This window comes from Mixophyes fleayi, chromosome 5, assembly GCF_038048845.1.
Source record: "Mixophyes fleayi isolate aMixFle1 chromosome 5, aMixFle1.hap1, whole genome shotgun sequence".
Classification (NCBI taxonomy): Eukaryota; Metazoa; Chordata; class Amphibia; order Anura; family Limnodynastidae; genus Mixophyes; species Mixophyes fleayi.
This window is the reverse complement of record NC_134406.1, coordinates 5,105,904-5,177,992: the sequence shown is the minus strand read 5'-3', so window position 1 is coordinate 5,177,992 and position 72,089 is coordinate 5,105,904. Positions and strand designations below refer to the sequence as shown.

Sequence of the window (72,089 nt, the reverse complement as noted above, 5' to 3'; positions counted from 1 at the left end):
CTCTTGATACAAGAACTATGTATATATATATATATATATATATATATATATATATATATATATATATAAATGGATTTTTTCACATTTTGCTGTGTTACACATGGAAACATGTTGGATTTATTTGGAGTTTATTCCCGCTAAACAACATAGTCCTCCATAATGTGGCAAAACAAAATGTATCCGACCTTTCTCAAACTTAATTATGACCAAAAAACTGAAAGAAGTGATTGCATTGCATTAGTATTCAACCGCCTGCTATATTATACTCCCCCCCCCCCCCCCACCGGACTGATCCTATAGGGGGCTACCAGGAGATGGGTCACTGGGCCAACTGCATTTATTTTCCTTTAGGTCTTTTCCCCTGGGCTAAAATTTGCGAGCCCTTCCCTGATCCTAACACTGCACCAGGGGCTGGAGGGCAGCCCAACCAAATTATTCTTTGGCACATTATTGAGGACTGGCTGTTGACTAGTGGGAATACGCATCAAATTAATCCATCAGGGTCCCATGTTGTAACACAGCAAAGGTGAAAACGTCATGTGTATATAGATAGATAGATAGATAGATAGATAGATAGATAGATAGATAGATAGATAGATAGATAGATAGATTATAGTGATAGATAGAAAGATAGATAGATAGATAGATAGATAGATAGATAGATAGATAGATAGATAGATAGATAGATAGATAGAATTTAAATAGATGGATGTATGGAAGATAATAGATAGATAGATAGATAGATAGATAGATAGATAGATAGATAGATAGATAGATTGTAGTGATAGATAGACAGATAAATAAATAGATAGATCGATAGATAGATAGATAGATAGATAGATAGATAGATAGATAGATAGATAGATAGAATTTAAATAGATGGATGTAAGGAAGATAAGAGATAGATAGATAGATAGATAGATAGATAGATAGATAGATAGATAGATAGATAGATAGATAGATAGATATGAGATAGATAGATAGATAGATAGATAGATATGAGATAGATAGATAGATAGATAGATAGATAGATAGATAAGATAGGGCCTGATTCATTAAGGAAAGTTAAGTAAAACAATTGAGTAACTAGTCTCCTGCTGCAAGGGGTGCAAATTCATTTTCTATTTTGCACATAAGTTAAATACTGACTGTTTTTTCATGTAGCACACACATACTTGATAGCTTATTTGGACACTGAAATTTAAAGTTGATATTTGTGTGCTACATGAAAAAACAGTCAGTATTTAACTTATGTGCAAAACAGAAAACTAATTTGCACCCCTTGCATTGTAACATGGTATTGTCCAGGAGACTACTTACTCAACTTTCCTTAATGAATCAGGCCCATTATAGAGATAGATAGATGATAGATAGATAGATAGATAGATAGATAGATAGATAGATAGATGATAGATAGATAGATAGATAGATAGATAGATAGATAGATAGATAGATAGATATGAGATAGATAGATAGATAGATAGATAGATGATAGATAGATAGATAGATAGATAGATAGATAGATAGATAGATAGATAGATATGAGATAGATAGATAGATAGATAGATAGATAGATAGATAGATGATAGATAGATAGATAGATAGATAGATATGAGATAGATAGATAGATAGATAGATAGATAGATAGATGATAGATAGATAGATAGATAGATAGATAGATGATAGATAGATGATAGATAGATGATAGATAGATAGATAGATAGATGATAGATAGATGATAGATAGATAGATAGATGATAGATAGATAGATGATAGATAGATAGATGATAGATAGATAGATAGATAGATAGATAGATGATAGATAGATAGATAGATAGATGATAGATAGATAGATAGATAGATAGATAGATAGATGATAGATAGATAGATAGATGATAGATGGATAGATAGATAGATAGATAGATATGAGATAGATAGATAGATGATAGATAGATAGATAGATAGATAGATAGATAGATAGATAGATAGATAGATATGAGATAGATAGATAGATAGATAGATGATAGATAGATAGATAGATAGATAGATAGATAGATAGATAGATAGATGATAGATAGATAGATAGATAGATAGATAGATAGATAGATAGATACTTATTAGCTCCCATCTCACCGGCAGTAACATCATGCCATCCACCAAGCTAGAACCCAAGGTGACCTCTGAAGTTTTATATAACTTCTGCTGTAGTAACTGATGTTTCTATAGCAACTGTTTAAAAATTCTGCATAATGCACTGTTGTATAGATTTGGTGCAATCTTTTTGTCCACATATTAACAACATGAAACGCAGAGAGCCACACACCGCCTACACCACAGATGTAATGTACTCTGAATCCACAACAATGACACAAAGACGTCTCTCATTTGGTATCACCTTAGTAATGTGACGTTCTGTCTATCGCACTCCTGCATTGTGGTGGAGTCTTTGCAAGCTAATAAAAATGTATCCAACATATTATTTCCTCTGTAAAAAACATTTGAAGGGAAACATTATTGGTTTGTTGGCCGTATCTGTATTCTGAGCTGTATTTCATTTAGTTTATTCATCAGAATAAGAAACATGACACAGAATTGTACGGTATATGCTAATTACGCTGAATGTCTACTTAAAAACAATTGTTATACCTCAGAAAGATTTACACCAGGAATTCTCCTATTTAAAGGAAAGACAGGTAATGTGTTTAGAAATCTTGATCCTGCTAATTCCATTGAAAGAAACGTCAGTTTAGGTCTCGTCTCAGCAACAGACCGACCTGTCATCCAAGAACGCCTGAGTGGAACCCATTACCAGGAACACAGCAGCATTGTGACTTTGTGGCTCTAAGAGTTAACCTTTGCAGGGGGAAAAAATTAAATTCACAGAGAAAGAAATGTGTGTATCTATAAAGCACACCTCTGCAGCAAAGCCCACACAAAATGTAATACAAGAGAGTGTACAGCAATTAGCAAAACGACAAAAAGGCTGCCAAATACATTTCAGAGGCACTGGAGGTGTGTGAATTTTAGATAAACAGTGTAATGGGGAGACTGGAATCCCAGACTGCTCCTTAGCAGGATATCTGCAGTACAACAGCCCCATCTACTGGCAAAATTGGAAAACTGCAGATTTAAAAAATAAGCAATTTTGCTGCAAGATGCAAAAACTCAGACTGTAATATTAAGCTGGACAATTTAAGCTACGTTACATAGAGATCATTCCTATTATTATACAGAGATAACCCCCTCCAATATTGCACTCAATCTACCCTATTGCTGCATTGAGAGGCTTGATTATTGCAAAGAACCCCCTTACTGCCCAAGCACCATACAACATTACACATATAATCCTCTATCACTGCACAGAGATTCTCTAATATTACACAGAAATTGCATTCAATTCCCGACCATGAGTTCAATTCCCGACCATGGCCTTATCTGTGAGGAGTTTGTATGTTCTCCCCTTGTTTGCGTGGGTTTCCTCCGGGTGCTCCGGTTTCCTCCCACATTCCAAAAACATACTGGGCTGCTAATAAATTGCCCTTAGTATGTCTTGGTCTGTGTGTATGTTAGGGAATTTAGACTGTAAGCCCCAATGGGGCAGGGACTGATGTGAATGAGTTCTCTGTACAGCGCTGCGGAATTAGTAGCGTTATATAAATAAATGGTAATAATAATAATAAATATTATATATTAGTTATCTGGGTTCGGTTCTCAATTATATGACTGGCGCCTGAATTATACATCGGTCCTAGTATAATCTTTTTATTGTATATCCTTCATTAGAATGAACTGTGCCATGTATATGAAGCTTTAGAATGTTCTCTGTACGGTATATCTATCTCTGTATCTTGAGATCCACTTGGATTTGAGTACAGTTAGAACTACGCTCAAGTTCCCTGCTCTGTTTCAAACTGAACTTGTGTGTGTCAGGAACCCCTCCAACCAGTACAACACCACCCGGAGTCTACTCTGACAGTCAGGTGTTCACTGGAGCCCCTAGTGGTGGGGACAGACTTGGCTGCAGACTACAGAGGGTCGTGTGATGTGTACCAGCTGTGGGGAACCCAGAAGCAGAGGGTAATGGCAGACAGCAAATCCAAAGAACAGGCCGAGGTCAGGGGTCACTTGCTAGGAAGAATCGTCAGGAAACACGCCAAGGGTCGAGGTCACGGGCAAAACAGCAGAAATGGAGATATAAGCAAAAAGGTCAAGGGAACAGGCAAAAGACAAATCCAGGAAACAGGCAGGGGTCATACATGGCAGTCAACAATCCAAAGGCTTTAACACCAGGAGTACAGGAGTACAGCAGCAGGCAGCAACACAGGAATCTGGAAGCTATAACCGGCAGGGAGGCTAAGCTCTCCCTGCCTTAAATAGTACAAGCAGCCAATCAGAGCCTGGCTCTGAAGTCATACAGCCCCCTGCATAAATTAATCTCTTTCATTAATTAGCCCGCAGGCTGGTGGGGCCAATTTGCGCACGCGCTCAGCTTTCATCCATTTCCGGAACGCGGCGCTGCAGGGGAAGCGTCTGGCCGGAAGTGACGTCCTGGTCGTCAATGAGACGGCCGGGTCTTCGGGGAAGCCAGGAGACGAGTCGCGGCGGCGGTGAGTGCCGCCGCGGCTCGTAACAGTGTGCAAGCTGCATTCTGATTTGAATTACAGATTTACTGTTACCTTTTAAACCAACGATTGTCACATAACGTCCATCCATTATCTCCAATTCCTTTCCCAAGTCAAATACCATTTATTATTCTCTCTGTACTTCAGATATAATATATTTATATTCACTTTCATACACTTAAAACTGAATAAACAGTCAATACATCACTCTAAAACACACATGTCCTAAAAAGAAGATGTTCGTTTTAACCTTTATACTCTAATTATTTTACAGACATTATCAGTGGGAAAACGGGACAATTTCACATAGAGTTCAGTCTTCATAATCCAACCAGCAATTGAACCAGTTGCATTGCCCTAAAATATTATCTTTTGTCAGTAGGGGACGCACCCGCTTTCATCTGATATAATTGAAAATAGAATATTGTGTCTCTGAAAATTGTGAAATAATAAATTGTTGTCATGAATCGCTCTACAACGATGAAACGCTAATTGTCTCAGGTCGGCTTTTCTCTGCCACACTTTATATCTCCTCAAGGACGACTTTCGCGCTTTCTTATTGCTCTTTCCAAGAAGATTGACAGTAATTATCAGCTACATATTTCCCCAATGGGCTCGGAGCTCCAACAGCTGAGGTTTTATAAAGGCCGTCCCTGGGAAACACACAGATCCGCAGTATGAATGAATAAATGCAACAATAGAGAAATTCTCATTGAGAACTCTTTTCACATCAGTTTTCAGAAAGTGAGATCCCTCGTTCTTACATCTATGTGTACAGCTGGCAGTTTGTGGTTGTCGTGCTTGGTCCCCAGGTCAGAGTGACGTCTCTCTGACCAAGTTGTACAGCAAACATCGAACATAACTGGTGGAGAGAAAGAAATAGGAGACACCTATGAGTTATGGAAGGGATGTCAAGCAGAATAATGACACTGACACAAAGTAACTAACCCAAGACATGGAAATGTTGATGGAGGATTAAGACAAATTGTAGTTGCCCGTCTTTCCATTTCACTATAACTGGATTATTGTCAGAACAGGTGTGTACTTATATCACTAGTTATGGGGACATTTTTCACTTTATTCTACCACAATTACTGTTAGTTTGAGGTAGTTATCTGCAACTTATTTAGTAACATAATATTTTCAAAACATTCCGAGGGGCAATTAGGTTCGGGCATCGCAGCTGAACGGCCCACAAAAATAATTTGCAGTACCGCAGCACCGCAGATTTCTGATCTCACCCCATAGGGTTAGGAACGGAAATCTGCGATGTTGCGGAACCGTATTAACACATTTACATGAGATTCTGCGAAAAGCTGCGCAAAGCCGTGCCTAGCTGCGATGCCCAGACCTCATTCAATATGCCCCCAACTGTCTTAAGATACAATTTAAGATCACACTCAAAGAAGTACAAATTTCAGCCTGTTGTCTCTGAATAATAATTGTAAAGATGTGTGTAGTTAAAATGTATTTATAACAGAAAGAAACCTTCAGAATCATCCTTTACTTCCCAAAAATCTACCATGGAAGGCGCCATCTTTCTTTATACATTGATACTGCTTGGTGAGTGTTTTGTGCTCTTAATTAGCATGGATTCTATCAGGAAGGAAATGTCACAATACCATACAGGTAATATGTCCATTGGCAATGATGTATAATTTGTGGGCAGCGTGTACATCATTATACCAATTTATATGTTACCTTATGTCAAACTGATTCCTTCATCAAGCTTTGTAATAATTATAATGACAGGATGTGAGAGACAAGGTCATCGGCTACGGCTCCAAGGCCGGTCTCCATAGATGGCTGCTGAGTGGCAGGAGAATGGTGGACACCTGCCAAGGTCAGGTCTGGCAACTCAGACGCAAACTCGGAATACAAACCAAGTTCAGCCAAGCGAGCACACAATGGAATAACGAGACAGAGAGCCGGGTTCACGGGCAAACACCGCAGAACAAGCCTGGCCGATCCACAGCCATTCAGATAGAAAGTAGAAAAGTTCAGACAAATTAGGAACAGAACCTGTTTCTCCAGCCAATGGGCAGAATTGTTTATATAATTGTTTATCTCATGTGTTGTAATACATGGAGCCGCGACATTGAAGTCTTGCTGTGCATAAGACTGAGAGCACCAGATTCCCGCGGACAGTATCCCACATTATAGGCGGCCATCGGATGCCTTCCTAGGCTTGTATTGATGTTTGGAATTAAGCTTCTTAATTAGAAGAAGGACATAAACATCAGATGCTTTTCCCGGGAATTCAATGCACTAAATAGAATAATTTACTACAGGGAATTTTGACATCCAGAATGTGACTGATTTCACACTTGTTTTCTATCCACGGGCAATGAGTTAGTTGGGTGACCACTTACTAAAACATTATTACTAATTATGATTATCGTGTGCAAATTCTTCCCAAGGTAATAGTTATCTGCATTCATCTGGATGCACTTCAAATATTGTGCTATGATTTGATTCCCTCTTTTGGTCTGACCACTGGACTAGGGGTGTTAGGCCAACGAGACATTTAATTTCACTCTAACGCCTCATTATTCCAGCTGAATTATGATGCTAGTGTCCTAAATTGTATGTCATATTAACCCACAGTCTTGGTACCCTGTCGAAGGCTCGGAAAACCAGCATATGCAGGAGACACCCAATCTTATGCAATGCCAAAGAAGAAAAAGAGAATTAGGGGTAAATGTATCAAGCTGAGAGTTTTCCTGCGGGTTTGAAAAACCAAACAGAGTCTAGCTATCATTTATTTAGTACATTCTACAAAATGACAGCTAGAATCTGATTGGCTGCTATAGGCAACATCTCCACTTTTCAAACCCGCTGGAAAAGTCTCAGCTTGATACATTTACCACTTAGTGTACATAATGGGGTCATTCTTTTTCCTCAATGTAGAGGCGCAGGTTAAGGCATGAGCGGAACACAAAGGAAATGTATTTTGTATTAACTATTAGAACATTTCTTAAGATACAAAACAAAGAGCAACCACATGGTGGCAGTATTGCACTACTAATATTATACAGAGTTTAAAATTTGTCAACTCACACGTTTTAACTATGGTTAACAATAAGGACAGATTACCTTTTGTACAACGGCGTTCATCATATCTTCATTGCTCTGGTTAGAAGATATTTTAACTTTTAGTGCAATAGTTCCTAATTAATAAAAAATAAAAAAGTGGTGGTTAAACTTTGCAATAACAGAAGAAACCGTCCCCAGTGATCACTGCGTCTGATCCAGTAATGAATATCAGTTGTAGACAACCTGTGGTTAACCCGCTGTTTGTAGAACCACAAGTCTCACCATGCCCTGCCAGCAACTTCAGATACAAGAGGTCTAATGCCTCAGATGTGACTGGCAGTATATGGCTAGGTTAGCTGGCAGTAGCCATATTGGCTTCTTGCTCGCCCTCTAGCGCCAGCCGCCTGCCCGGTGATAGCTGTAATTAGGTGCAGTACAGTGCGGCCAGAGACTGGTTAAGTCCTCAAGGGGCCCTAGGCAAGATACTTCAGCCAAGAATAACAGGAGATGGAAGGGGTAGGGAAGAAGGGGTAACTGGCAATGGTAGGCGCACTATAGTGTGCTGCCCTTTCAAACACCTTTTAATTGGCTGTTAAAGTTTCTTATTAATTAAAGGTTGGTTCTGGTTGGTTAAAGGTTGGTTCTGCATAGGCAAACCGAGGGGGTTTAGTGCCAGGAAACCCCCCTCCAAGCCTGGGGCACTGTATAATTGAGGTGGCTGGACCCTGCCCCCGCTTTACACGGCTCTGCTTGAAAAGGGAGAGCTGCACCTAACAGTAGTGCACGCAGCATTGCCCATGTATATTATGGGAATAGGAAGAGTTAGAGAGCAGCCAAGCACTGTCTAAATCTATAGCCACGCCCCCATGCATGCTGGTCACGCCCACTGGTGGCGTATTGTGGAAACCCCCCTCTGCAATCCTGCGTTTGCCCCTGTTCTGGTTGGTTAAAGGTTGGTTTTATCACGTCCCACTTAAAGCAAATTTTCACAAAGTTATTCAAGAGAAAAGAAATTAAAACAGTACCTGCTCACACCCTAGTGAAACATAAATATAATATATTTATACAGCAAGTTACTGAAAGACTAATACAGTATAAACAAGATATTGCTCTAAAACAGACATTAAATAGACAAGTAGGGAGCACAAATACTGTTGTATTGCATATGGCAAATGGTGCCCCAAGTGAACATTACATTAGATGAATTATTGAACTACTTTTACGTACTTAGCACCAGTTCACACTTGTGGTACACGGACTCCTATCCAGTATTCACTTTAAATGATAATTAGTGTGTTTTATATTATCATTCCGTATACATTTCTCATATCTACTATATAAAAGCCTAGTGGCGTGTGTCTGTGTGTGTAAAAAAAAAAAAACAAGCTGCAGTGCCACCTGCTGGGCGAAGTTATACACTGACCTACTAAATTCTTAGTGTGTGTGGAAAAAAACTCAGAAAGGGCTGAAATATGCTGCAGCGCCACCTGCTGGGCGGAGTTATACACTGACCTACTAAATTCTTAGTGTGTGTGGGGGAAAAAACTCAGAAAGTGCTGAAATTTGCTGCAGCGCCACCTGCTGGGCGGAGTTATACACTGACCTACTAAATTCTTAGTGTGTGTGTGGGAAAAAAAAACTCAGAAAGGCCTGAAATTTGGTATACTAAGATGTTTTTAATTTGTTAATTTAATTTGTTAATTGTTAAAAGTGTTTATAAAGATTTTAAAAAAATATATATATATTTCTTGAAGGAGAAGTGACAGTTAGGACTCGGAGTGGTTGGTGGTTGCCGGGGGTGACAGTGGGGAGTGGTTGGTGGTTGCCAGGGGTGACAGAGCGAGAGGAGTGTGATACTCAGGACCGCTGAGAGAGATCCTTGTGTCTGGATAGACATCTGGATAGATGTGGAGATAAAGATGAAGGATGAGGTGATAGAGAAAAATGATGAGGTGGTGACATGTGGACAAAACCACGTTAAAAAAGGGCGCTTACGTCGGGAAGTAACGCTCTTCCCCTGAGGGGGCCTGGCCTAGCCCCAAATGCATGACATGAACCTTTTTAACACCTTAAGTAGCTTGATTTGACTAGAATGTATGAGTATCATGCACGGGTTAACTTGTACTTTATATTTATAAATTCAAATTATTTAGCTGTCCTTCAGAAACTGCTCGCTCATTACAATTATAATGTGTCCCTCTGAGGATTCCCCTGATCATCAGGCTATTTAAATGCGATGGTTATAAATCTACACTTACAATGCGGGAATCCATACCCCTGAAGAAGTTGAATGAAACGCGTAGTGTAGATTCCCAGATCGCAGGTACTTACCTCTCTCTGGAGACGGAGCAGCCTTACTGCAGGTTAGCGCATCTGAGTAATCTCCTTGGGGCTCTGACAATCCTGCGGTATCTCCATGGATAGGACAACTCTCGCTCTACCGCTATACATTACCAGCACAGATAACTGTGCGAACGTTTGTTAACATGTATGATTTGTTAACCTTTGCAACATTAAAACTTTATTAAATACTAAGTATGAGGTGTATTTAATTATTTATAGGTTGGTTCCTTGAAAAATTGTTCACTATTCACTCTATTGCTCTATCAGGTAAGCATCTTATTCCTTCATGTAATGTGAGTGCATTATTCACAGGGGGTGCCATTTCCCATATAATACTGTACTATTTGCGCTCTCCTTGTCTACACTATACCTATTAGGTAGATCATTTTGCAGCGGTTGAATCCTGGATAGAGCAGCATATTCATGTAAAGGACTATACTATAGGGCAACAATCCCATGAAAAAATTCAGGTACATTTTTAACATAAATCACTGTGGCAGGCTATAATAAAATTTGGCTGATACTAATGATGTATGATTCTGGACTACCATAGCAACCACAGTCACATGACATAATATGTAGGTGAGCAGAGAGGCTTTGGAGTGCCCCTCTGACCTCTGTCTGCACTGTGACATCCTCTTTCTCCTGTCACATGACATGCTAAGATATTTGAGCCTGTGTCTGTGTAGAAGACTGACTGTGTCTTTCTTTGGCAGCCATTTTTGTATGCTAGAGAGCTTTTGAAAAAGAGATAATGATTTGTAGGAAAATAACTAAGAAAAATCTAATGCACGGAAGAAAAAAAAAAATATTCTGTGTGGGATTGCTGCTTTAAAGGGGAAATGTCTTTTAGTCCTTACTTTGTGGGTTTATATACAGTATATGTTGATGTTATTGGTGAAAATGATCTCACTATTGATTATTTGGAATTTAAATATATTGTTTTACTTACCAGATGTTGTTTGTACATTTGGTGAAGAAGAAAAAACACCTCTAAGAGCCGTGGCACCAACTTTATCCGTAGTCTTGACACTGGAACTTATCATTGCAGTACGATGGGTACTAGTAGAGCTGGAGGTTTGGTCGGTCATTGCACCGATAGTTAACTGAGCTGTTTTATTAGCACTCACACCGGCAGACGGCGGACTGGTAGACTTAGTTGTGGTCTCAGATGTGGCAGCAGTTGTTCTAAGTTCATATGTGGCAGATGGCAAAATGGTTCTGGTTTCAGATATTGTAGAAGATGGTAATTTGTTGCTGGTTTTAGATGTGTTGGTAATTGCCACAGTGTTTGTGGATGTCATGTTAGATGACACGGTAGTTACAGTTTCAGGTGTAGAGGCAGATAGGGCAGTGGATCTGAGCTTAGATGTGGTAGCATTTGGTTTAAGGAATGTGGTTTCAGCTGTGGTAGTAGATGGTACAATTGTTCTGGTGCCCAGTGTGGTAGCAGGAGGCACGGCAGTTCTGGTCTCAGTTGTGATAATTGATGGTTCAGTGACTCTGGTTTCAGGTGCGGTAGAAGATGCCACAGTGGTTCTGGTCTCAGATATTTTGGTAGATGCCTCCCTGTTACTGATTTCAGGTAAGGTGGCATTTAGCATAATGGTTCCAGATTCAGAGGTAGCAGCAGTTGCTACAATGTCTCTGGTTTTGACTGGAGTCGCAGTTGTCACAAAGATTTTGGTTACTGGTGTAGTAGCAAATGGCTCAATGGTTCTAGTGTCGGCTGCGGTAGCAGATGATACACTGATTCTGATTTGTCTTGTGGTAGTAGATGGTACACTGATTCTGGTTTCTTCTGTGCTGGTTTTGGATGCTCTGGTGGTAACAGATGACACACTGGTTGTGGTTTGTCCTGTGGTAGTAGATGGTACAGTGGTTGTGGTTTGTCCTGTGGTAGTAGATGGTACAGTGGTTGTGGTTTGTCCTGTGGTAGTAGATGGTACACTGGTTCTGGTTTGTCCTGTGGTAGTAATTGGTACACTGGTTCTGGTTTCAGCTGTGGTAGTGGATGGCACACTAGTTGTGGTTTCTCCTGTAGTAGTAGATGGTACACTGGTTCTGGTTTCAGCTGTGGTAGTGGATGGCACACTGGTTGTGGTTTCTCCTGTAGTAGTAGGGGGTACACTAGTTCTGGTTTCAGCTGTGGTAGTAGATTGTACATTTGTTCTGGTTTGCCCTGTAGAAGTAGATGGTATATTGGTTCTGGTTTCAGTTGAGGTAATAAATGGTATACTGGTGGTAATAGTTGCTACACTGGTAGTGGTTTTGGTTGGGGTAGTAGGTGGTACACTGGTTCTGGTATCAGCTATGGTAGCAGATAGTACACTGGTTTCTCCTGTGGTAGTAGATGGTACACTGGTTCTCATTTCAGTTGTGATAATAGATGGTCCAATGCTGGTCTGTCCTATGGTAGTAGATAGTACACTGGTTCTGGTTTCTGCTGTGGTAGTAGATGGTACAGTAGTTGTGGTTTGTCCTGTGGTAGTAGATGGTACAGTAGTTGTGGTTTGTCCTGTGGTAGTAGATGGTACAGTGGTTGTGGTTTGTCCTGTGGTAGTAGATAGTACACCGGTTCTGGTTTCTGCTGTGGTAGTAGATGGTACAGTGGTTGTGGTTTGTCCTGTGGTAGTAGATGGTACAGTGGTTGTGGTTTGTCCTGTGGTAGTAGATAGTACACCGGTTCTGGTTTCTGCTGTGGTAGTAGATGGTACAGTGGTTGTGGTTTGTCCTGTGGTAGTAGATGGTACAGTGGTTGTGGTTTGTCCTGTGGTAGTAGATAGTACACTGGTTATGGTTTGTCCTGTGGTAGTAGATGGTACAGTGGTTGTGGTTTGTCCTGTGGTAGTAGATAGTACAGTGGTTGGGGTTTGTCCTGTGGTAGTAGATGGTACAGTAGTTGTGGTTTGTCCTGTGGTAGTAGATGGTACACTGGTTCTGGTTTCTCCTGTGGTAGTAAATGGTACAGTGGTTGTGGTTTGTCCTGTGGTAGTAGATGGTACACTGGTTTCTCCTGTGGTAGTAGATGGTACAGTGGTTGTGGTTTGTCCTGTGATAGTAGATAGTACAGTAGTTGTGGTTTGTCCTGTGGTAGTAGATGATACAGTGGTCGTGGTTTGTCCTGTGGTAGTAGATAGTACAGTGGTTGGGGTTTGTCCTGTGGTAGTAGATGGTACAGTAGTTGTGGTTTGTCCTGTGGTAGTAGATGGTACACTGGTTCTGGTTTCTCCTGTGGTAGTAAATGGTATATTGGTTGTGGTTTGTCCTGTGGTAGTAGATGGTACACTGGTTTCTCCTGTGGTAGTAGATGGTACAGTGGTTGTGGTTTGTCCTGTGGTAGTAGATGGTACAGTGGTTGTGGTTTCTCCTGTGGTAGTAAATGGTACAGTGGTTGTGGTTTGTCCTGTGGTAGTAGATGGTACAGTGGTTGTGGTTTGTCCTGTGGTAGTAGATGCTACACTGGTTCTGGTTTCTCCTGTGGTAGTAGATGGTACAGTGGTTGTGGTTTGTCCTGTGGTAGTAGATGGTACAGTGGTTGTGGTTTGTCCTGTGGTAGTAGATGCTACACTGGTTCTGGTTTCTCCTGTGGTAGTAGATGGTAAAGTGGTTGTGGTTTGTCCAGTGGTAGTAGATGGTACAGTGGTTGTGGTTTGTCCTGTGGTAGTAGATGCTACACTGGTTCTGGTTTCTCCTGTGGTAGTAGATGGTACAGTGTTTGTGGTTTGTCCTGTGGTAGTAGATGGTACAGTGGTTGTGGTTTGTCCTGTGGTAGTAGATGGTACAGTGGTTGTGGTTTGTCCTGTGGTAGTAGATGCTACACTGGTTCTGGTTTCTCCTGTGGTAGTAGATGGTAAAGTGGTTGTGGTTTGTCCAGTGGTAGTAGATGGTACAGTGGTTGTGGTTTGTCCTGTGGTAGTAGATGCTACACTGGTTCTGGTTTCTCCTGTGGTAGTAGATGGTACAGTGGTTGTGGTTTGTCCTGTGATAGTAGATAGTACAGTAGTTGTGGTTTGTCCTGTGGTAGTAGATGATACAGTGGTCGTGGTTTGTCCTGTGGTAGTAGATAGTACAGTGGTTGGGGTTTGTCCTGTGGTAGTAGATGGTACAGTAGTTGTGGTTTGTCCTGTGGTAGTAGATGGTACACTGGTTCTGGTTTCTCCTGTGGTAGTAAATGGTACAGTGGTTGTGGTTTGTCCTGTGGTAGTAGATGGTACACTGGTTTCTCCTGTGGTAGTAGATGGTACAGTGGTTGTGGTTTGTCCTGTGGTAGTAGATGGTACAGTGGTTGTGGTTTGTCCTGTGGTAGTAAATGGTACAGTGGTTGTGGTTTGTCCTGTGGTAGTAGATGGTACAGTGGTTGTGGTTTGTCCTGTGGCAGTAGATGCTACACTGGTTCTGGTTTCTCCTGTGGTAGTAGATGGTAAAGTGGTTGTGGTTTGTCCAGTGGTAGTAGATGGTACAGTGGTTGTGGTTTGTCCTGTGGTAGTAGATGGTAAAATGGTTGTGGTTTGTCCTGTGGTAGTAGATGGTACACTGGTTCTGGTTTCTCCTGTGGTAGTAAATGGTACAATGGTTGTGGTTTGTCCTGTGGTAGTAGATGGTACAGTGGTTGTGGTTTGTCCTGTGGTAGTAGATGGTACAGTGGTTCTGGTTTCTCCTGTGGTAATAAATGGTACGGTGGTTCTGTTGTGTCCTGTGGTAGTAGATGGTACACTGGTTCTGTTGTGTCCTGTGGTAGTAGATGGTACAGTGGTTGTGGTTTGTCCTGTGGTAGCATTTGGTACAGTGGTTGTGGTTTGTCCTGTGGTAGTAGAAGGTATATTGGTTGTGGTTTGTCCTGTGGTAGTAGATGGTACAGTGGTTGTGGTTTGTCCTGTGGTAGTAGATGGTACAGTGGTTGTGGTTTGTCCTGTGGTAGTAGATGGTACAGTGGTTGTGGTTTGTCCTGTGGTAGTAGATGGTATATTGGTTGTGGTTTCAGCTGTAGCAGCAGATTGTACCCTGATTCCAGTTGCAGAGCTGACAGAAGTCATAGAGGAGGTATTATTGCCAGGTGATATCGTGGCACTCGTGGCAGTGGCCTGTGAAGATCCCACGGCAGAAGCAATTGCTACTTGTTGTATTATCTGTTGTATCAGGTTCCACAGAGATAAATGTGTCACTGTTGACATATAAGGTGTAATAGGGATACTGATGACAGAATTGTTAGCAGTTAGAGTAGAGTCATTTACTGTAATAGGTATCATTGTAGAGTTAGAGTTATTTGTCTCAGGTGTCAAAGTAGTGCTAGAGATAGTTAATGTGCCAGGTGTCATAGTGTCATATGTACTAGACTGAGTTGATGTACTGTTAGTTGTATCACTTAGAATAATGTTACTGGAGTAATTTGTATGACTTGGTATTACAGTACTAGAGTAGATTGTATCACTAAGAATATTACTATTATAGTTACTTGTATTACTCACCACTGCAGTATTAGAATTATTTGTGTCCGTCCGTATAGTAGTAATAGAGTTAGCTGCACCACAAGGCATAGCAGTACTACAGTCAATTGTCTCAATAGGCATAGTAATATTAGAGTTGGTTGTTTCACTCAGCATAGTGGTACTAGAGTTTCTTGTGTCACTCACTATGGCACTACTTGACATACTAGTACTAAAATGGGTAATGTCATTCAGCACAGTGGTACTAGAGGTAATTGTGTCATTAGTAGTGGTACTAGAATTAGTTGTGTCACTCAGTATGGTAGTACTAGGGTTAGTTGCATCACTAAGATAAGTTGAGTCACTAGGCATAGTGGTATTAGGATCAGTTGAGTCACTCTGCATAGTGGTATTAGGATCAGTTGAGTCACTCTGCATAGTGGTATTAGGATCAGTTGAGTCACTCGGCATAGTGGTATTAGGATCAGTTGAGTCACTCTGCATAGTGGTATTAGGATCAGTTGATTCAATCAGCATATCGGTACTAGAATCAGTTGAGCAACTCAGCATAGTGGTAATAGGATCAGTTGTGTCAATCGGCATAGTGATATTAGGATCAGTTGAGTCAGTAGGCATAGCAGTACTAGGATCAGTCGAGTCACTTGGCATACCCAGACTAGAGTCAGTTGAGTAACTCGGCATAGTAGTATTAGGATCAATTGAGTCACTCTGCTTAGTGGTATTTGGATCAGTTGAGTCACTCGGCATAGTGCTATTAGGGTCGGGTGAGTAACTCGGTATAGTGGTAAGAGGAGCAGTTGAGTCACTCAGCATTATGGTATTAGGATCAGTTGAGTCACTCTGCATAATGGTACTAGGATTGACTAAGTAAATCAGCATGGTGGTACTAGCATCAGCTGAGTTACTCTGCACAGTGGTAATAGGATCCCTTGAATCACTGGGCATAGTGGTACTAGAATCAGTTGAGTCACTCAGCATAGTTTTATTAGGATCAGTTGAGTAACTCAGCATGGTGATATTAGGATCAGTTGAGTCACTCGGCATAGTGGTAATAGGATAAGTTGAGTCACTCGGCATAGTAGTATTATGATCAGTTGAGTCACTTATTATAGTGGTACTAGGATCAGTTGAGTCACTCGGCATAGTGGTACTAGGATTTGTTGACTCACTCTGCATATTGGTACTAGGATCAGTTGAATGACTCTGCATAGTGGTACTAGGATCGGTTGACTCACTCGGCATATTGGTAATAGGATCAGTTGAGTCACTCTGCATAGTGGTATTAGTATCGGTTGAGTCAGTCGGCATATTGGTACTTGGATCCGTTGAGTCACTCAGCATAGTGGTACTAGGATCAGTTGAGTCACTCGGCATAGTGGTACTAGGATCAGTTGACTCACTCGGTATAGTGGTACTAGGATCAGTTGAGTCACTCAGCATAGTTTTATTAGGATCAGTTGAGTAACTCAGCATGGTGATATTAGGATCAGTTGAGTCACTCAGCATAGTGGTAATAGGATAAGTTGAGTCACTTGGCATAGTAGTATTATGATCAGTTGAGTCACTTATTATAGTGGTACTAGGATCAGTTGAGTCACTCGGCATAGTGGTACTAGGATTTGTTGACTCACTCTGCATATTGGTACTAGGATCAGTTGAGTCACTCTGCATAGTGGTATTAGGATCGGTTGAGTCAGTCGGCATATTGGTACTTGGATCCGTTGAGTCACTCAGCATAGTGATACTAGGATCAGTTGAGTCACTCTGCATAGTGGTACTAGGATCAGTTGACTCACTCGGTATAGTGGTACTAGGATCAGTTGAGTCACTCAGCATAGTAGTACTAGGATCAGTTGAGTCACTCTGCATAGTGGTACTAGGATCAGTTGAGTCACTCAGCATAGTTTTATTAGGATCAGTTGAGTAACTCAGCATGGTGATATTAGGATCAGTTGAGTCACTCAGCATAGTGGTAATAGGATAAGTTGAGTCACTTGGCATAGTAGTATTATGATCAGTTGAGTCACTCTGCATAGTGGTATTAGTATCGGTTGAGTCAGTCGGCATATTGGTACTTGGATCCGTTGAGTCACTCAGCATAGTGGTACTAGGATCAGTTGACTCACTCGGTATAGTGGTACTAGGATCAGTTGAGTCACTCGGCATAGTGGTACTAGGATTGGTTGACTCACTCGGCATAGTGGTACTAGGATTTGTTGACTCACTCTGCATATTGGTACTAGGATCAGTTGAATGACTCGGCATAGTGGTACTAGGATCGGTTGACTCACTCGGCATATTGGTAATAGGATCAGTTGAGTCACTCTGCATAGTGGTATTAGTATCGGTTGAGTCAGTCGGCATATTGGTACTTGGATCCGTTGAGTCACTCAGCATAGTGGTACTAGGATCAGTTGACTCACTCGGTATAGTGGTACTAGGATCAGTTGAGTCACTCAGCATAGTTTTATTAGGATCAGTTGAGTAACTCAGCATGGTGATATTAGGATCAGTTGAGTCACTCAGCATAGTGGTAATAGGATAAGTTGAGTCACTTGGCATAGTAGTATTATGATCAGTTGAGTCACTTATTATAGTGGTACTAGGATCAGTTGAGTCACTCGGCATAGTGGTACTAGGATTTGTTGACTCACTCTGCATATTGGTACTAGAATCAGTTGAGTCACTCTGCATAGTGGTATTAGGATCGGTTGAGTCACTCTGCATAGTGGTATTAGGATCGGTTGAGTCAGTCGGCATATTGGTACTTGGATCCGTTGAGTCACTCAGCATAGTGATATTAGGATCAGTTGAGTCACTCTGCATAGTGGTACTAGGATCAGTTGACTCACTCGGTATAGTGGTACTAGGATCAGTTGAGTCACTCTGCATAGTGGTACTAGGATCAGTTGACTCACTCGGCATAGTGGTATTAGAATCGTTTGAGTCACTCTTCATAGTGGTATTAGGATCAGTTGAGTAACTCAGCATAGTGGTATTAGGATCGGTTGAGTCAGTCGGCATATTGATACTTGGATCCGTTGAGTCACTCAGCATAGTGGTACTAGAATCGGTTGACTCACTCGGCATATTGGTACAAGGATTAGTTGAGTCACTTGGCATAGTGGTACTAGCATCGGTTGACTCACTCGGCATATTGGTACTAGGAACAGTTGAGTCACTCAGCAAAGTGGTACTTGGATTGGTTGACTCACTCGGCATAGTAGTGTTATGATCACTTGAGTCACTGGGCATAGTGGTACTAGGATCAGTTGAGTAACTCAGCATGGTGGTATTAGGATCTATTGAGTCACTCAGCATAGTGGTATTAGGATCAGTTGAGTCACTCTGCATAGTGGTATTAGGATCAGTTGAGTCACTCTGCATAGAGGTATTAGGATCGTTTGAGTCAGTCGGCATATTGGTACTTAGATCAGATGAATCACTCATTATATTGGTACTAGGATCAGTTGATTCACTCAGCAAAGTGGTACTTGGATTGCTTGAGTCACTCGGCATAGTGGTAATAAGATCAGTTGAGACACTCTCTATAGTGGTATTTGGATCAGTTGAGTCACTTGGCATGGTGGTACTAGGATCAGTTGTGTCACTCTGCATAGTGGTACTGGGATCAATTGAGTCACTCGGCATAGTGGTAATAGGATCAGATGAGTCATTCGGCATAGTAGTAATTTGATCGGTAGTGATAGCAGAACTAGTGATGTCACTCAGCATAATACTAGAATAAATTGTGTCACTCAGTGTAGTAGTAATAGGATTGGTTGTGTCACTCAGCGTAGTTATAAGTGATGTTGGGACACCAGTCTCACATGACGTAGTATTACTGGTTTCCAGTCTGGTAGGAGATAAACCCAGTGATAAATCAGAGGAAGATTCCGACTTTACAGTGTCTGAGATTAGAGCTGTCTGACCACACACTGGACCGATAGCTGTGAGAAAAGGAAATTATTAAATACGTTTATTTATCATACATATTCTGTCTATCTCATATTTATCTGTCTATCTATCTATCTATTTAATATCTAAATAACTATCTATCTATCTATCTCATATCTAACTATATCCTATATACATATTCTGTCTATCTCCTATTTACCTACCTATCTATCTATCTATCTATCTATCTATCTATCTATCTATCTATCTATCTCATATCTATCTATCTAATATCTATCTATCTATCTATCTATCTATCTCATGTCTATCCATTCATCTTTCTATCTCATATCTATCTATCTATCTCATATCTATCTATTTATCTATCTATCTATCTATCTATCTATCTATCTGTCTGTCTATCTCTCTATCTATCTAATATCTACCTATCTATCTATCTATCTATCTCATATCTAAATAACTATCTATCTATCTCATATATATCTATTTATCTATCTATCTATCTATCTATCTATCTATCTATCTGTCTGTCTATCTCTCTATCTATCTAATATCTATCTATCTATCTATCTCATATCTAAATAAATAAATAACTATCTATCTATCTCATATCTATCTATATCCTATATACATATTCTGTCTATCTCCTATCTATCTATCTATCTATCTATCTAATTGTACCTATATATTTATTTATCTATCTATTTCATATCTATCTATTTATCTATCTATCTGTCTATCGGATTTGTTATTTTTAGAGAGTATTTTTGAGATGCATTCAATTTTTTCATGTGTTGAAGATAGTTGTTTTTTTGTGTGTTTGCTAGAAGCAGATAGTGTAAAAGTATCTACAATCCTACCTAGGTGTGTTGTCTTGTTATCTTTTTGTGTAATGCTATCATTTAAATGCTTTAGTAGATATGAATTACATTGCTTATTTTATAAGTAGGTCTTTGCATGTTTGTTTATCTCTTATGTATTGCTTTTGGCTACATTATAAAATGTGTTGTTTTTTTGGAAATGTTTTGCATACTGTTGTATAAAATTTTATGTCCTGTTTTCTGAAAAAGTATTTTTGTAGCATTACCATTTTTTTTTTATTTTTTTAAAATATCCTGCTCTGTCCTGTTTTCAATGTTTTAACAGTAAAATGATGATTTATTATTATTTAGAAATAAGCGACAGTACGGAAAACAATATTAAACTAAAGTGTAGATTTTTCACCAAAATTACATCCACACATCATGTGTATTAGCTACAAACTTCTAAAGGTCATGTTTGAATATACATATAAAGTATATAGACAGTTCCCACATTCAACATATTATTACTGAATCGCTTCACGGCATTTCCGTTTTATAATTCAATGTCCAAATACGTAGGGTTGTTGGGAATTCAACTCATGATCCCAGCGCTGTATGGCAGCAATGCTGACCACTATGCCACCACGCTATCCAAAATATTACAATTCTTTAAAAATATTTAAAAAAAAATAAAAATACAGATAGATAGTGACTTATATAGACTATATTTTGACTATATTATCACAAATGATGACTAAGACCAGCCCAAATCTTGAAGCCTTTCTCGTTCATCTTGCTCTATTTTATATACCTACAAATATACATATATACCTACATACAAAAAAAACTAAAATCAACATACCATAAAGTAAAATAAAAATGAGGGTTGTCCAAATCAGTATCCAGCCCTTTCTGTCCTCCGTGATCCAAACTCTGCAGGATGGTTCCAAAACCATGATTTTTGGCAATGAACACAGAACATGTAGAGTGTTTCGATCAATCCGTCTTCCTGCGGTCTGTGAAACACGTATGTTGTCTCAGCTGAAATGTGACATTCTTTTATAGGTGTTACCGATATGCGGTGACAGAAAACTATAGACATTAACTGGCCTGTGACCAGCAAATCAGCCTCACTTTAAATAACAACACAGAGTTTTTTGTAGAATCACATATGTCATTATCCTAGAGGATAGATAGATAGATAGATAAATAGATAGATATGCGATAGATAGATAGATAGATAGATAGATATGAGATAGATAGATAGGTAGATAGATAGATATGAGATAGATAGATAGATAGATAGATAGATCAATAGAATAGATAGGAAGAAATTATATAGATATATAGATATAAATTAGATAGATAGATAGATATGAGATAGATAGATAGATAGATAGATATGATATAGATAGATAGATAGATAGATAGATATGATATAGATAGATAGATAGATATGAGATAGATAGATAGATAGATAGATATGAAATAGATAGATAGACATAGATAGATAGATAGATAGATAGATAGATAGATAGATAGATAGATAGATAGATAGATAGAGATAGATAGATAGATAGATAGATAGATAGATAGATAGATATAAAATAGATAGATAGACATAGATAGATAGATAGATAGATAGATAGATAGATAGATAGATAGATAGATATGAGATAGATAGATAGATAGATAGATAGATATGAGATAGATATGAGATAGATAGATAGATAGATAGATAGATATGAGATAGATAGATAGATAGATAGATAGATATGAGATAGATAGATAGATAGATAGATAGATAGATAGATAGATAGATAGATATGATATAGATAGATAGATAGATAGATAGATAGATAGATAGATAGATAGATAGATATGATATAGATAGATAGATAGATAGATAGATAGATAGATTACAAAAACATACTAGTAGGTGAATTGGCTGCTATCAAACTGATCTTAGCCTCTCTCTCTGTGTGTGTATATTAGGGAATTTAGACTGTAAGCTCCAATGGGGCAGGGACTGATGTGAGTGAGTTCTCTGTACAGCGCTGCGGAATTAGTGGCGCTATATAAATAGATGATGATGATGGATGATGAGATAGAGTAGGGCTTAGTGACAGTGATAGGTAGCAGAGATTACAGCAGGGACAGAGTACTACAAGTAACAAGTCCTGGGGAGAGGATCCAGAGGCCGCAGCAAAGGGAATGAAACGCTGGATCCTCAGATTTGCCAGCGGAGACTTCCGGACACATCTTCTTCCATCGGGACACAAACGGACATGTTGAGTTTGACACAACCGCTGCCTGACGTACCCAGGGAAAGATGCATGAAAGGAAAACGTTACTTATAGTGTACCGTACGGGCAGTGTTAGTAATAAATGATAACGTCATATTACTCTATTTGTACACAATACAATAAAGTGTCATATCATCATCATCACCATTTATTTATATAGCACTACTGATTCCGCAGCGCTGTACAAAGAACTCATTCACATCAGTCCCTGCCCCATTGGAGCTTACAGTCTAAATTCCCTAACATACACACACAGACAGAGAGGGACTAGGGTCAATTTTTGATAGCAGCCAATTAACCTACTAGTATGTTTTTGGAGTGTGGGAGGAAACCGGAGCACCTGGAGGAAACCCACACAAACACGGGGAGAACATACAAACTCCACACAGATAAGGCCATGGTCAGGAATTGAACTCATGACCCCAGCGCTGTGAGGCAGAAGTGCTAACCACTGTGCCACCGTGCTGCCCATATACGCAAGAGAGAATATTCACTGATATTAATAAATACAAAGTCACATTTTGAACATAAAATGTAATTCAAATCATACACAAGTAAGTAAACTAAATACAAACAGATGTTGTTTCTACTTTGAAAATCAAATAACAATCTTCCGTTATGAACTTAGGAGCTTAATTTACACCAACAAGTCAACTTATCGTGATGCTCCATCGGGAACGGTTTCATTGATCAGATTCCTCCAATCATCCCGGGAATATTAGGATCAGTTTGAGACACTGCGATATCTCAGGCGATATTAATGCAGATGTTTCTCTTTTTCATTGAATCCCCACCATATGAGTAAATTAAATATTAAAAAGGAAAAGACATGTGGAGGAAATTTTTCTCATAAGGCTCACACTGAAAGAATAGCGTTACAAAAATAGCGTTACATACAAACTCCACACAGATAAGGCCATGGTCGGGAATTGAACTCATGACCCCAGCGCTGTGAGGCAGAAGTGCTAACCACTGAGCCACCATGGGAGACACACTCTTTGCACTGATGAAACGCGTCAGTGAGAGACACATAGATTTATCTGCCCCTCTGTGACACTGCCTATAGCAGGCTAGCCGAGCCATATTGCACCTTCTACACAGAACCGCTATTACCCTGTAAGGGAAGGATGTTTGGGAGTAATAAAAAGTTTTTAAAAAAATAATATTTTAGTATGTGGCCCTACAGATCCCAGCAAGCTCTAGCAGCCATTGGATACCGCATTACAAATCCTTTGTTTGAAATAAAGACTCACACAATCCCTCATGAGTCACACTTTTATGTATTATTTAAGGGTGACCCGAAAGGTTTTATACATCTTTACTCAAAGCTTTTATCCAGGATTATTATAATCCTGAGATCGTACACAAAACAGAACCCTGTGGGTTTCATGGAGTGAGGAGTATGTTGCCTGGTTATATCCTGGTTCTGCGGCTTTCATCCTTGTGATCTGTACCACCCACATGAAGTTCTCATAGGAGTGTTAGTTCCTTATATGCATGTTATGTGTTCAATGGGGTCTAATTCTGTTATTTACATTTCTGAAGCCTATATAATTGATGCAGAGCATCACCAGGGATGAATCCGATTGAGCTGCATTTCACTTGATGAAGACAAAACTGAAGGGAAAATGCCCCAAGTACAAGCAGGAACTGAAGACATTTGCAGTAGAGGCCTGGCAGAGCATCCAGGGCCTGATCAACCACTAGGCTGACCAGGCTGCAGCCTGGGGCGCTGGGTCCTGGGGGGCCCTGCCCTGTGGGTATTTTTTTTTTTAAAAAAAAATAAAAAATTTTTTTTTTTACATTTTTTTTTTTTATTTTTATTTTATTTTTCGGGATGGGGGAGGGGGGGGTCGCCGCGGGGGGGGTGGAGGGCTCGACAATCAAAAGCAATGGTGGTCAGTGGTTAGCAACACACAGCCAATCGCCAGGCTGCCTGTTGCTGTGCAGCAGACAGGAAGCAGGACGTCTTCACTTCCTATCTGCTGATCTGAGGAGAGGAGCGACGCTGGCACAACTACAGGTAATTGAAGGGGGGAATTGCCCTGCATATCTATAGGGAGGGGGGAACTGCCCTGCATATCTATAGGGAGGGGGGAACTGCCCTGCATATCTATAGGGAGGGGGGGAACTGCCCTGCATATCTATAGGGAGGGGGGGGAACTGCCCTGCATATCTATAGGAAGGAGGGGGAACTGCCCTGCATATCTATAGGGAGGGGGGAACTGCCCTGCATATCTATAGGGAGGGGGGGAACTGCCCTGCATATCAATAGGGAGGGGGGGGAACTGCCCTGCATATCTATAGGGAGGGGGGGAACTGCCCTGCATATCTATAGGGAGAGGGGGGAACTGCCCTGCATATCTATAGGGAGAGGGGGGGAACTGCCCTGCATATCTATAGGGAGGGGGGGGAACTGCCCTGCATATCTATAGGAAGGGGGGAACTGCCCTGCATATCTATAGGAAGGAGGGGGAACTGCCCTGCATATCTATAGGGAGGGGGGGAACTGCCCTGCATATCTATAGGGAGGGGGGGGAAATGCCCTGCATATCTATAGGGAGGGGGGGGAACTGCCCTGCATATCAATAGGGAGGGGGGAACTGCCCTGCATATCTATAGGGAGAGGGGGGAACTGCCCTGCATATCTATAGGGAGGGGGGGGGAACTGCCCTGCATATCTATAGGAAGGAGGGGGAACTGCCCTGCATATCTATAGGGAAGGGGGGAACTGCCCTGCATATCTATAGGGAGGGGGGGAACTGCCCTGCATATCAATAGGGAGGGGGGGGAACTGCCCTGCATATCTATAGGGAGGGGGGGAACTGCCCTGCATATCTATAGGGAGAGGGGGGAACTGCCCTGCATATCTATAGGGAGGGGGGGGAACTGCCCTGCATATCTATAGGAAGGGGGGGAACTGCCCTGCATATCTATAGGAAGGAGGGGGAACTACCCTGCATATCTATAGGAAGGGGGGGAACTACCCTGCATATCTATAGGGAGGGGGGGAACTACACTGCATATCTATAGAGGGGGGAACTACCCTGCATATCTATAGGGGGGGGGGGGGACTACCCTGCATATCTATAGGGAGGGAGAGGGGGGACTGTCATGCATATGTATAGGGAGGGAGAGGGGGACTGTCATACAAATCTATAGGGTGGGAGGGGGGGGGCTGCCATGAAAATCTATAGGGAGGGAGAGAGGTTGATATGTATGAAGGAGGGCAGAGGAGGGGGGCTGATATATGTGACTGGGGGAGTTTTGATGTGACGGGGGGGATAGCTAGCTAGCAGAGTGGAGGTAAGGAAAATAGCTGCAAGGGGGATGGATGCAGGATGGGAGGTAAAGAAAATGGCTGCAGCAGGGGTTAAGGAAAATGGCTGTGGGGGGGGGGGGGGGTTGTGGTTAAGGAAAATGGCTGCAGGGGGTATTTAAAAAATACAGCAGCTTTGGGGGCCAGAATCTCATGATTGTGTGGTGGTCACATGGGTGGTCTCAGCAATCACTAGAATACTAAATATTAGTGAGATGGGGCTGGTAGAGGTTTGTATTTGATTGACAACAAATATTCAGATATTGCTTATATATGCCTGTCCAATGGGGTACTTTTAGCTGGCCATAATGGAGTGTTTTGTTTTAACTAAAGGGCCTAATCATTCAGGGTTTGCATTATAATACATTTTTGCATTTTTAAAACAGGACGCCAACTTTCCAGAAGCCAGCGAGAGGATAACAAAGTTGCAAGAGAGAAGAGCAAGAACAGGTAAGAGACAATGGCACAATCTGTCTAAATTTGAATGCTGGAGAATACACCTGAACATTCATATTCAGGAGTGTTCCTATACACCTATATATTCGGAGGAGGGGGGGGGGGGGGGCGCTGCGGCCGTATTAGCCTAGGGCGGCCAGAACCCTTAATCAGGCCCTGAGAGCATCACCAGGGATGAAACCCAGCGTCTGGTGACGTCTATGCCTTCCAGACTTCAGGCTGTAATTGACTGCAAAGGATTTGCAACAAAGTATTAAAAAGTGAAAGTTTGATGTAAGATTGTTTAGTTTGTCCCATTACTTTTGGTCCCTTAAAAAGTGGGCGGCACATATAGAAACCGTTGTAATTCCTACACTGTTCACCTGAATTGAATGTAAATACCCTCAAATTAAAGCTGAAAGTCTGCAGTTAAAGCACATTGTGTTAGTTTCATTTCAAATCCATTGTGGTGGTGCATAGAGGCCAAAATATGAGAATTGTGTCAATGTCCCAATATTTATGGACTTGACAGTATGTTGTACAGCAGACCACAGCTGCTGAGCCTCACACTAATTTATTTTATTTATTTATTTCACTTATACATTGCATTTTTCTCTTTTCATATAAATGTTTCCTTGCCATGGATCCCACATTACTCCATCCAGTGATGGAGCACAGTAGTACAGTTTTGTACTGTGATGTTGTTCCCATCAGACCCCCCCCCCCCCCCTCCCCAGGTAGTAATTGCACAAAGTCAGACTGTGAGTCTCTCTAGAAAGCTGCTTTGTGAATGTGACGGATTAAAGTGCTGATGTGGTCACTTCTGCTGTCTAGGGCTGAGTAAGGAGCGGTCTCTTCACACCTGACTGCAGAAAGCCGTGTCCTGAGATTACAGCCACAGAGAAAGTGACGTCAGTCACCAGACCAACCCCAGCTCTAAAATAGACTGCAATTACTGCACAGACAGACAGACACACGTCACATTGTTATTATGGAGACTGGCGGCTGCAGTCTTATAATCCTATCATTATAACCATGTATCTCAAGTTCTCTCTCCTGGAATATTGAGTCTACGGGCCTGATTCATTAAGGATCTTAAATTAAGAAGTTTCTTATGTAAGTCTCCTGGACAAAACCATGTTACAATGCAAGGGGTGCAAATTAGTTTTCTGTCTGAGTATGCATACATATATATGTATATATATATATATATATATATATATATATATATATATAAGCAGAAAAAACACAAATGATTTCTGCTGCGGGAGAGAGACATAAATGAATACAAGTAGATGTCTAAAACTCATGATCAATGATAGAAGTATATACACGGTCAACTTATTTTATTAAGTGTATGAAAGACCAGCAGAATACATCATTGCATTTTTTTGCTTTTGTACGTAACATTTATATAACATCTTATATTGTATTATGACTAGTAATTAATATATGTATGATGTCACCACTTCAATTTTCATTAGTAATTATTATATTATTATAAGGAACGCTCCGCTACTGCTGTAAATTATTCCAGATATATAGAGCTACCACGGATATCAGTGAACTGTTTAAAAGCACTTGACCTGTGTGTCATAATCTTATATGGTGTCGGATCTCCCCTGTGAATTCAAATATCCATATAATTTACCATACAATGTGTGTGTGTGTGTGTGTGTGTGTGTGTGTGTGTGTGTGTGTGTATATGTGTATATATGTATATGTATATATATATATATATATATATATATATATATATATATATAATATATATATATATATATATCTACTATATAAATGCCTAGTGGCGTGTGTGAAAAAAAAAAAAACAAGCTGCAGCGCCACCTGCTGGGCAGAGTTATACATTGACCTATATATTTCTTGAAGGAGAAGTGACAGTTGGGAGTGGTTGGTGGTTGCCGGGGGTGACAGTGGGGAGTTTTTAACACCTTAACTAGCTTGATGAAGGATGTGGCGATGAAGATGAAGGATGAGGTGATGGAGAAAAATGATGAGGTGGTGACATGTGGACAAAACCACGTTAAAAAAGGGCGCTTGCGTTGGGAAGTAACGCTCTTCCCCTGAGGAGGCCTGGGCTAGGCCCAAATGCATGACAAGAACCTTTTTAACACCTTAAGTAGCTTGATTTGACTAGAATGCATGAGTATCATGCACGGGTTAACTTGTACTATATAAAAGCCTAGTGGCGTGTGTCTGTGTGTGGGAAAAAAAAAACAAGCTGCAGCGCCACCTGCTGGGCGAAGTTATACACTGACCTACTAAATTCTTAGTGTGTGTGGGGAAAAAAACTCAGAAAGTGCTGACATTTGGTATACTAAGATGTTTTTAATTTGTTAATTTAATTTGTTAATTGTTAAAAGTGTTTATAAAGATTTTAATAAAATATATATATATTTCTTGAAGGAGAAGTGACAGTTGGGAGTGGTTGGTGGTTGCCGGGGGTGACAGTTGGGAGTGGTTGGTGGTTGCCGGGGGTGACAGTGGGGAGTGGTTGGTGGTTGCCGGGGGTGACAGAGCAAAAAGAGTGTGATACTCAGGACCGCTGAGAGAGATCCCTGTGTCTGGATAGACATCTGGATAGATGTGGCGATAAAGATGAAGGATGAGGTGATGGAGAAAAATGATGAGGTGGTGACATGTGGACAAAGCCACGTTAAAAAAGGGCGCTTGCGTCGGGAAGTAACGCTCTCCCCCTGAGGAGGCCTGGCCTAGCCCCAAATGCATGACAACAACCTTTTTAACACCTTAAGTAGCTTGATTTGACTAGAATGCATGAGTATCATGCACGGGTTAACTTGTGTGTGTGTATATATATATATATATATATATATATATATATATATATTTATAGCTTGGCTTGTTTTGCACAATTATTGCTACTAAGCTGAGTATTGTTCATCTGCATGGAACCGTCAGCGTTAGGAAAGCTGCTGTTTCTAAACATTTGCCACACTATATATTAATAAAATAATAAAGTTGAAATTGTAACAATTAGTTGGCTGTCAGGCTTTATAAAAGTTCCGCCAATCCCCCCTAGGTTATCCACATCTCAGATTTGAGGCACCCACCTCTAGAACATTTGTCAGAATCACTCAAAGAAAGTGAGATCCACTAACTGAGTTCAATAAACACAGCAAAATGGTCAGTAAACTGCGTCAGGTCAATTCACGGAAACATCAGACAGGTGTTCCCAGCACACAGGGGATTATGGGAAGTTTCACTCAGTCTCCAGTTACATTCTCTATCTGTATATCCACAAGCCTTACACACTCAGTGCAACAGCTTCATACACAAATGTATCAGCTAGAAGGTTCATCGCTTGTACCACGCGTTTCTCATACATCCTGGAAGAAGAAGAATGAATATTTCTACAATGGTTCCAGCTTGTTCCTTGTCTGTATTGTATCACATTGTATCACATAGAAATGGTTCCTTATTGCAGCTGTGTCTATCAATAGATCGTAGATGAGATTCCAGGCTGGATCCTCCAACAAAACGGACGGCAACATTGTTAGATGCCAACATCCAAACACTTTATCAATGTTCTGTCCGGTCCCAAGGTCAAAACAATGTCTGTAAGCCGCAGGGGCTTCATAATCAGGTCACAGGCCTAGTAGAATATAAATAACAATTATTAGTACACAAGGATAGAATCGGGGGAAACGGAAGGCGCTGGTAGATGTCTGTGCATTAAAGATGTCATATTATTATTATTACTATTATTAGTATTATAATTAACATTCGCCGGTGCAAAACAAAGAGTGATGGACCAAGGCTAGAGATATTTTGTCGATTTATATCGAAGATTAATAAAATTACCTTTTCTGAAAATAGTCTGAGGGCTTCGTGCATAGAAACACTGCTCCGAATCTTCACCCTCAATGAAATCCTACCTGAAAGGAAATTATAGAAATTATTTTATTATTATTATTTTTTATTTATATGGCACCACCAAGGGCCCACGGCGCCGTACAGAGAGCGTAGGACGGAACAGAACATGTCATACAGGACAATACAAAAACATAGTGCAGTTAAACTATCATCCCAGATGAGAGCAGGGAGGTGAAGGTGAATTCTAGAACACTTAGAAACTAAAAAAGGGAAGGTGGAGAGGTGAGGAGAGACCTAAAGCAGCTGATCGGTGCCCTGGAGTGTGGGCACAGCTTACAGGATTAGAGCTAGCTGTGGAGATGCTAAAGCAAGGGAGAGAACGAGACCAATGCCCGGGTGTAGTGTAAAGGTGCAAAAAAGAGGTAACAGGAGAAGTGGGACACAAGGATTAGAGGGCCCTACTCTCAGGAGCTTACACTCTCACGGGAAGGATTTAATTATAAATTAGCGGCTTTGTCCTTTTGTAGCCAAACGGAACTCCACATTAAAAGAAAATGACAGACTGATGATCGGTCCTTTTTTAATTTAATATGAAGTTGCATGATCCGAAGCTCCTTTTAGATTGTAAGCTCTCGCGACCAGGATCCTCATACCTTTTGGTTCTACTACTGGACTGTTAACAAAGTTGAATTTCCTGATTGTACAGCACCACAGAATAGGTGGGTGCTATACAGATAAAGGATAATAATATAAACACCATGGACGGGTTCTCCACAGGAGGATATGATGACAAATCAGTCTGGTTATTTGATACCATCAAAACGATCCCACTATGAGGAAGACAGAAGACCCTCTCTCCCTGCTGATAATCCCTCCTGATGGGATACTTTAACTGTAAAACAATTGGGGGGTCTCCATCATCCACTCCTATCATGGGGGTGCCCAGGACCAGAATTAGGACTGGAGAGAAAGGGTCTATAGTCCCCCAAGTACTAGTGAGACACATACCCAGCGGTATATATGTACGATACACAGAAATGGACAGGATGACATCATACAGATGGAACAATTGAGAATACATTTCTATAAGCGCCTGTTCATACTTCTCCAAGTGGATATTTTAGCTGGATGCAAATGTTACAGAGGTTGGTTTGGACACACAGAGAATTTGTCCTAACAAAGAATTAATTGAAAGCTCTGTAAATGTGTATGTTATTTATTACATCCTCAGTGCTATGCTTACCTATTAATATATGGGGAAATATTTAAACAAAATAGAAGTGTTCATTGCCGACATAAATAAGAAATAAAATAATGTCCTGTAGCTCCAAGTGTGCTCACTAGAGGGAGCACTAAGCCTACAATAATATTACAGATATTTATATTGCAAAACAAAGGGTTAGATGAATAAACAAGTTTCCAATTTTTTTTATTCTAAGCTGTGTTTAAAATAAGGGCTGGTCTGCAAATATATTTAATATAAGCACGCAGTATGTCTATATTTATTTAACACTATTTCAGACCATTAGGAATCAGTGACATCACTGAATCATAGTCATGAATGAATTCAGTGATGTCATTGGATGAATATAATACCATCACAAATCTCCGGGGATTTCTCCTTGCACAAACACTTTTGCTGTGTAGCTTAGTGCAAGCAATTGTTCTCTGTTATCAGACAGTATCTGGAGGTTCGTGGCCAAATCCTGCAATAAGCTGACGGACAGGAGGTCTGGCGAGGATCCTACAGAGGTTTCCACATACATAATATGAAATAATCTTACTTTTGATACATTTCTAAAAAGTTGACATTGCATATTTGTAAATGTAACCGCTGGCTCCTCTTTAGACAGAAACCTGTATTTTAGGCGTCGTTGATGCAGAGAGATGATATCTCACAACGCTGCTGGATTGGTGCTAATCTCACCGTGTTATGAATTATTCAGAAGACAGTATAGGCGAGTGCCTGGGGCCTGGAACTAATTGTGGAAGGGACAGGGGTGGAGGCTATAGGCCTGAGAATCACATTGAGATCTTCGGCTGTTTTTACAGCTTGTACACAGGGCCGGATTAAGGGAATGGAGGCCATTCCCTTGTGAGGCTCCCCCCCCCCCTGGTGAGGCCCCCCTCGTCAGGGCCATCTTAACAACATTATGGGCCCCTGGGCAAAGCAGTGCACCGGGGCCCCTAGATAAAGATATAGATATATAGAGATAGAGATAGATAGATGTACTTGCTCAGTGACCTTGTAGGTTTTTTTTGCAGGTTTTTTTCTTTTGCAGGATTATTTATTCTCATTAAGAGCCCTGCCTATGGGGCCCCCTTGCCCGTGGGGCCCCCGGGCAGCTGCCCATTGTGCCCAATGGAAAAGATGGCCCTGTCCCTCGTGATCCGAGCCGCCCCCCCCCCCCCCCGGTGAGCCCACCCTGTGAGCCGAGCCGCCCCAGCCCCCAAGGCTCTTACCTCCTTCTCCTGGCATTGCAGTCCTTCCCCGGCGCACTGTACACTCCTTACTGAGGAGATCTCGTGAGAGTGAGACTCACGAGATCTCCTCAGTAAGAAGACTCAGGCACCGGGGAAGGACCGCAGTGAAAGTGCTCAGCAGCATTGATCAATAGCAACCGATCAATAATGCAGCTGAGCACTTTCAAGGGCCCCCTGGAATCCCAAGGCCCCTGGGCTGCAGCCCAGTTAGACCTCGGGTTAATCCGGCCCTGCTTGTACAATAGGGAAATTAAATAACTGCGGCACAGAAAATATACAGATAGACGTGACTGGTCACTAGGTATCGAATGTCCATAACTCACCAGCCATGTTGGTGACATGAGCGCCCCTCTTCGCTGTTCTCGGGTTCACAACAGCATCAACTGAACTTCTCAGACTGGCCATGGACTTATTGGTTGTAACGGGCATCACACAGCTGCCAGTCACTGTACTAGATGCCACTCCGGGGGTGTCTTCACTTGCAGAAGATGAAGTGCTGGTGCTGCTCCCACTTACTGTTGTCGTGTTGGTGCTGGTATTGCTTTTATTTGTTGGGATGCTGGTGCTGTTCAGTCCTGTAGTTGATGTCACGTTGGTGGTTTTCTCACCTGTTGCTGGTGACATGTTGGCACTGCTCTCGCCAGTAACATGCGCTCTGCCGGCGCCATCGTTTCCTGTAGTAGAAGGTAGCTCAGTGGAGAGACACTTACTTGTAGATGATGGTGGTGTAGTGGCACTGATCTGACTGGTAGCGGTAGGCAGCATTGTGGCACTGTCCTCGCCAGTCATAGTGTCTTGTATGGAGGGGTCACTGTCAGTGGTAAGAGCCGGTGACATACTGGGATCCAGCGTTATAGAGAGATTCCTCCCGGGTAGAATGTTAAACAGGGTTGGTGACTGAGGGGGTCTGGAGTCCCCACTGGCATCTGAGGGGGCATTCTGTGCCCATGCCAGCGTGAAATCTGAAACAACAGGAGGAAATTGACTTTTACCATGTCCTTGTGTAAAACAGATACAAAACCCAAAAAGTAATCAGGAAGAGATAGAACGGATATCGCAAGCATAGACAAGAGAGCATAAAATAATACTCTGTTACACAAGTATTAGTATTGATTATACCTGTTGCAGGCAAACAGTGGGGGCAGTCAGTTTAAGCTCATGTGATATTCATGAGAACGCAGCCTAACGATTCGCTACAAACTGGTGACATCACTAAGACATGAGGCACTGAGGCATGAGGCACTGAGTGATGTCTCTAACTCATAATGAATTGAGGCATTGTCATATACAGTATGTTGGCTTAAACCACAAAAGGGTCGCTACCTCTCTGTATAGCCTTCAAGTGCCCTACCGTCCAATCGTGTTTTCTGACCCATTTGCACAATGCACCTCTAGCATTCAACACCATTAACCGTCTTCCTTCCCCTTCGCTCTCTCACCCACCTTCTGTGAACCCCAACTCCTGTACAGCTCTACTCCAAACATCAAGATGCGGTATCAGCTCTCCATGGCCGCCTGAAGCTAATTATCTATTCTTGGTTCTTTTGGTATCATTCTAGGTTCGATATGTGACCCAATCGCACTTTTTATTTACTGTAAAACAATTTGACTACAGAAGTGTCGGCTGCAACTTCTTGTTGTAAGTTTTGGGGAGGGAGTTTTGCTTTTTGTTGGCTTTGCCCTGAAATCAAACATTTGGGGGGGAATTCAGTTTGCTGTGAGACGTCACAATGTGTCTTCAAAGACACAATCTCGCCTCATTTTCCCTTGCGTCCCATAGAGATAAGAGGAGGAGAGGAGAGGAGAGTCTGTACCGTATTAGTCGCAAAGTCAGGCGGCGTCTCACGGCTAATCGAATTCCCCCCTTACAAACCCCCCTTTGGAAATGTTACGTTTGCCCCCGGTTGTGAAAGTACCTCTGATATTTTTTATTGTTACAAGTGTTTCCTTACTACAGGATGAGGAAATAAAACAGCTGCCAAAAGAAGACTCTGAGCGGAGAGAATGAATACAGGATTTCCTAACAACATGGGACCTTGTCCAGGAGAATCTCCAGATGTGGGTGAAACGCGTAGAGACTCTGAGACTACCAGACAGGATCCCGCTACATCTTCATCACAGAGAATCTTATGTGTCCAAATATGAAGTATATTTTCTTATTTATACGATTTACTGACATGGCGGATTGCCATTTGGCACTATTCATATATTATTATACTACTCTATAAACAGTATAATTATTTCTGTGACTTATGTACACAGTAAATGTTGGTTGCCAAGACAGCGAACAGGGACCCACAGGATCAGAGTCATTAATAAATTAGGCTCAGGAAACAAGTCCTCCAATAATTGCAGCTACTCTGGAATTCCAAAAAAAGTCTAAAGGAGCCCACAGACAATGATTTTTATCACATTCAATCACTTACTAAAATTTTGTAGCACGTCAGCATAACACCATCTAATCCAATCTTTCAAAACTATCATTTCCGACAATAGCAATCATTTTTATCTCCCACTACTTGAAAACACTTCTGTATCTGATTTGCGTTTTCGGCAGAGTGAATGATCACGATTAAGCAATGTTTCACAATATAAGATCACTCTGCGTATGTACAAATTGTTCAATGAAAAAAAAGTATTTATTTTTAAATCAAGTTATTACTGTATTTTGTTTACATAAAAAAAGAGAGTATGTCACAAACAATACAATAAACAATTTATTACAAACAACATAACACAGTAAAAAAAAAGAAAAGATCTTTTAGAATAAGATTATTCCATTAAAGTACATAAAAACATAGTGTCTGTGAACAGCATAAGACAATGTTCCACAGATCTCTGAATAGATGAGTAAACTGAAAAATCTTTAACTATTAAAGTACACGGGGTGAGTATGAGGAACGATGAGATTGACTGGTGCAAGTGGTTTACCCAAGATGTTTCCATAAGATAATGGGTAACATGATATAATATATACAAATACTTAATGTTTTCAAATACATTTTACTTTTCTTTTAATTCACTGTATCATTTTGTTCAGAATCAGGGGCCTCTAAATGACTCTTTGACCAAAATTGCAAATCCAAGTCACTTTAGCTTTGGTATTTGAGCGCCATCAGGTAGCAGAACAACAAAAAATCATCAATTTGTAAACAAGACAACTTTCATAAGGGTTTGCTAAATAGAGTAACCGATACAGAATAGAGAAATATGTAATAAACATACTATAATGTAGGTCACTAAGAGCGCCAGGACAATATTATACATAAGAGTGAGTGTTAAAAAGAATCAGATAACAATATGATTGATTTTTGTTTTCATTTTGATAGCCAAAGAGCTTACAATTCAGACATGCGAATTGGCTCTAATGCTCTGTCACTCACACAACATAATATCTAATATCTTTGTCTCATCTTTGATTCTGCATCCTCTTCACTCCTCACATATAAAACTTGTTTCATTACGGAGAGCAAAGCAAAAAAACAATTGTGTAAATTTGCTCCTGGACAAACCATGTTACAATGCGAGGGGTGCAAATTAGTTTATTATGTTGCACATTAGATAAATACTGGCTGCTTTTTTATGTAGCACATACATACCAGATAATTTTATTTTTACATTGAAAATTAAATTTGATCTAGAACATGCACTACCCCAACTATAAATCTGCCCCCACATTGTAAATTACCTCCCCCCACCAATGCAACATGGTTTTCCCAAGGTGCAAAATTACTCATTGTTTTTTGCTTTGCTCTCTTTAATGACTCAGGCCCACAGTCACTTGCAAAATTCTATTAAATGGGTGTAATCTCCTTATTGGCCTTCCACATAATCTCCTGTCTCCTCCACAGTTCATTCAACATTCTGCTGCCAGGGGCGAACGGAGGATTGTCGGCAGCAGCTCCGTTTCTTCAGCGCTGTCCTATACAGCAGCCGCGGCACTGTCTAAGAAGCGTCCGCGGCGGTGCTGTATACACTACAGCACCGCCGCGGGCGCTTCTTTGACAGCGCCGCGGCTGCTGTATAGGACAGTGCAGCTATAGCGGCCACTTAGTTAGCACAGGGGGGGGGGGTTTCTGGAGACTCAGAAACCCCTCCTGCGTGCGCCACTGGCTGCCACTAGGATGAGTCTTGGGTCTAGTTTTAGTTTTAGATGTCTCACCCTCTTATAATTCTCTCTACGGAGAAAACTTCCTTAGACTTATCTAAAAGATGGAAGCTCTTGGAGATCACTTGTAATATTGTGGCTGTGAATGATCACAGCAGCTAAGATGAATATACTTCCTAGACTTTTCTGTTTTTTCCAGAAGTTCCCGGTTCGGGTCCCCTATGAATATTCAGAAAACTCTAACCAAATTCGTCTGGGATGGAAACAACTCCCAGCGGACCCGTTTGCTATACTTAGAAAGCCAAATAAAATGTAATATGCAATAATGCATGAATGATATGTGGGAAATGCAGACTGAGGGGCAATGTCACTCCTAGGTCTGTTTCCCATGAACAGAATGTTTTTTTCGCATTGAAGGGTACATAGACTACACAAATACTTGATATCTTTATTGTTGTCAATTATCTTCTGTGGTTTATTTATTAAGCTGTCCCTGTGGAACACAATGGGTAGCACCACCATAGAATTTCGGGAATGGATAGATGAACATCAGGGGCATATTAAGATGATAACTACAGGATCCCACACAATTTACTGGCATCTTAATGAGGTACAAAATACTGATCCTTCACCTCGGCTTTCTTGGAAATGTTCAAATTCCTTTAATTAATAGAAGAGACGATAAAATATTTTGGAGAATTGCTTATGGATACTTAAGTAACTCACAAGAGGTTGAAATTTCCATGATTTCAAGCTCTATTATTGGGCTACTCAACTGCGCCAAATACCTGACAGATTTTCCCGTTTTCTAACATTATCCTGGCTCGAGATTGTGACTAGATACCTTAGCCCCCCTCTCTTCTGTGCTGGGCCTATCCAGAGACATTAGATTGCAAGCAGTTTACTGACTCTTAGATTTTCAACTAAGATCTGGAACGCCCATGGGAATAGATTCTATCTACCCCCCCCCCCCCCCTGAATTCACCCATAACTCCTCTTTGGAGCAATCCCGAGTTTCTTCCAAGCATCCTCCCTAGGTCCTCCCAACACTGGATACAAACTGGACTGAGGTATTCAGGGGGGACCTAGACCTTTGCTTCTCTACAACAGAAGGTCCCCACTTAGCAGCCTAAATTTTGTGAGGTCCTGCAGATCAGACACTTGCTGATGTCTGTCCTCCCCTCAGAAGATGCCTCTTCTTACATACCAAACCCTACCATAGGTACACGTGAGTAGATATCTTCTCTCTACCCTTCCCCAACCACCCAATCAACCCTCTCTCACAAGCTTCCTCTCCTCCTTATCTCCTATTTCTTTTATTTGTAAATTCTTTACCAACTGTCCCCCTCACTCTTCCTGTGATCTCAGAGCGTCCACCATTCCGGTAACCTCTCCACTGTCTCTTCAAAGACTTTTCAAAGTAGCACCAACTCTATAGAATTCCTTACTCCAAAAACAGACTCTCTTCCACCCTCCAAATCTTTAGTACCTTCATACTATCCCGCTTACATCTCTACTGTTTAATTCTGTACACAACCGACAATCTCACAACCTTAGCGTTGCTCCTAAAACCTTCCTGTTTCTTGTGTCTCACAAGCCCCTTTCCATCATAGATTGCAGATAGTATCCTGACCACCTAATATCTCTGTTCGGATATGTGTCAAATCGTTTATCGTCTTATGTACAGTGCTGGGGAATATTAAGACACCTTATAAGTAGAATGCAATTATGTAAAAATACAAAATTAAGAAACAAAATCATTTAAATGCAATTCTGATTTTAGAACAGAAGAATCTGTTAAATGAAACCGAAAATTACAGGGTCCTCTCTAGGGAAACTTACCATAAAATATTAGTGAACCGAGCAGGAGTACGTAGAGAGTCATGTCTTGTCGTTGGTTCATGGTCCTCCTGAGTCAGCTGTCCAGAGACCTGAAGATCAAATTCAACACATAATTAGATACTTTACTTGGATGAGTGGCTCATACTAGTCTGACCACTGATACACAGGACAGGCCCTTTCCTAAATACAAAACTGTGTATCAAACAGAGGACGGTCAGCATAAAAGCTTATTATATACCAGTAACATATACGCAGTGGTAGAAGTGGGGGTATACGGGGTATGACATATCGCCACTTCTCCTACTGCTACATTGTAACACTATCACATTCCAGTCACTCACTTTATATATATATATATATATATATATATATATATATATATAATGGTGGAAGTGGGGGGTATACGGGGTATGTCATATCGCCACTTCTCCTACTGCTACATTGTAACACGATCACATTCCAGTCACTTACATTATCATTACATTTTTTTATACTTCTAAATTTCCACTTCGACCACTGTAAATATACCAGTAACATACAGTCATGGTCAAAAGTTTTAAGAATGACACAAGTATTGGTTATCACACAGTTTGCTGCTTCAGTGTTTTTAGACCTTTTTGTCAGATGTTGCTATGGTATACTGAAGTAACATTACAGGCATTTCAAAAGTGTCAAAGGCTTTTATTGACAATTCCATTAAGTTTATGCAAAGAGTCAATATTTGCAGTGTTGACCCTTCTTTTTGGAGAGCTCAGCAATTTGCCCTGGCATGCTGTCAATCAACTTCTGGGACACATACTGACTGATGGCCGCCCATTATTGCCTAATCAATGCTTGGAGGAATGGCAGCAGGCACACATGCCTACTGCCATTCCTGAGCAGTCTAAGTACTAGTGGTGCCTCGATCCTGCAGCTGAATCAACTTTAGGAGACGGTCCTGGCCCTTGCTGGACGTTCTTGGGCGCCCTGAAGCCTTCTTCACAACTATTGAACCTCTCTCCTTGAAGTTCTTGATGATCTGATAAATGGTTGATTTAGGTGCAATCTTACTAGCAGCAATATCCTTGCCTGTGAAGACCTTTTTGTGCAAAGCAATAATGACTACACATGTTTCCTTCATTGGAAGTAGTACTGCTTTTCTTTCTTTTTTATTCTACACATGTTTCCTTGCAGCTAACCATGGTTAACAGAGGAAGAACAATGATTTCAAGCACCACCCTCCTTTAAAAGCTTCCAGTCTGTTATTCAGCATGTAGAGTGATCTCCAGCCTTGTCCTCGTCAACACTCTCACCTGTGTTAACAAGAGAATCACTGACCTGATATCAGCTGGTCATTTTGTGGCAGGGCTGAAATGCAGTTGAAATGTTGTTTTTGGGATAAAGTTTATTTTCATGGCAAAGGGGGACTTTGAAATTAATTGCAATTCATCTGATCACTCTTCATGGCATTCTGGAGTTGCCATCAAATTGCCATCATAAAAACTGAGGCAGCAGACTTTGTGAAAAATAATATTCTCAAAACTTTTGGCCATGACTGTACTGTACATTTAGACATTCAAACATGTAATGATGACAACAGAACCTTGAGGCGCTTAAACCAGATGTACCCACTACAATGCTTAATGTAACCCACAACATTACACAGCACTAAAGTTTTACCTCCCCACTCACTACAGACAGCTGAAGCTTCTCCCACATTTTAGGACAGTTACCAGATTGGATACAAACACATACATAGACATACATACATACATACATACATACATACATATAAATACATACATAGATATACATACATACATACATACATACATACATATACATACCTACATAGACATACATACATACATAAATATACATACATACATACCTACATAGACATACATACATACATAAATATACATACATACATACAAATACATACATACACATACATACATACATACATACATACATACACATACATACATATATACATACATACATACACATACATACATAAATACATACATACATACACATACATACATACATATATATACATACATATACATACATACATACATGTCTCAGGCAAGTCCAAGACCCCACTCCTCTCCCCTAAAAACACCCCTGGCCATGACTGTGATAGGTGCACATAACACCCACTCATTGCCGTACTAACAGTCCCAGTGTTTGGGACGGTGGGATAATCTCCTGGGTGGGAGGTAGAATGTGACTAAACTACACATCAAACTATCTGTGCCGCATCATACTGTACACAGCCCCCCATCCACAATCAGTGACCACCACTCCTCTCTAAGGGAGTCATCTCTTTCCTCTAGCAGCACAACGTAACATTAATGGCACTTCAATCTCACCATTATGTACCCATCGGTAACCACCCTCCACTGCCACAACAGAACCCGGGTCATTTCTACCAGTCCATACCAACCAACTGTCCCGATTTCAGGGGTCTGTCCTGACTGTAGGACTTTTGGAAAGTCTGCCCGGTTCACCACCCTTCTGCCACCGGTGCCCGTGAATGCATGTAAGGGGTAAGGGCAGCCTAAGAGGTCTAGCCATGCCCCATAGTGATGTACCCCTTTCATGTGCACACCCTGCCGGAAAGCACTCTATGTCCCGACTGCATGACTACAAAAGTTGGGAGTCTATCCCTACATTTAACTTTAGATGCAGCCTAAAATATTTGTCTGCAGTCAGTAGTATCGCAGATTTGTTTACTTTCCTCCGATTTACAACAAGGTCACAGCTTAAACAACTTAAAGAACTGCACACAAGTGAACTTGTGTTCCAGATGTAAGGCGTCGCAGTGCAGTATGACATACCCCCTTATACTCCCCCATGACTGCCAGGACATGCGGTGTCTTGTAGAGAACCTGATAGTTCTGACATATTGTTCTGTCTGTCGAGTGGAGAAAATAACATGAAAAACCTTGTACAATGAATGCCTGGCTTTATCACACAATCACGTTGGGTTATTTGTGCCATCATCATCATTTATTTATATATCGTCAAAAATTCCGCAGCGCCACATATATGAAAGGTCCCATCTTTCACACTGCAGACGCTGCACAGATATACTGTATATTGGGCCTCAGACAGAGCACATAGATACATCTGGAGAAACATCATTCCTCATGCTCAGATTGTAAGCACGCCCCCTAAAAGGTTTATGAAAAGATAAGAGTAAAAATAGGACACATTGTAAAGGGGGCGTAATTCTGTTTTTACTCACAACAACAATCGTAGGGCACATGTTTGTCACTGTGCATAAAAACAGAACTACAGTTTCCACTCTATGCAATGGAGAGCAGCCATAAACAGGTGGACCTCCCGTTGTTACTGTGTCTGTATATCAGGTCTACAGGGATTAATCAGATCCGAGTCCAGTGCAAACAATACTTGGTGTAATGCCATCATTGAGCTGTCTGCGGGAGTTTCCTTCTGTTTAACAGAAATAAAACATGGCATTGGATAACAGGACACAATGAGATACTATGTTCCACTAACAGGGTGTTGTATCCAGGCCAATTTTCAGGCCTTTGATATACAGACGTTTAGACATCATTCCTGTGCACGTTCCTTTTTACAAACTAAGGGGCCTATTTAATAAGGATGGAAAGAATGAAGTTTCTGATTCTTATCCTATTTGCCGCTAAGTGCACCTAAATCTACCATACTTCATTCCACCTATTTTGAAAACAATGAAAATATTTTCCTTGTCGTTCGTTGAAATTGATAAAATCTGGGGTCCATGCACGGATCTCCACGAGAAGGGATGGGTAACACCTCAATACCCATCATATTTTATCAAACAGTAAAGCATATTTATTGCCAACACCTTCCATCAATGAGCAGGACACTCTGATAATCCGGAACCCAGGACTGCTGAGGTCCAACACAGAGACACATGGAGGAACAAGCGTCCCTGCCTTACCGGAGGTGCAGCACTCTCAACCATGGGAAAGCCAGGTAGCAGAGGCAACACTGTGGCTGAGGACTAGCACTGAATAGACTCTGTAGGTTCCTGCAGCACTCACAAAGGTCTTGGAGGAAATAGAACAGAGTTGAGGAACCTTGAAGAACGTCTCCCAACCCATGCATCTTCTCACCACGTGCCCTGATTTGGCTTTTCTTATCCGTCAGCACCCATTTAGCCCCCATGTGGAGGCCAAGCTCCACAGCTACACCTAAATCTTACTGGCAGCAAAAGTAATTCATCCTACAGACTGAGAAAGGTCTCATAGCACTAATGAGGCCATAGAACAATATTCCTGATAGCACCCCTTGTACCAGAGCGTTTCTCATGTGAGGGTGATAAATTAGCACATCCAGAATGGTTTTAGCTCAAACTTCTGCCATTGTTTAACATGGGAAGTGGTACAATAATATTGAAAAAGATAGTTCCCCCTACCTTGTGACCAATGATACATACTACTCTGTGATTGACTATCCTGTATTGGGACTTAAACTTTAGAGATTAAACCTTTGAAGTGTCGGTGATCTTACTAGTATAACTGTCTTGTCCTAAATGAGAAAACCCAAATTAATTATGCCTACGAGGGGAAAAAGTGCTCAAGAAATTATTTGCAAGAAAGATGAGCCCACAAGCCGAAAAACAGACAAGGTAAGACGTTGCCACACTTTTATTGGAAACAAATGCAATGCAAATAGCAATTCACCAAGACGTCCAAGATACCCAAGGCCAGTTAAGATATGAAATAGAGTGCTTGGGCAACTACACTGATCCCTTAGAAAATGAGCATGGGGAACTGAAGACATGCCAACACTCAATGTAGCAAGACCTTTGGGATGCTCAATCAGAGCTAACTGACCTCCAAGACAGCCAAGGGAACACATAAAATGGAATGAGGAGTAACAATCTTCATCTAACGGACATACAGAAAGATTTTGAGCCTCAGGAGTTAGAGCTGCACCTGCTATGTCTTATCCAACATATAGTACAAGACACAAGAGGGTGAGACAATTAAGACAGTTGAGTGAGGAAAACAAGAGAGAAGGGGGAGGACATGTGAGAGGCGAGGAAGAGAAACATTGAGTAGAATTGAGCAATAAAGTACATTAAATTAGAGTATTGTGACAGAAAAAAAGTGAGTTTTATATTATATGGTTTATAATTTCTTTGGAAATGGCTTTGATGAAAGGCTATGTAATGTTGCAACAATATTGAAAGTAGAACTTTACTCTCTGTAAATAATAATGTAAGCATATATATATATATATATATATATATATATATATATATATATATATATATATAATGAAAATATAATACAACACATAATTTTGGTTGTCTGTGTGAATGTATAAGATTATATTTAACCAGGGGACAATAGGGAGGGGTTTCCTAAATCGTCCTTGGTACTTATATCTCAAGTATTTACCCTAAATATAGTATAGATTCAGATGGAGGAGCTAACCGCTCAATAATACCTTGTAAAAGGGTGTTACACTTGTGTTTGACCCACAAGCCAAGAGTTACCAATCCATTCCTGGAAGATGCATAAATCATGTATAAAACAAAAAAAGAGGAGGGACTAGCAGGCATTTTCTTTAAAAAAATACAAAGCATTGAACAAAAATAAAAGTTATACATTGCCAAAACAAATTACATTAAAATAAAAATTGTTTAAATCCCATACTACATCATTTTATACCTCCAATTCACACTAGCCCCACCTCCAATCCCCATTGGCCACACCTCCAATCCACACTGGACACACCTCCAATCCCCATTGGCCACACCTCCAATCCACACTGGACACACCTCCAATCCCCATTGGCCACACCTCCAATCCACATTTTTTACATGTTGGATCCACAATGGCCCCACCTCCAATCCACACAGCCATAAATTTTTGCCTGCTGTAATATATCTCATATTATAACAAATATATCTCATGTTATAACATGAATGTATCAGCTTCTCTGTAGCACTGTTGCAAAGATTACATTAAATGATTTATAAAAGTGTAGTGTAGGAAGATTATTAATTTCCACATAACGGGTATTATTCTTCGCTTCCTTCCATGGAAAACATATCATGTGTCTGCAGATTTCTGTTGTTTCCTTTCAGCCCTTCAGCCTCCTTGATACACTGTACTGTGCTATAATAGGCTGATTGATGGTGGCCACTGACACTTCATGTCATACTCGTTTGCCGTGTGGTTAACGAGAGCTCGCACTTGCATATTGGTGGGTTTATGGAGGACACTATCCTGGACCAATGTTTTCACCTGCAGTAAATACAAAGTAACTGGCGCAGGCAGTGCCCATTTGCACGTGATAAAGAACAGGTAGGAGAGAGACAATAGAGTGTCAGTTCTTGAGGAGAGCAGCTATAACGGGTTTAGTGTCCATGAACGGGAACCCTCAAGTCACCAATTTATAAGCAGGGAGGGTTTTTGGGCCACCTCAGCCTGCAGCCTTGCAGGCTGAGGTGTGTTGGGGTTAGAGGTCCCTTGGAGACCACCATTGGGTACAAAGAAATCTCATTTCAGTTAGGTTTCTGCATACAGTGTACGGCCGGGAACTTCCACTGAAATTAACCGGAAAATCTGTGATGCATCACAAAACCAAAGAATTACGTCCAGCACTGATACACATGGGCACTGCACAGTGCTTAGATGCGGTTACACGTTCACTTTGCACTTGCGTATTTTGTACTTAAACCCAACACAAGTGTATAATTGGCCAAACAGAGCTCTCAGCACATATATGTGGATGCAGCCTGTAAATACAACAAGGGGAACAGCTTTGTAGATACTTTCATCCTTCTGCCACAAGACATTACAGGCAGTATCATTATCCTTATAGTTTAGAGACTTTAGACCATTATTTCACATTATTTTTTATTTTTTTTGAAAAAGGGATGAAAGAAACATTAATATATGAAGCAGCAAAGTCTGATTTATGCTGAGTTACCGATCAGATACATTAATTCACTTTGTATTATTATGCTCGTAACATAATAACCCATAGGTTGCTGAAGAAAACATAAATAAACCACAAATTACCGATCTCTAGTATTTCAGGGGTAAATCTGAATTTCATTATTTTAACGACTGACATTATCTGAATTGTTTTATGAGGATGTAAGAGGCAGACTGGTTCTCGTTATTGCAGTGGATGGGATATATTTGGTATTGCAGTGGATGGGATATATTTGGTATTGCAGTGGATGGGATATATTTGGTATTGCAGTGGATGGGATATATTTGGTATTGCAGTGGATGGGATATATTTGGTACTGCAGTGGATGGGATATATTTGGTACTGTAGTGGATGGGATATATTTGGTACTGCAGTTGATAGGATATATTTGGTACTGCAGTTGATAGGATATATTTCGTACTGCCGTGAATGGGATATATTTCGTACTGCAGTGGATGGGATATATTTCGTACTGCCGTGAATGGGATATATTTCGTACTGCAGTGGATGGGATATATTTCGTACTGCAGTGGATGGGATATATTTGGTACTGCAGTTGATAGGATATATTTCGTACTGCCGTGAAAGGGATATATTTCGTACTGCAGTGGATGGGATATATTTCATACTGCAGTGGATGGGATATATTTCTAACTGCAGTGGATGGGATATATTTGGTATTGCAGTGGATGGGATATATTTCGTACTGCAGTGGATGGGATATATTTCGTACTGCAGTGGATGGGATATATTTGGTATTGCAGTGGATGGGATATATTTGGTATTGCAGTGGATGGGATATATTTGGTACTGCCGTGGATGGGATATATTTCATACTGCAGTGGATGGGATATATTTCATACTGCAGTGGATGGGATATATTTTGTACTGCAGTGGATGGGATATATTTGGTATTGCAGTGGATGGGATATATTTGGTACTGCAGTTGATAGGATATATTTGGTACTGCAGTTGATAGGATATATTTCGTACTGCCGTGAATGGGATATATTTCGTACTGCAGTGGATGGGATATATTTCGTACTGCAGTGTATGGGATATATTTCTAACTGCAGTGGATGGGATATATTTGGTATTGCAGTGGATGGGATATATTTGGTACGGCCGTGGATGGGATATATTTCGTACTGCAGTGGATGGGATATATTTCGTACTGCAATGGATGGGATATATTTGGTACTGCAGTTGATGGGATATATTTCGTACTGCCGTGAAAGGGATATATTTCGTACTGCAGTGGATGGGATATATTTCGTACTGCAGTGGATGGGATATATTTCAGTACTGCAGTGGATGGGATATATTTGGTATTGCAGTGGATGGGATATATTTGGTATTGCAGTGGATGGGATATATTTGGTATTGCAGTGGATGGGATATATTTGGTACTGTAGTGGATGGGATATATTTGGTACTGCAGTTGATAGGATATATTTGGTACTGCAGTTGATAGGATATATTTCGTACTGCCGTGAATGGGATATATTTCGTACTGCAGTGGATGGGATATATTTCGTACTGCCGTGGATGGGATATATTTCGTACTGCAGTGGATGGGATATATTTCGTACTGCAGTGGATGGGATATATTTGGTACTGCAGTTGATAGGATATATTTCGTACTGCCGTGAAAGGGATATATTTCGTACTGCAGTGGATGGGATATATTTCATACTGCAGTGGATGGGATATATTTCTAACTGCAGTGGATGGGATATATTTGGTATTGCAGTGGATGGGATATATTTGGTACTGCCGTGGATGGGATATATTTCGTACTGCAGTGGATGGGATATATTTCGTACTGCAGTGGATGGGATATATTTGGTATTGCAGTGGATGGGATATATTTGGTATTGCAGTGGATGGGATATATTTGGTACTGCCGTGGATGGGATATATTTCGTACTGCAGTGGATGGGATATATTTCATACTGCAGTGGATGGGATATATTTTGTACTGCAGTGGATGGGATATATTTGGTATTGCAGTGGATGGGATATATTTGGTACTGCAGTTGATAGGATATATTTGGTACTGCAGTTGATAGGATATATTTCGTACTGCCGTGAATGGGATATATTTCGTACTGCAGTGGATGGGATATATTTCGTACTGCAGTGGATGGGATATATTTCTAACTGCAGTGGATGGGATATATTTGGTATTGCAGTGGATGGGATATATTTGGTACGGCCGTGGATGGGATATATTTCGTACTGCAGTGGATGGGATATATTTCGTACTGCAATGGATGGGATATATTTGGTACTGCAGTTGATGGGATATATTTCGTACTGCCGTGAAAGGGATATATTTCGTACTGCAGTGGATGGGATATATTTCGTACTGCAGTGGATGGGATATATTTCAGTACTGCAGTGGATGGGATATATTTGGTATTGCAGTGGATGGGATATATTTAGTGCTGCCGTGGATGGGATATATTTCGTACTGCAGTGAATGGGATATATTTCGTACTGCAGTGGATGGGATATATTTGGTATTGCAGTGGATGGGATATATTTGGTATTGCAGTGGATGGGATATATTTCATACTGCAGTGGATGGGATATATTTCGTACTGCAGTGGATGGGATATATTTGGTATTGCAGTGGATGGGATATATTTGGTATTGCAGTGGATGGGATATATTTGGTATTGCAGTGGATGGGATATGTTTGGTACTGCAGTGGATGGGATATATTTTATATTGCAGTTGGATAGGATATATTTCGTACTGCAGTGGATGGGATATATTTGGTATTGTAGTGGGATAGGATATATTTGGTACTGCAGTGGATGGGATATATTTGGTACTACAGTGGGTAGGAAAAATTTGGTTCTGCAGTGGATAGGATATATTTCGTATTGCAGTGAATAGGATATATTTCGTATTGCAGTGGATAGGATATATTTGGTACTGCAGTGGATAGGATATATTTGGTATTGCAGTGGATAGGATATATTTGGTATTGCAGTGGATGGGTTATTTTGGTAGTGCAGTGGATGGGATATATGTGATACTGCAGTGGATGGGATATATTTGGTATTGCAGTGGATGGGATATATTTGGTATTGCAGTGGATAGGATATATTTGGTATTGCAGTGGGTGGGATATATTTGATACTGCAGTGGATGGGATATATTTGGTACTGCAGTGGATGGGATATATTTGGTATTGCAGTGGATAGGATATATTTGGTATTGCAGTGGATGGGTTATATTTGGTATTGCAGTGGATAGGATATATTTGGTATTGCAGTGGATGGGTTATATTTGGTATTTCAGTGGATGGGATATATTTGATACTGCAGTGTGTAGGATACACTTGGATTGATACCGCTCCACATAACAGATTGGTACATAAAATATGAATACTAGGATTATGGGGAAAATAACATTTAGGTAACTGGATTACGGTTAGAAAACAAAAGATTGTTATATTTGGAACCCTATTTAGTTAATAGTAAGGTACCAAAGGGACCAGTATTGGGCTAATACATTTGTTAATAATCCTATTTATAGCCTAGAATCCAAGTTGTCCATATCTGCAGATGACACTACATTGGGTTATTATCACATAAAAGGGTAATAATATCTAACTACAGAGCACATACATGAAAGTTGGGCAGAGAAATGACAAATGACATTTTACTGTAGATAAATGTATGTGTTATGCTCCTAGGCCGCTAACACATTGAATACAAATGGGAATCTGAGATGGAAAATGATTTAGGAAAACAATGAATACTGATAGACAGTAAACTAGTAGCAGTGCTCAGTGTCAGGCAGCTGCAGCAAAGCCTAATAAGATCCTAGTATAAATGTATGTGATGGCAAACATAGTATTACAAGTTAGACCACTTCACAAATATGGGGTAGTGTTGGGCATCTGTCAGTATATGGGCACAATACTTACATTGTATCAATCAGTTCTTCGCAGAAGTGATCTGAATGGTTGAATTACTCCACAGATGGTTCATTTAACTTTTAAATGTTTCTTCATATTATTTGTGTTAATTGCATGCACTAATTACAGAGCTTTGACTTGTAATCGACACTTAAGAGCAGATTAGTATTAATTAACTCTATCCTTAAAAAGGGAAGTCTAGTGGTTCGTTTTTTAGCATGTGACAATCTCTGCAGAACGCAGACCAGTCGGAAATAATCTGATCTCTGTTATGTCCTTGGCCACCTCCAGTTCTCTCTGGATCCAGGGAATTATTCTAATTACCATTTATGGAGTCATAAAGTGAGTAACGATGTAGTTACTTTGTAACAATCTACATTATTACAGTAATAGAAAGTATGTACTGGCTCTGTTTTCTAAATTATACAATCTCTGCTTATTGCGTATTCATCTTAGTAATGTTGTTTTGAAAAATGGTATATATTAAAACAGAAGTGCATGAAGTCATAACTAGCTCTCCAAGTCTATTGATTATAAACACCAGCAAAGTGGTTTCATAATAAATAATTCAATTTTATTTCAAATATAAAACACATACATGCAATGCACTATAAGTACCCACAGATGGTCACAGTTATTATGTTTTAATCTGGGAACAGCTGAAAAACACTCAAAGGGGCATATTCAATTCCGATCCCGATCCATAGGGCTGCGTACGAAAATCCGCGTTATTGCGATACCGTATTACCGGCAGTTGTGCGCATTTTCCGCGGTAACGCGCGTTACCGCGAATCGGATCGGAATTGAATATGCCCCAAAGAATAATAATTCACTTTATGAAAGTAAAATAATTTACAATATCACACACAATCTAGAGCTTCAGGTGAACAAACCCTACACAAGTAAATCCGGAACTTCAAGAGTCCCTATTTTTGAAGGTATAACGTGCCAAATATTCCTGAATTATTAGTGTTAATTCTTTGGGGTAAATTTATCAAGCTGCGGGTTTGAAAAAGTGGAGATGTTGCCTATAGAAACCAATTATATTTATTTAGTAAATTCTACAAAATGACAGCTGTTCCCCAATTGAAGTATAATAATATTAATCATTTGAGGGTATTATGTGCTTCTGTTTTTATATATAAAATATTTTTTTGGTGTAAGCGGTGGGATTTACGGTGTATCCAAGTCTAGACCACTTCTCTTTTACTTCTTTGGTATTTTTAAACAGTATTTTGCTTTTTAGGACATCACTATAGTTTATTTTTACATATTATCAGGTGAGCTGTATCTTTTGGACTGGTTATTTGTTTGGAAAATATAACTTTTTTAAAAAAAAGAAAATATCAATTTCACAAACATGCAGATAAAGGACTTTTTCTGCAAATAGTCCAAAACGACTTCATCTAACGTCAGTCACAATGTATTTGTTGTAGAACTACAAGTCCCACGATGCTGGAGAGGCAGAGGTTGCCTAATGCTGAACTCTTTAATCACCTATTTCTATAAGGTAAGAGTATAAGAGGAAGTGATAATTATAACACAACATAATTACACTGATCTGAGGATAACACAAATACAAGGTCAATTATAGAAGTTTTTCTATTGACGTAGAAACTTACCTTGTAGCTGGATTACATCCTGGACACAAACACACAGCATGGTGACTTGTACGGGTCTGTTCACGGACCCACACACAAGATCCTAGTTTTACATTTAGTCTCCTCCTTATCCTCTTGGGAAATGATTTCACATTTGGCAGCCAGTCAGTAAGTGCATTGAATTAGCACAGACAATGACTTAAAACTTCATTAGATCCTGGATTGTACAGAGCTCAGAAAAAAAAGATATCTCAAACAATGGCTGAAACAGATGTTCAGAGAGAGAGAGGAAATAACAAGAGATTGAAGTAGAAGACAGTTGAGGATGGGACAGGATGGAGCGTGGAGTCACGAGGGGGACGGGGGGCATTAGAGGCATAATCCTGGCGTAGAAATTTACCTGCAGTAAACACATGAAATATTTAGGGATATTTGTGAAAGTGGACGTTGGGGTTTCAGGTTAGTTGGTTTTTCTGACAAATAAAACAAGGATTTAATGTCTGTAAATAAAGTGTACACAACATTCTCTAGTTCAAAAGCTCCAGAAAGCAGATATATAGCTTGTAAACAAAATAATTTATCCAAATATATAAACTTACGGTTCAGTCTGGGGAGTTTGTCGCCTGAAAACAAACTTTGGAAAAGACCTCACTGTTTGAGACTCCGAATTATCCCCTGTAACATGGATTATGCAGATTATATCTATGTACTGTTTAGGTTAATTGCTCTATACCAGTGGTTCCCAAACTTTTGCCGTTCGCGGCCCCCTTAGAGTCTCCATAATTTGTTCAAGGCACCCCTCCAAAATTATTACTGAGCAGTCCTGTTTTATAAGGAGTTGGGTCAAAAAAATGTAATAAGTATTTAGGTCAGGACAGAAATACTTATTTAGTTGTATGCAAAAATAATACACATAAATCCAAGGAAAAAGAATATTTTTATATATTTTTTTCATTTATATTAATGTCAAAGAATAATTTAAAGCCAACTCACACTGTGCCCCTTCATCCACACACTCTGTGCCCTCCTTCATCTCCACACACTGTGCCCCCTGCATCCACACACTTTGTGCCCCTGCATCTGTACACTCTGCCCCCTCACACTCTGTGCCCCCTGCATCCACACACTTTGTGCCCCTGCATCTGTACACTCTGCCCCCCCTGCATCCACACACTCTGCCGCCCCTTCATCCACACACTCTGTGCCCTCCTTCATCTCCACACACTGTGCCCCCTGCATCCACACACTTTGTGCCCCTGCATCTGTACACTCTGCCCCCCCTGCATCCACACACTCTGCCGCCCCTTCATCCACACACTCTGTGCCCTCCTTCATCTCCACACACTGTGCCCCCTGCATCCACACACTTTGTGCCCCTGCATCTGTACACTCTGCCCCCTCTGCATCCACACACTGTGCCCCCTGCATCCACACACTTTGTGCCCCCTCTGCATCCACACACTCTGCCGCCCCTGCATCCACACAATCTGTGCCCTCCTTCATCTCCACACACTCTGTGCCCCCTGCATCCACACACTCTGCCGCCCCTGCATCCACACGATCTGTGCCCTCCTTCATCTCCACACACTCTGTGCCCCCTGCATCCACACACTCTGCCGCCCCTGCATCCACACGATCTGTGCCCTCCTTCATCTCCACACACTCTGTGCCCCCTGCATCCACACACTCTGCCGCCCCTGCATCCACACAATCTGTGCCCTCCTTCATCTCCGCAGACTCTGCCGCCCCTGCATCCACTCACTCTGCGCCTCTGCATCCTTGGGGCCAGGAAGAGAAAAAACAAAACAAAAACACTTACCAATCCGGCGGCGCCTGGGACCCAGCAGTCTCCTCTCTCCTGCCGCTTGTCACTGAATGTTGGCCGACATTCAGTGAGAAGCGAGGATGCTGGGTCCCAGGCGCCGCCGGATTGGTAAGATTTTTTTGTTTTCTATTCCTGGCCGCGGCACACACTTTGGGAACCGCTGCTCTATACACTACATTTGTAGAGACTGTGTGTGAATGTGGAACTTACATGTTATACTGTATCTATAACTAATCCTGAATGTGAGTTTGTATATGCACAAAATGTATAAAAATATATAAAAATCTCCGGCGCTAATAGATAGCACAATAGATATAAAAACACAAATTCAAAATGAACATCAATTGCAGCAAATCAATAGAGGGAGTGCAATCCTCTAATAAGCAAACACATCAACCAAAAAGCAGATTGCGCATAAGATGTTCCGTTGAAAATACTTATATATGGAAATAAGCAAACAAATTGGCTCAATGGGTAAATATATATATGTTTACTCCAGCAGTGGATGAATACATAATTAGTTATAAAATTATATAATATAATAACAATAAATAGATTCCCAAATCACTCATGTATCTATAGCTAATATGAATCTATATTGAGGATGTAGAAGATATCTCAACAAAAAGCCAGAGGCTAATGTATAACAGATTGTCCAAATGACCATAAGAGTAATAGCTCTATATACAGATATGAATGAAGCAACTTGGTTTTGCCAGATACTGGCTATGAAATAAGATGACAAGTTCCCACAAGTAAAGCGGTATGTTCAAATATGAAGCTCCGTAGTAGTAGCTGAAATACATTAGTAGTGGAGCAATCCGCTGTTGGCGGTGTTCATTATGCCAATATATGAGTCAGGCTTGTGTATAAATGAAACATCCAGATCTTACCCGTGGAGGGAAATATAGATCCAAATTCCCGTTCCGCCACACAAGCGGTTCAGATGAGTAGAGACTCCACGATGTGTCTTCTGTGGTGCGCACCACCTAAATGACAATTTTCCTACCTACGGAATACCCACTATTGAGTATTAGCTCTGTTGAGCCTCATCTACTGGGAAGACATTTGATACAATTTGATACATTGTCTTCAGAGGCTCTTACGTACATCGTGTCCTTAAGAGGAATATATCCACAATCAACTGTGTTTCAATCCGGACGGATTTAGGTGGTGCGCACCACAGAAGACACATCGTAAGTTCTGGATGTTTCATTTATACACAAGCCTGACTCATATATTGGCATAATGAACATAATGAACACCACCAACAGCGGATTGCTCCACTACTAATGTATTTCAGCTACTACTACGGAGCTTCATATTTGAACATACCGCTTTACTTGTGGGAACTTGTCATCTTATTTCATAGCCAGTATCTGGCGAAACCAAGTTGCTTCATTCATATCTGTATATAGAGCTATTACTCTTATGGTCATTTGGACAATCCGTTATACATTAGCCTCTGGCTTTTTGTTGAGATATCTTCTACATCCTCAATATAGATTCATATTAGCTATAGATACATGAGTGATTTGCGAATCTATTTGTTGTTATTATATTATATAATTTTATAACTAATTATGTATTCATCAACTGCTGGAGTAAACATATATATATTTACCCATTGAGCCAATTTGTTTGCTTATTTCCATATATAAGTATTTTCAACGGAACATCTTATGCGCAATCTGCTTTTTGGTTGATATGTACAAAATATAACTTGCTGTGATTGAGATGTGCTGTCATATATTCATCTATTAGACTGTAAGATGGCTCGGGAAGTGTCATGTCTATCATCTGTTTCATGTAATTTTATGTAATTTGTAATGTAATATACAGTTTTCTGTAACATGTCAACACTTTATAAATACAGGTTAATAATATTAAATATCATTATTAGCGGTGGTCTAGGTTAATAGGTTCTGGTCTATACTTTTACCGTAAGGAGCTGTGAGCAGTGTGAGCCGGTGTACAGATACTGGAGGATATATGAAGCAATATATAAAATATTAGACTTGCAGAGTAAGAGACATAATTAAATAGAGATTAGAAAGAATCATTGTGCAATCTCGTAGGCTGTGATGTATATTTATGTCAGTGGGTGTTTGAAACCAGGGACTGAGAGTTGAGAATCACGTAGGAATTATGGATATTGTGGCATTAACGCTGAACGTGTCTCAGTGTGGATGACAGAGGGAACACGCGCCTGTCTTGTCTGTTTATAACACACACAGGATATATAGAATTCCTGCATCCTCTTCCTGACCGACACGTGATGTGGGACCCAGCAGGTTATTTTTACAAAGCTCTGCTATATCGGGGTCCATTGTTACAGAGCTGGAACATTTTACACAATCACGTTCATATTTTATAACAGTTTTGGGAATTGTTGGGATGAAGAACAATGAACACACAGTGGCGGATCAGTGGAACACACGTGGTATCGCTGACATCACGCACAGCAGCCAGCGCAGCCTATCAGTCCCTTACAGTCTGCGTCACAGAACTGGTAACTTAAATAAAACCCCCTTGTGTCTGCTTTTCACTAATAATCTTTATACTGCAGGACAGAGCTGCATGAATTGCTTTGTCTTTTCTACAATGTCACTTTACCTTCATATAAAATGATAGTGAGAACTTGTGGTCATTCCTCAAGAGGCGGGTGGACAAACAAAACCCCATAAACTCTGACAAACTCCAAGCATTGATTAAGCAAGAAGGAGCGGCCATCAGTCAGTATGTGGCCCAGAAGTTGATTGACAGCTGCCAGGGCGAATTGCAGAGGTCTTCAAAAAGAAGGGTCAACACTGCAAATATTGACTCTTTGCATAAACTTAATGTAATTGTCAATAAAAGCCTTTGACACTTATGAAATGCTTGTAATGTTACTTCAGTATAACATAGCAACATCTGACAAAAAGGTCTAAAAACACTGAAGCAGCATACTGTGTGATAACCAATACTTGTGTCATTCTTAAAACTTTTGGCCATGACTGTACAAAGCAGAATTATAGGAAGGAACTTTTTAACCATATCCAAATTGTAGCTTTCCACCTTGGGATAATTTATCTTTATTCCGCTTTGGATCCTTATGGACAATGTCACTGCTACACTGGGCAATTTCTGTGCAATATTAGCAGAAATCACCCCAGAGGGACTTTGACTCCACAAGACTCTTAATTCACTACAATTTATCTTGTTTATCTCCTAATAATCCTAAACACCTTTTGAATTATTAGATGTAATTTTCTATATATGCAGCTGGTTTCTGTATATTGGTTTTCATACAATTGAATGTTCCAATTTCAAACTAGACCCTAAAGGAGCACATACGTTTATATCTTATATTAGCAAATATGAAGATAAATAGCAGCACATAGGTAAACCCCACTCTGTTTTTAACTCTCGTGGCAGAATGTTATAAATGTCATTATAATGGTCTAGCGCATTTGCTTATATGACTTGTATTTAATGTAGAACACGAACCTCCTGGGGGTGAAAGTTTCTTAATACATTACGATGGTTCCACAGAACACTGAGCTCTAGGATGTGTTTCCTAACTATACTGACGGACAAGCTGTTACCTCCTCTATAACACTCATATTAAAAGGGAACTCCACTTCCAGAGCACTTTATCTTCCAAGCAGATTTATTTTGTTGCCCTTGCTACAAGAACAGATAAGTGCAAGTCAGTGCATCGAATACAATTGTATCCACACCGTTGTTTTATCTAGACAACCAAAAGGAACAAATATGACTGGCGTTTAATTAATGGTGGAATTCCCCTTTAAAGTGTTATTACAACATAACCAATGGAAAAAACCAAAACATCTGACCTGTGTAATCCACCCAGTGCATTTCTGCAAAGCAAGTTTGTAGAGCAGTAAGTCACTCTCTGTCTTCTCCATTGGAGAAGCTTCTCCCTCCTAATATGTCAGCTTGTACATAAGTTAGAGAGAATGATGGACATATTTAGTATAAGCACTCCTGTTTCTTATAGTCAGTGACGCGCACAGCGGCTTTACTTTCTTTTAAAATAATATTACTTCTGATACTTTTACTGTGGTGTACATAGAATTATTAAATACAAAACAATTATAGTCATGCAATGTTATTATATTTTTATCTGCTAGCCAAATCAAAAACAATAGAACAATGAAGGGTTTCTTGAAAAAAAAAATGCCCTTTATTTTATTTATTTTTTTACATTGTTAAAGGCAAATTAAACTAAAGAGTTGTCAGTGTTTGGCTCTTGTGGTAGAGCCCGACCATTCCTTAATCCCCACTCAGTACCGACGCGGTGTTATACTCAGACTAACTTTCCCGACGCCTAGCGTTCTCTCGACTTCGGCTCATGCTAGAAGCCATCAAACATTGTTCCTTGAAAACAATCAAAATAGAAAAAAAGTCCATGAAAACTCATTGAGTGAAACATCTCGTGCAACAAATCATTGAACTGCGGGTCCCTCTAGAACCAAAATAAATATTTCCCAGTTTACAGCCTCATTCTGGACCCATCCAGTTTGTCCTTCACCAGCAGACCACCTCTCCCTCGACCAATAGAGACGGTTCATTCTTCCTCAGAATGCCCTTCTTATATGTCCTAGAAGTTCCACTCAGGAACGTTCGAACTCGGACAAATCACAAAGAAGTTTTTAGGAGGAAACAAACGGACAGTCCTACTTCCAGAAGAGCACGTTCCAAAACTGCAGCCAGCATGGGTAGACAAAGAATGCGATGAAGGGAAAGAGTAAGGATCCGTAGAGGTAGTGGTCCAGCATGCCCCCGGCAATGGCTTGGAGGAAAATCTGCCAGCATTCCAGAAAAGTGACGGGGTACTCGATGAGCTCGCGATACAGAAAGATGCTTCCCAGAAGAGTGGTGGCCGGTGTGACCAGGACGAGGAGAGCAGCGTGCAGTAGCCTGAAAACAGAGAAACCAATCAGTTCATGACTTCACATAACTAGACGTCTTCACAAATAAAATAGGTTGACAAAGATGTGTTTCAAATGTTTTGGTAAAAATATTTGGGTTTGTTATCCTGGGCATTGTAAACTACGACCATTTCTAGGTACCGATTGGCACAACGACTTCCCTTGTACCAACTGTTCTTAACTAAAGATCCCCAATATGTTTTGTGGAACTGTCACAGTGAAAAACTAAGTTTGGCTATAAACAATTTGTGAGAACACAGCCCATTGTCTGTCCGATCCAGTACAAGTACATCGTGCTCACAAAACTCTTACGTTGGCGGTCCATAACGATGCTGGAGTTGGCATGTTTCTTTTTCTTGTGTCACAAGAAGCAAATACTGTTACCACTGAATGTTGTCTTAGCTACACACCCAGACATGGCTATTCAAATAATAGTTTTACACAATGAAACAATGGAAACAAAAACAAGTCAATGATAACTGGTAAGATACAAAAGTTATCTGGAGACTAATACAGGCTGATCCCAGGTATTTATCATTCGTTTACTTGTAGCCGAAGACTAATAATGTAACGGTTGTATAGGATTCACTCACTTGGGTCCGATGGGCTGGACAATAGCAGCCACCGGCACAATGGTAACAGCCAGGATGAATCCCAGGGAGAAGTTAATGACAGCGATACAGCCCAGCTGGACGGCCAAGTACAAGAGTGAGATCAGCTTCAAGGTCATCCAGCCCTTGTCGGAGCCGGTGCCCGTCAGGGCCCTGTGGTGCAAGGACAGAGGTGTCTTTAGAGACATGTGCAATACGTGCTCTCTACTCTGCCTAATAGACGCTTTAGAGAATGCTTAGTCAGCCGTCGGACCTATAGCTGTAGATGAATTACAAGTACCTGTATAGTACAGATTTATAAGATATAAACATGTCCCTATAGTAAACTATTATGGATATTAGAAGTCACCTCAGAGTTGCATCACCTCTAGCTGGTTATGGAACAACTTGTTGGCTTCTAATATCCTTATAACCTACAGTACAGGGTGCATTATCCCATACATAATACAGTGATCTTTATGTACATTCCTAAATAGTATCCTACAAACAGTGAGATCTGGGGGTAAATGTATCAAGCTGAGAGTTTTCCGGCGGGTTTGAAAAGTGGAGATGTTGCCTATAGCAACCAATCAGATTCTAGCTGTCATTTTGTAGAATGTACTAAATAAATGATAGCTCGAATCTGATTGGCATTTCAAACCCGCCGGAAAACTCTCAGCTTGATACATTTACCCCCTGATGTTACTTCAGTGTTCATTAGATAAACTTAAGTGTATTATGAAGAACAATGCACAGTTACTATTAATGTGGATATTAGAAGTCGTCTCGGATTTCTGTGACTTGTATCATGAGTCAGCCTATAGCTCTGTGCATTATATGGTCACAGAACTTGGTAATGTCTTTTTACCTTTGTGTATATTTTACTCATGTTGATTTTGGGGTGCTATTCTCTGCCAGTACCAGTCAGTGTGTCTTACAATGTACCCGCCGCCTGCACAGAGCTGAGTATTCAGCCTACCCGTGTACGGGGAACATCATCTTTACGCCTCAGTGATGTCACTAGTTCTAAGACAAATGATGCATTTTAATAAGTATTGATGCGACACTGTGGTGGTAACCGGCTGAGCCGCGGCTCGTACCTGTGTGTATTATGTGGCAGCGCCAACCCCGCCACATATATGGCAATAGCAATGAGCACGACAGCCTCGGACTCGGATACCGGGAAGTGATCCGTGGCCATCTCCTGGCTCATCACCGGGATGTAGTACAGACAGAGTCCCGTGGCGTGGCAGATCACGATCGGTGTGGCCAGGGACAAGATCCCGGGTCTGGTATCCTAAACACAGAAAAACACGAGGGTTAAATCATACTGAAGACAATTCTTGTAATACCCTCTTATCTCAATGCAGGTAACGGAAGATGGGGAGTCTGTACCTGTTCCACGTCCCCCACCCCATCCTCTGTCAGCGCTTCCGACCGGCTCAGTTTGATCCACAGATCCAGAGCGTGGGAACAAAGTTAAGGATTGGTCGGTTAGTAAACGAACGGGAAGGCGGCTATGTCGGGAACCTGGGAGAGATTTGTGTGATACAATTTTACAGTATGTGGCCGAAAATGAATGGGAAACTATTTCCTGTAGTCAGCAAGCAATAAAACCTAAGAGGGTTGGATATGTTGTATGTAAAATGAAAAATAAAAGCGCAAAAGCTGGATTAAACCAAAATACACACAAGAAGTCAGAGGCTCTATTCCCAATAATCGCTGCTCCGGATCTAAAGACATAAGACACGGGAGACAGTGTAGCGCCATGATGAAGATTTAGAAATACTAGTACATAACATAGCCAAAATATTGTTTAAATGACAGTGCTGACATGGACTATGTGCTGTTGTGTCCATGCACTTCCAGGGCTCCAGGAAAGTATTACATAACACTTCGGGATGCAGTACAATGATGAAGAGCACGGACTCTAATATTCCTTCCTGAATGGAGACCTTTACAGCTGTGGGATGTTCAGATAAATCCTCTAAGGATGGACCATATCCCTACTGGAGTGGCCGGGTGTGTGCGATGTGACGGGGAGCTAGAAGGTTGTCGTCCTTTTATCTTTCGAGATTGTAGTTTGGTTTCTGTTTGGAACAAGAAGTTGTGGAATGTTTAAGTTTTTTAATGAAAAACAAAAAAACCCTAAAGCTTAAAGAAATGACAGAAAAGTGATGAAATGGACCAGCTTTCTGGGGACAAACCGCAGTGTAGTATCCATGATGCAAACTCTCGTTGCCTCCCTGTGCCCCACGCAGGGGAGCTGTATAGTGCGCTCCCCATCAGGATTACTGTACTACGTACACATATAGTGCACACTGTTATATATCTATCACGTTACAATGTGTCTGTAGCTCGTCACAACTCACAGTCTGTGTAGATAATAGGTGGCGGTGCCAGCCTAACCCAGTAAATACAATACTCTGCCACTTTCCTTCTACTGCCTGTAAACATCACCACATCAAACCGTTACCCATGTTTACATCACCACATGTATACACAGCACACACACACTATAAACAGTCTGTGCAGAATGGAGGGTACAAGCAGAGAACCCAAACTGCAACGATTCATTTGACATTTGCAGGAAGGATATTCGGAGGATCAGGATGAGGATGATGAAACCGATGGCCGGCATGTAGATCCCAATGGACACAAACCGGGACAGCGAAGGCAGCAGGTAGAAGAAGTACGACTGATGGAGGCGCTCCGACAGATTGTTCAGTTTACGGAACATCCCTTCGATGGTCCTGAATAAAGGAATAGGCAGGAACGTGATCATACAGCCAGAGCCTGTGCATCCTGCTCCCCCTCCAGGACACTTATAGAACTGCACTCAAGCTGCAGCAGTAACGTTATAACAGAAACGTCACTTTTCCGATTTATATTTCTCAAGTGATTTGCAAACATCATAATTCATTTACCTGCTGCTATATGACATATATCCAGCATGAAGATATAATTATCAACACTGCTTGAGCACAGCAAAATAAAACGACAAGTCTACTATATACTATCTTTGTAAAATAACTTGATACAGGTCAGCTGGAATTTTTAGCTTACAAGTAGGAGACTGGGCACATGCAGTGATGTGTACTTATAAACAGATCATTAGTAATAAGACACAAGGTAACTGAGCTCCTGTGCTCTTTATCCCTCATGTGACATAATAATGAATGGGGACTTACTCTCCTATGGTGATCATGTCATATTTGCTCTGGCGAAAGCTGTTGATGCCGCGCAGGGTGATGGCTTCGATGTGGTAACGAAGGAAAAGTCCGTGGTCGCCCTGAGGCCGCCCAGAGCCCTGCTTGAGAACCATGAGCAGCATAGTCTGCAGGTTGTGTACATAGACCGGGAAGGTGTCATAGTCCATGCGCTGTAACTGCAGAACAAAGACACAAATCAACACAATAGGGGGCGATGTAACAGACATGGACACACTGGGGGGGATGGGGGGGGGGGACATGCTGGGTACAATGTAACAGACGGACAACATAAAGAGACACAAGAGCGGAACAAGGGTGTACGCAGACAATAAAGGAGTGGGAGGCACAGGGAGACAGCGGCCTCACCTTGCCCTGGATGGTGCAGAGCAGCTGGTTCTTCTTGCAGAAGGCGAGGAACAGGTTCACCATGTCCAGGTTGGGCAGTTGCCCATTGAGCCCTTCGACCACAACATCAAAACTGGTGATGACATCACTACTAATCTCAAGCGATATTGCAGCTTGGATGGCACCAGCTCGGCCCATCATCACAGATGACTTTATCTCTGGAGGGAGCAGTGAAAGCACATATCAGGCTGGATGTATTGAGTGTTAGATGACTGCAATATTGTGAGCAGACTGTAGATGGCAGCAGAGATGAGAAAAAATACCTGCAGCCTATCAGCTAAACCCTTTCACTGCCAGAGACATGAAGCCAATCAGCTAAATCCTTTCACTACCAGAGTCCTGCAGCCAGCCCACTATACCATTTCACTACCAGAGTCCTGCAGCTGTCCCGCTAAACCCTTTCACTGCCAGAGTCCTGCAGCTGTCCCGCTAAACCCTTTCACTACCAGAGTCTTGCAGCCAGCCCACTATACCATTTCACTACCAGAGTCCTGCAGCTGTCCCGCTAAACCCTTTCACTGCCAGAGTCCTGCAGCCAGCCCACTATACCATTTCACTACCAGAGTCCTGCAGCTGTCCCGCTAAACCCTTTCACTGCCAGAGTCCTGCAGCCAGCCCACTATACCATTTCACTACCAGAGTCCTGCAGCTGTCCCGCTAAACCCTTTCAATGCCAGAGACCTCTACGAGCAGCCAACAAACTGCCCCAGTCAGTACCTGTCACATTGACATCATGGTAACCTTCCAGCCAGGCCTCCATCCCGATCAGGTCGTGCTCGTTCACCAGGAAGATAATATCCTTGGCCCAATAGATCTGACCTGTGGAGTAACCATGAGAGATAATCACATTCATTATGTGTCCTGGAAAGGGAATAATTACAATCAGTTCCATGTAACGTGTTACATAAATATTCATTTAATAGATCATATGCTATTTAACCTAGCTATATGTGCAGGATTATTCCTGTTGGTCAAGTTTACAATACACTATAGGGAAAAATATAAATTATTTGAAAATATACATATCTTTATATTTAGATATTATATAATATTACATAAAACTTCTAGGATACTTTCACAGGAATTAAAAGCTGTGCAATTCAGGACTGATAAAGAATCCACGGCTTAAATTGTCTTTTACTGACTTCTAATAAAATCCTAAGCATGCACTCACACTCAGGAGAGCGCAGGACACTGCAATAGATGACACCACAGCTCACAAAGTGCGGTGTGATAAATACACCGTGGACACAAGAATCGGCCTCTTCATAAGTGTTACAATTTCTACTAGTTCAGAGACATCGGACCTGGTCAGTCTGACCGCAGTGTATCCGTTATAGAGATATACACCCCCCCCCCCTCCTTCTACAGGGACTGGCACTGAAAGGGTTACACCTGGGTGTGGTCTCACCTCGGAAGTAAGACGCCAAAGACAGCAGGAGCCCCACGGCCTGGTTGTTATTCTGGCCCTCGCTGCAGGGGACACTGAGGACCAGGGACTCCGTACTGGCTGCCCGCGGGGCCCGCAGTATGCCGTACACGTTGGTGCCTTTTACCATCTGTAACCGGGACAAAGTGGGAAATGGATTATTACCAGTGAGAAACGTAACCTTCCTGTACAGGGTGTGGGGTCCGAGGCTGCAAGAGAGACCCCTCAAATACTTTGCTGTATTGTCCTTCAATGTCTTTATAATATAATAAAAAAAGGTCATTGTTAAAGGGTCAGATAGGGTTATTTACTAAATGTCAAATATTATCACGTTTTATGCTTTAGGGTGTATACTTCATCCAGGCTGCTCCCCACACCCCATCAGGTTAGCCTCTACTCTCCAAGGCTTCAAGCATACCCTTAATACTTATTTCTTTATTCAAGCCTATCAGCCTCCTCCTAACTCCCTTCTCTCGGCTTTCACCCCCACTCCCCAAATCCATATCAAACTATTTGTGTCTTCCTCTTTCCTTTAGAATGTAAGCTCTCGGGACCAGGGGCCCTCGTCTTCTCCTTCTACTATCCCATCACCCTCTGTACCTCTAGGCTGCTTCCCTCGCCCCGTTCTCCCTCGCCCAGGTCTACCTGACGTTGGACATTACCGTCACTCACACTCACTGTCGCTTGATCTGCTTTACCAAGTTATCTGTGTGTGATCGGTTTTGTTTTCCATAAACTATAAAATGTGTTCCGGATAATTGCTGTCGGTTTATTGTTTAGTATTGTAAATGTCATGTACGGCGCTGCAGACCTCTTGTGTTGACCTATGAATAAAAGATAATAATAAGGATAGAAGATAAATCCAGATATACATACATATCGTTCCGTGGCCTCATCAGGAAAGGGCAGTGTGCGGACGAAGCTCTGTGTGTACACCTCCAACCCGATTCCTCGCATTGTCCTCTCCAGCCAGGCCACAGGAGACCCCCTGTATTTATCAATATAACAATGATCACCGGGCAATAGATACGTCTCAGCAATAGAAGATGAACAGAGGATCATTACTAGGATGACGACGTGTAATAAAATTAAACAGAAAGTTCTGGGCCTCCATTATGTCATTAACCTAAGAAAGATGTCTATTCACCAGACCACGGCCCATAGGAAAGACCTTTCCCTTCCTGGACATGGCAGCAGAGGGCTTTGAACTCCAAAAAAAGTAACATTACATTCTCACAATTCCTCAGGATACAAATAGTGAGACAATCACTCTGGAAATTAAGACAACTCCTCAAATAATCTTCTGGATGAAAGTCTATCATTAAAGTTGTGCTATCCATAGATTACGATAAAATATTTACTTTATTAGAACAAGATTCAATATATTCCTCAGAAGAGACTGGTTTCATCATAACGATACCATTCTTAATATAATATAACAGTATAGAATTATGTACAACAGTTAGAAATAAGAACATTATAATGGTTGCTTATTTAGAAATCCACACTGTTAATCTGCTAATAACCATAACCTACCATGATAATATCCTAATAATAATATCTATAACATCAAAGAGAACCCGATCAATTCCAATCACGCTGAGCATTGAGACAGTATCATGTACAGGATGATCTTAGCTGCGTTATATAGTAGAGAAACGCGTTGTGCTGACAGAGTTGGCTGCTGAAAAAACAAATATCAAGTAATTGTTTGTCAAGCAAGTGTCCTTGGTTTCAACCTACACACATAAGATTTTGTAGCTACTATTTATGAACATGTTTTTTGCATTCATAAGACCATCTACCAAATCACAGCTTCCCATGTGCAGGCCATATGAGGATTAAAATACCAGGTCTCATAACCCACACACATACAAAATTCTTGTCACATACCCAGCTGACTTCTTGTGTGCGGCAAACTCTCGGGCATAGGAGAGGGCTCTGTCCCCAGACATAAATTTTTCGTCCACCATGGTGGATCCCATTGAATTCTCCGATATATAAGACTGTAGCGTGAACGGCTGGAAAGCCAGGCCCAAGAACCAGCTGACCCCAACAATATAGCTGATAATACTGAGAATATACAGGAGAAAGAAGATGTCAAACTCATTATGCGACACGTTCGGCTATAAAACATTATTATTATTATCATCATTATAGTTGTTGATATGTAAGGTGCCACAATGTGGAGCATTGACAAAGAAAGATACATTTGCTGCATTAAGATGGATCAGGGATAGATGAGTGAGGGGAATACCAGATAGGAGAAGGTTGCACTAGACACAACGGGAGATGATGAGAGAATGGATAAGAGTTTTGATAGCATCTTGGGTAGGATAAGGGCGTATTCTGGCAGTATTTCTAAAGCTGGGTACACACTACAAGAAATGCTAACGATTACCAATTTTTTAACGTCAGGAAAAAAAAAAAAAAGTCCCGATGAGCAGCCGATTCATGTGTACACACTGCACACGATTTACCTTCAGATCTGTGCTCTTCACCTGGAGGAGACTTGCACACTGATTTACAGCCTGTCACCGTCAGCCTGGAAGATGTTATGGCGAGGAACTGAAGCATGCAAATGGCCTGCAGTGTCAGCTCTGCCCTTAAAGACCATCCTTCGTTTATTTAGATAAGCTAGTGAAGCGTACATCAATGACTTATGCTGCAGCAGAATGAATGAATGAATGAATGAATGAATGGGCTGGCATTTCTCACTATCTGTAGCGCTGACCCTGTGCTTGCTCACTGTCTCCGTTCTCCTTCACTTAGGATGCAGGTAGCGCAGACTTATACTGAACTGCCAGCAGCAGCTCAGCGTCTCTATGTTCTCACTGAACTCTTGTGCTGCCTTTGGAAGCAGTCAGTAACATTGTACCCAGCAGCAGCATCCCTACATTCCCCAAAGGAAGCCGAGGAGGAAATGGAAATCATGAAGGATCATCTGTTTCTTTCCATTTTCAAAAGCTGCTAAACGACAAAAATCAAAACAGTACGACCAACCAGATGAAGCGATAATCGGCACTTTGGGACGACTTTGGATCATCGGGTAAGCATACACACTCCCAGATATCTGGCCAATCAGTCGTATATCGTCTGATTGGCCCAATAATCTGCTGAAAACAGTGTAGTGTGTACCCAGCTTAAGGTGGAGGTGACAGGACTGGGAGAGAGCCTGGATGTGCAGTATGCAGCAGAGGACAGAATTGAGTGTAACACCAAGGCAGCGGGATTGGGAGACTGAGGAGAATGTGATGTTATTAAGGGTGAGGGAGATGTGTGGGGAGGAGGTGCCTCTGTTAATGATAAGGTCTGTTTTGGACATGTAGTGCTCTAGTTAGCGTTGGGACATCCATGTTGAGATAGAAGAGAAGCAGTCAAAATAGACAGTACAGAAGGAGATAGGTCAGGGAAGGAGAGATAGAGTTGGGTGTTGTCAGCGTAGAAATTGCAAATTAGTTCTCTAAGAGGAGAGGTTTCCAATGAGAAAAACCGATGGTCAAGAACTGAGTCTTATAGGACCCCAACAGGCAGTGGGAGTGGAAGGGACAATTTGTCAGAGGCAGAAACCCTTTAAGTCAGGTTCCCTGGCAACTTATATTTCATATCATTATGTAAAAATACATCAACCAAAGAGGAGGTCACTCACCAGAGGGGGGCGTTCAACCTCGTCACAACACGGGACAGGGCCTGCCGGCGATTCGGGTCAAATAGGAGCCCCATTCTGTGACTGTCCTTGGTCCAATCTTCACAGTAACAGGGACACTAGAAGGAGAAGGTTAATCAATAAAGATGCATAAAGTAAAACAGCTTCTGACAATATAATACACAGGAAAATAGAATACACGGGACAGATATAAGGTATAGTACACAGGACGATAGAATACACAGGACATTATAATGCACAGGATGATATGATACACAGGACAGATATACTGTCCTGTCTATTCTACCTTATATGTGTCCTGTGTATTATACTGTGCTGACTATTATAGCACCCTGTCCATTAAATCACCCTGTGTATTATACTGTCCTGTCTATTATACCTTATAATACACAGGGTGATTTAATGGACAGATATAAGATATAACGGACATGATGATATAATACACAGGATGATATAATACACAGGGTGATTTAATGGACAGATATAAGATATAATGGACATGATGATATAATACACAGGGTGATTTAATGGGACAGATATAAGATATAATGGACATGATGATATAATACACAGGACAGTATATAATACACAGTATATAATACACAGGACAGTATATAATACACAGTATAATATAATATACAGTATAATACACAGGATGATATAATATACAGGACAGTATAATACACAGTATATAATACACAGGACGATATAATATACAGTATATAATACACAGGACAGTATAATACACAGTATATAATACACAGGACAGTATAATATACAGTATATAATACACAGGACAGTATAATACACAGGATGATATAATATACAGTATATAATACACAGTATAATACACAGGATGATATAATATGCAGTATATAATACACAGGACAGTATAATACACAGTATAGTATAATACACAGTATAGTATAATACACAGTATATAATACACAGGATGATATAATACACAGTATATAATACACAGGACAGTATAATACACAGTATAGTATAATACACAGTATATAATACACAGGACGATATAATATACAGTATATAATACACAGTATAATACACAGGATGATATAATACACAGTATAATATAATATACAGTATATAATACACAGTATAATACACAGGATGATATAATATACAGTATAATATAATATACAGTATATAATACACAGTATAATACACAGGATGATATAATATACAGTATAATATAATATACAGTATATAATACACAGTATAATACACAGGATGATATAATACACAGGACAGTATAATACACAGTATAATACACAGGACAGTATAATACACAGTATAATACACAGGATGATATAATATACAGGATGATATAATATACAGTATAATATAATATACAGTATATAATACACAGTATAATACACAGGATGATATAATATACAGTATAATATAATATACAGTATATAATACACAGTATAATACACAGTATATAATACACAGTATAATACACAGTATAATACACAGTATAGTATAATACACAGTATATAATACACAGGACGATATAATATACAGTATATAATACACAGGATGATATAATACACAGGTCAGTATAATACACAGGGTGATATAATACACAGGATGATACAATATATAATACACAGTATAATACACAGGATGATATAATATACAGTATAATATAATATACAGTATATAATACACAGTATAATACACAGGATGATATAATATACAGGATGATATAATATACAGTATAATATAATATACAGTATATAATACACAGTATAATACACAGGATGATATAATATACAGTATAATATAATATACAGTATATAATACACAGTTGTTCTCACCTCGGGCTGCTGCTGTCACTGCAGATTTCCGCATCATAGAGATCAGGAACCAGGAGAGAAGCGACAGCGGCACCTGCAGGCGGGAGGTGGTACTACAAGATGACTGTATTGTGCATGATTTCAGCAAAGAGGTGATAGAGCAATAGTTTTATACACATTATTGTAAAACAGGATACTCAGGGCTATAGCACATTGGAATATTGTATCTGTTATCCAAGAGGGAGATATAGTGTAAGATGTTTACTAAACTAAAAGTAAAGGACAGAAAAGGACAGCTCTGTTACAGTGTTATAATGAATGTGAGCCTTGCTAAGAAGTGGCCTCTGGTAAGATGTGGTTCTCCAGGCTGGCATGACATGCTGATACTTGTAGTTCTGCAACAGCTGGGCATACTCAAATTACCTTGCCATTTCTGTCTAGTGTTAGGCCACCTGCAGGGCTTCCCGTTTCACAAAAAGTCTCATGAAAGCTTGATCTTAGGTCATGCTGGGACTTATAGTACCACAACAGAACAGATGGACAGTCGCAGGTTTACCAAACCTAGTCCTAGAGCTGACACACCCACATCATCATCACACCTGGGCAGAAACAAATTATGAAATACTAAAATACAAAAATAAACTAGTGGCAGTGACTATGCCGAGGATATCTCCCAGAGAATAAGTGATTTACTGGGCACAGGGAATGTGAATGAGCCACCAGGTGCCCCATACCTCACAGGGGCATTCTACATATCCATATAACCATTTCATTATTAGTGATGGAAATAACGTACACAGGATTTACTGCCTGCAGAGAATCATCCTGAGCGCCTCTTACTGCTCATAAATACTTTATTGAATACTTAAACATGCAGATGTCGTGGGGACGGTCAGTGTTTGCTGCTGTATCAAAGGACCACAAGAAAACAGGCGCCTGTTATGGTGTAATAATATAGCATGAAAAGAGAAAAATATGTACTAGGGACCATCAGCATTTAATAAGTCCATGCAAAACCGCAAGGGTGAATGGAGACATGTGCTCCATCTTCCAATACTGCGGTAACAATCAAACCATATTGTATACAATGATTTAGATAAGAACAATAGACAAGCAGCAGTCTTGCTGTCATTCAAGGTTCTGTAGACGAACAAAAACTGCTCACTTACTCGTTATAGTGCAAGTTGTCATAAAGTTCAGTCCGATGGTATAGACACCATGGGTTAAAGGTCCCAAAAAGTTTGTGAGTGATATATGTAGCACAAACTGTATATATCTCAGGCTGAAAGTCAATATAAATTATATTGACTTTCATTTATGAAACCAGTCCGGGAAGGATTTACAGCCTGAGATATATACAGTTTGTGCTACATATATCACTCACAAACTTTTTGGGACCTTTAACCCATGGTGTCTATACCATGTAGTTTCACAACACCAGGAGTGTCACAGGTTAGCCAACACTGAGCTAGAATCTCCCCGATCCTCCAACTGCTTGAGACTTGAAGCCGTCAACGTTTTGTGAAGTTTATTTAGAAATTTCTGAACCTCAGCCCGTCTACTTTTGTATTAGCTGTGCTGATTGGGTGACCCAACAAGATGATCATTTATAGTCCCTATGACTTTCCTTAAACTAGAGAATATGACAGATATTAGGCAGCAAAATAAACAGGGACCATGGAGCTACAGTAACAGGGACCCGCTTTCATCTCAAACTTCAAAAGCGCTGCAGAAACCGGCTCCACTCTTACGCGAATAGGACACTGATGACATTACACAAAGGCTAAATTAAAGGGTATAGACAATCATCCGTCAATAAGTAAATATATGAGATTGGTTATGCACTACACTAATAAATTCTGTTCTTCCAACCTCACATTATGCAAAGGCAGCCAGCAAATATGTTAGTTTAAAGTTGATTCGTTACCATCAACAAGAGCAGTGGTGGAAGAAGTCAAGAAACCAAGGGGTAGATTTACTAAAGTTTCTAAAAATACAAAGTGGAGATGTTGCCCACAGCAGCCAATCAGATTCTAGCTGTCATTTATTCAGTGCATACAAGAAAATGAGAGATAGAATCTAATTGGCTTCTATTGAGGGGGGTGAGGTTTTTATGCTGGCTCACAAGTTCTTCACTCTTGTTCAACTCTGAACTAGGAGCTCTAGTTACAAAGTGGACATTTGGGTCTGGAACCCAAGTGAGGTCTCAGAATCTGTTTTTGGGGTTCTCCGACGTCAGATATGCAGCACGTTCTATTGTGAAGTCTCTTTCGGTTCCCCAGAACAATATCTCGTTGTTACTTGAGGTTGACCTTCACTGATATCCACAATATCACTCCCAGTGTCTACTGGAGCTATAGTTTCCACAGAACATGTGGGACTTGTGGGTGGCTCTAATGGTGGGATAGAGGGAAGGCTATTGGGGAAATCTCGCACCTACGTGAAGCTTTCCTTTAATACCTGCTCTTAGGTGACAATTTTTTGACCAATGGATATTGTCACATATGCGGATCTTCAACATTTGAAATATATACCATAAAAGTGTACGGCAATTAGAAGCTGCACAACATAATGCAAGTCACAGGTTTTGGTCGTGGGGAACAATCTGGGACAAGTTATTTTAGAGCTGTAAATTTAGGCATCATGAATTGACACTCACCAAATTATTTTATAGCAGCACTATGAAGCTCGGTGACCCGTAAGTGATGCTCAGCGCCGCTGGCCACAGCGTAGACCTATTACGATATATAGGACTTATTGTCCTCTGAGGCAGTTTACACCGAGACCTGGAACTGGCACTAACAACATGAATATAGTCCTAGGAGAGTCAAGAACAGCTCCAGCATCCATGTATTATACTCATAGAAGGTGAATACTACTATATCAGCGAGTCTTAGCTGCAAGTGTCAGAACAGAGTGCAGCCTTTCCAGACGACGGGGCACCTGCTGTGTGCACCCAGCCCGAGGGTGAAACAAACGTTAACAATTTTGATGTCTGCAATTCCTCTTCACCACTGAGCTGGAAACTCATCTGTCAGCAACTTTTTTTTTTTTTTTTTAAACCCATTTCTCCAGCAGCAATAGCTGGTGTCTTTGAACACAAAAGGAATATAACAATGGTATATATATTACCCCCCCCCCCCCCCCTCCAGTGGTTCCTAAACTGTGTGCACGACCCCCCTGGTGAT

At 40.7% G+C, this 72,089-nt stretch overlaps 2 protein-coding genes across 3 annotated transcripts; both read right to left on the bottom strand.

The window, feature by feature from the left end:
- Window positions 1-28,675: 28,675 nt before the first annotated feature.
- On the bottom strand, window positions 28,676-51,279 carry LOC142158050 (uncharacterized). 2 transcript variants are annotated; one of them, XM_075211637.1, is made up of 5 exons: window positions 51,032-51,279; window positions 38,516-38,604; window positions 32,889-33,527; window positions 30,070-30,143; window positions 28,676-29,860 (listed from the first exon to the last, which is right to left on the bottom strand). In XM_075211637.1, exons 2-5 carry the CDS (start codon window positions 38,574-38,576, stop codon window positions 29,762-29,764), a joined length of 873 nt encoding a protein of 290 aa, XP_075067738.1. In that variant the 5' UTR covers window positions 38,577-38,604; window positions 51,032-51,279; the 3' UTR covers window positions 28,676-29,761. The 2 variants fall into 2 exon arrangements, with proteins under 2 accessions (XP_075067738.1, XP_075067739.1); XM_075211638.1 differs by lacking the exon at window positions 51,032-51,279 and adding an exon at window positions 41,344-41,403.
- A 5,730-nt stretch (window positions 51,280-57,009) lies between these two features.
- Window positions 57,010-69,011, bottom strand: GPAA1 (glycosylphosphatidylinositol anchor attachment 1). Its single transcript, XM_075211636.1, has 13 exons — window positions 68,923-69,011; window positions 67,058-67,173; window positions 65,302-65,481; window positions 64,285-64,396; window positions 63,391-63,538; window positions 62,697-62,798; window positions 61,941-62,137; window positions 61,554-61,750; window positions 60,962-61,115; window positions 59,758-59,829; window positions 59,463-59,659; window positions 58,366-58,536; window positions 57,010-57,761 (listed from the first exon to the last, which is right to left on the bottom strand). The coding sequence occupies exons 2-13, from the start codon at window positions 67,129-67,131 to the stop codon at window positions 57,518-57,520; spliced, it is 1,848 nt and encodes a 615-aa protein (XP_075067737.1). The 5' UTR covers window positions 67,132-67,173; window positions 68,923-69,011; the 3' UTR covers window positions 57,010-57,517.
- Window positions 69,012-72,089: the final 3,078 nt, after the last annotated feature.

Bases quoted from the DNA above. Each gene is read 5' to 3' on its own strand.
- LOC142158050 (XM_075211637.1), bottom strand. From the start codon at position 38,576: ATGAACCAACGACAAGACATGACTCTCTACGTACTCCTGCTCGGTTCA. The intron at 33,528-38,515 runs GTAAGTTTCCCT...CTGTTGTTTCAG, and splicing joins CGGTTCACTAATATTTTATG to ATTTCACGCTGGCATGGGCA. The intron at 30,144-32,888 runs GTGAGTTATGGA...ATTTCCTTTCAG, and splicing joins TCATGTCACCAACATGGCTG to GTAGGATTTCATTGAGGGTG.
- GPAA1 (XM_075211636.1), bottom strand. From the start codon at position 67,131: ATGGGGCTCCTATTTGACCCGAATCGCCGGCAGGCCCTGTCCCGTGTT. The intron at 64,397-65,301 runs GTATGTGACAAG...TGATAAATACAG, and splicing joins GCACACAAGAAGTCAGCTGG to GGGGTCTCCTGTGGCCTGGC. The intron at 62,799-63,390 runs GTGAGACCACAC...GTTACTCCACAG, and splicing joins TTTGGCGTCTTACTTCCGAG to GTCAGATCTATTGGGCCAAG.